This window comes from Dendropsophus ebraccatus, chromosome 11 (genome assembly GCF_027789765.1).
Source record: "Dendropsophus ebraccatus isolate aDenEbr1 chromosome 11, aDenEbr1.pat, whole genome shotgun sequence".
NCBI lineage: Eukaryota > Metazoa > Chordata > Amphibia > Anura > Hylidae > Dendropsophus > Dendropsophus ebraccatus.
The window spans coordinates 72088639-72160727 of record NC_091464.1 but is presented as its reverse complement, the minus strand read 5'-3'; the positions used below and the strand labels follow the sequence as shown (position 1 = coordinate 72160727).

Sequence of the window (72089 nt, the reverse complement as noted above, 5' to 3'; positions counted from 1 at the left end):
CTTGCTTACATAATCTATCTCAATCAATACATTCACAGCCGTGACCTAGAGGAAGCCTGCTGGCTGCACAATAGAAAATACCACAGATACATAGGATATGAAATTATATTTGTAAAATGTAATATAAGATTACAATGCAAAAAAAAAATGTAGACTTACAGTGTGAAAAATAATACTGTTATAGAATATGTATATAATTCTATAATGTGTACATTATAACATAACATTGCCATATATTGTACAAACAATAGCGCTGTCAATGGGAAAATAATACTGTAAAACATAAACGTAAATAATGACACAGGGTGTGCAAAATATTTCCATGTAGTGTGTAAATTAGAGTGTGAGAATAATATTTAGATTCAGTGTATAAGCAATACAACAATAGTGGGCAGATATAATTTTTAGTGGCAAATGGTAATGCTATAGAGTGTGATTTTTTTTATTTTTTTTATTATTATTATTTATTTATAAAACGCCATTGATTTCAGAGTGCTACACAAGTAATAGGGGATGACAAACAGCAATATTACAGGATTAAAAACACATTACATGATGTTAAATGGCAGACTGGTACATGCGGAAAGTGCCTGTGAGGGTTTACAATCTATAAGATAAGGGGAGGGAGGCAGAAGGTAAAGTGCAGCCAGTCACAGTGCAGTGCAAAGTTATTATAGGTTGTAGCCTAGTTTTTAGAAAGGGGTTTGTTTGTAGGACTTGATGGTGGATGGGAGCTGAATGTGTAGTGATCCTGCTTCTGGGGGGAGGATTGGGCAAAATCTTGAAGGTGTTTGTGGGAAGTACGAACAAGGGGGAGCATAAAAGAAGGTCATTGGAGGATCGAAGGGTTTCACAGACGTAACACCAAATATTTGTGCACCAAGTTTGTCATGTACGTGAAAAAGTAATAATAAACATGTCACAGAATCATGACTTAAAATATACCTTTTATTTCTATAATTAAAATTTCTATTCCAAATAACACACGAGGATATATCTAGGTCAAATTTCTTATCAACAATAAAGGATCTATCACCTATCGGTCAATGAGCCCTATGAATGAAAGTATAATATTTCGTCTCAACGCGTTTCACCCGGGCCATAAGCCGGGCTCCTCAGGAGACTCTCAATAATGGTATGATAGCCGGGTAGGATGACCCCAATATTCTCATTAGTCATATCACAAATAACCAAACATTAATGATACAAAAACAAGATACAACCAAAGAAAACTACAAAATGGAGGGATAGGGGTAGAGGATTATAGATACACATACCCCTCATGTGAGTCCCACTGCAGATGATCTTAATTTAATGAATGTCTTTATGTGGGTAGATGCATATATCCGCTACACCCCCGATATACACTTGGAGCATGAGGCAGACACCAGTCTTTCCATCCACATGTTATACCTGTTATATTGTCACACACTTAATAAATGCACTGAATGTAGTCATAGATGGTTTGTCCCCATCATATTATGTTATAAATATAAGATGACATTCTCAACAAAGACAACATATGATGTATAGGAACCATCCCAGGTGCAGCCGCACCATTCGGATAAACAGATTAGACATTCATAAAAGAAAAAAACGCAAAGTGGGTATAACATCCCAACAGGGATGACTCACGTCCCTCCTTCCTCCGTGTGCCAGTAATGATGATTCTGGTCAATACGGACATGTAGGGGCCGGGTTTATAAAGGAAAAAGAGGCGGGATCGGATAGTTCATATGTCCAACACCTGGGAATAGTTTACCTCTCAGAGAAGAGGTTCCGGGTATACCCACTACTACGTATCTTACCGTGGATATCGGTGATGGTGTATGGAACGCACTCAGCGTTCCACAGGACCGGATGTAGTAGGCGGTGCCAAAATTACTGATGGCTGAAACGCAAACTGCGCTCCACTCAACCACATTCACAGGAAGTGATGCAGATAACAACAAGTGGAGCGCATCTGCGCTCCATACATATGTGCCTCTCCGGTCATGACACCTCACTCATCATTCTCGTGGAACGCATGACACCTCCCACCAATCTGTCAGTGGAGCGCATAGTTCTATTCAATAGATACATAGTTCCAACCTACGGGAGTAGAGATATTAAGCATAGGGAAACCTGATTCACCCCTTCACAGGATATTCCCATGTTTATGTTAGGATCTAACTCACAAGTTCTTGTGGGAGTAGCTATGATGGGTGTTTATGAATTAGATATAACGAAGTAAAAAAAGAATAATTATAGATTATAGGAATTAATTGATATATATACACCAGGATACACAACTCCATCGGACAAGGGGTGTCAATCCAACCATAATAACCTGGGTGGGTGCGGGTTCAGTTGAAAATCCCTCCCTGCCTACCCCACATAATTTACCCTATCATAGCATACCCTATTACTTTACCCTAAGCCTATCTAACACGGAGCACTCGCCCTAGAAAGGGCGACCCCGTCCAGAACCTATCCCTAGTCTATCTATCCTATCCCTATATGTCTAGGGATGATATGTAGTTGGTATCCAAACCCGATTCCACCCACCCACAATCAAGTAGTCCAATGATAACAAAAATTAGAACAGAAAAACTATTTTAGTCTTACACGATGTCTATCGATATCCCCAACTCACTAGAGGGTCATATATACTTTCGGTTCACCAATTTCTTGGTTGGTAACCCTTCAGCTTCCCATATCCTTATAACAAAATCTGAGTACTAGAGGTAAGTATTAGCCCACCTTGACGGGTCTCTCCTTTTACTGGTATTCTAAATGAAACACGTATATGTAAGTCTATCATTGAGGCCATGCGGTTTTTGACTTTTGAGTCTGTAAATCCATTCAGACTCCTTACACAATATTTTCCTATCCCAGTCACCCTTTCTGACTGATGGTCTCACAGTATATCATACTGTGTATTAGTGGTGGCTGATGTAAAATGTTTGGTCGTATTCAAATGTTTACATGCCCTACATCTTCCACACTTAAAACAGCCGGGGATCTTCCTATCCAGTCATGTACCCTGCTGTTTTGGGCGATTATAATGACTGTGAACAAGTCGATCACCAATACTACGGCCACGTCTAAACGTGATACTCGGGTAATCATGAATCGCGTCGGCAATATCGGGGTCTGTTCTCAGAATTGGCCAGTATCTCTCCAAAATCTGTCTCATTTGTAATGTATTATTATCATATGTACCAATCAGTCTAATCAGTGATTCACTAGTATCCCTCATGTGTGGTGTCATTAAGTCACTTCTCCTCTGGTGTTTCGCATACTGATATGCTTGTCTGATGATGTTCCTGGGATACCCTCTGTCCTCAAATCTCCCCTGTAATAGCAAAGCCTGTGTGTCAAAATCTGATTCATCAGTACAATTTCTCCTCACCCGCATGAACTGGCCCTTAGGGTTCCCACGTTTCAGAGACAGTGGGTGATAGCTGCTCCAATGTAGTAAATTGTTTGTTGCTGTGGGTTTCCGGTATAGAGATGAGGCCAATCTGTGGCCATTCTTTGATAGTACAACATCAAGGAAACATATAGATTGCTCCGATATTTCACTTGTAAATGAGAGGCCTATGGGGTTCACATTGAGAAATTTCATAAATCTCATAAAGTCCTCTCTCGTACCTGTCCACAGCAACAACACGTCGTCTATATATCGTGTCCAGAATGGGATGAACTCCAACCACCAGTGATCACCTTCAGGGAACACAATGGTGTCCTCCCACCAGCCCAGGAGGAGATTGGCGTACGTGGGGGCACATGGGCTCCCCATTGCCGTCCCCCTGAGCTGGTGGTAGAACTTTCCATCATACAGGAAATAATTATGTGTAAGTACAAATGAGACAAGATCCAGAACAAACTGGTTATGTTTCCTGAACATTGAATCCCTCTTTCTCAGATAGTATTCGATTGCCTCAATGCCAGACACATGTGGGATCGAACTATACAAGGCTTCAACGTCTATACTTGCCAAGTACACATCAGGCTCTACATCCAGTGCGTCTATTTTGCGAAGCAGATCCATACTGTCCCTCGTATAAGATGGTAAATTTATCACATAATCTCTTAGTATTTTGTCGATGTATTGACTGACATTCTGGGTGACTGAATCGATACCTGAGACAATTGGTCTGCCCCGCAGTGGATGTAGGCCTTTATGTACCTTTGGCAAGGCAAGGCTTGTGGATGTTTGGGTAAGAAATAGAGATACTCGTTTTTGTCTATGATTCTATCTCGTAGGGCCCCATCCAGTATCACCTTCAGATCATCTAGATATAGATTGGTAGGGTCCCTTGTGATTGTGGCATAGCAATTCCTGTCATTCAGCATCAGAAGACACATATTGCGATATTTCACATGATCCATAATTACCAGGTTGCCACCCTTGTCTGAGGGTTTGATGACTATAGTGTCACCTTTTTCAAGGGACAGTAGAGCATTCATCTCCTCCTTGGTCATATTTGATGGCAGATGATGCTGAGTGTCCAATTTCTCTAGGTCATTTGTGACCAATTGGAGAAACATTTCAATTGGTCCTGGATCCTCAAGGGGTGGCAACCTGGTACTTTTAGGACGCAGCTCTGTGAAGGGGCCTTCCCCAGGCTCTCTTTGGCCCTCATCATAGAGATTTGCTAACATTTGAACATCTGCTAACTCACTCATGGATATATCTAGTTCAGCACAGGTACGTCGATTCACATGTTTATAAAATTTATGCCACCTAAGTTTACGAGTGAATAAATTTAAATCTTTCACCCACAAGAACGGGTTAAAACGTGTAGTTGGGACAAATGATAGACCTCTTCGAAGAACATGTTCCTCCAGAGGGGTCAGCCTTCTTTCAGTTAAATTAATAATCTGAAGTTGATTATCCTCTACCCGTCTGCTTCCGCCTTCGTACGGCGTGGTATCGGTGCATCCTTCCCTAAAAAAGGGACCTGTGTGACTTGTGTGTGATGTTCCACAGTTGGTTGTGAAGAGGAGGGTAAGGAAGACATAGATGTATATGTACGTGGGGGTATATTTGTTTTGTGGCCCCTTTGTGACCATTTCCCCCCCTCTTTCCCCTCTCCATGAGTTATATTGACGATAATTAGTTTCTGTGTCTGATTGATCAGTTTCCGATGCTGTTGCCTCAGACTCAGAATTTGGGGTAGTGTCTACTGTGGTGAAGTCGTAGGCCCGATGTTCCTTAAATTCCGTTAAATCACGGATATATTGAGAATGTTTCCTTTCTTTCAATTGGGCCTGAAACTTCTCCACTGAAATTTGTAGACTTGATTCCCTTCTATTAAAGTCTGGGTCAGAGTTATGTTTGAGGATTGCTTCTGTGGATTCCTTGAGTTTCTGTGCAGTATCCTCAAACCTAACTTTTTCTTCCTCTAGAAGCAAATTCATAAATCACAATGAGCTGTCTATGGATTCTTTTTCCCACTTTTGTAGTAATACTGGGGAACTAGATCTTTCAGCTGGCTTAATCTGTATTCTCAAGCCCTTGGGTACAATGCGATTTTTTGTATAAGCTTCCAAGGATTGTACTTCCCACCACAATTTGATCTTATTCCGATAATCAACATATAAAGATTTAAAAGCGGTTTTGAGGGAGATAGGTCTCACACTCGTCCCCCTCAGAGAAGGCCTCCTTCGCGTCTGATATCAGTACCTCAGTGTTAATCACTCCTGTCAGGAAGCTGGCCATGAGAACAAAAAGAAAAAATAGGGTTTCACAGACGTAACACCAAATATTTGTGCACCAAGTTTGTCATGTACGTGAAAAAGTAATAATAAACATGTCACAGAATCACGACTTAAAATATACCTTTTATTTCTATAATTAAAATTTCTATTCCAAATAACACACGAGGATATATCTAGGTCAAATTTCTTATCAACAATAAAGGATCTATCACCTATCGGTCAATGAGCCCTATGAATGAAAATATGATATTTCGTCTCAACGCGTTTCACCTGGGCCATAAGCCGGGCTCCTCAGGAGACTCTCAATAATGGTAGGATAGCCGATTGGAGGATCGAAGGTTGCGTGAGGGACAGTAGTGGGATATCAGGTCAGAGATGTACGGAGGGGACAGGTTATGGACGTCCTTTTACATCATGGTCAACTATTTAAAACAAAAGCTTGGGACAATAGGAGCTATTGAAGCGATGGGCAGAGGGGAGAGGGAAAGGTGGATTAGTCGGGCAGCAGCGTTAAGGATAGACTGGAGATACACTGTTAGATGGAATGCCGGAGAGGAGGGTGTTACAGTAGTCCAAGCTGGAGATTACGAGAGCATGTACCAGCAGTTTTGTGGAGTCAGGGATGAGAAAGGAGCGGATTCAGAAAATGTTTTTGAGGGGAAGGCGGCAGGAGGTGGTCAGAAATTTAATGTGTTGTTTAAAAGACAGGGCAGAGTCAAAGGTGACCCGAGGCAGCAGACTTGGGAAATGGGGGACAGAGTGCAGCTCTTGATAGTGATTGACAGATTAGACGGCGGGTTGGAGCAAGATGAGGGGAAAAAGATTATTAGATCTGTTTTGTCCATGTTGAATTTAGAAAGCGGGAGGTGAAGAAAGAAGATATAGCAGATAGACACTCTGGAATTCTGGATAACAGAGAGTTGACATCCAGACCGGAGAAGTAGATCTGAGTGTCATCGGCATAGAGGTGGTTCTTGAATTTGGATTTGTTTTTTTTGATGCGTCCCAGGCCAGAGGTATGGATGGAAAAGAGGCCCAAAAGGCTGACAAATTTCCACCTATTTCTCTCTTTCTTTTTTTTAAGTAGCTTGCATCAAAAATGATGTTAGAAAAACATAGATTTTATTAGTAGGTAAATTCTCTGGACTAATATGTAGAGATGAGCGAACCGGGTTCGGGTTCGAGTCGATCCGAACCCGAACGTTCGGTATTTGATTAGCTGGGGCTGCTGAACGTGGATAAAGCTCTAAGGTTGTCTGGAAAACATGGATACAGCCAATGACTATATCCATGATTTCCACAACATAGCCTTAGAGCTTTATCCAAGTTCAGCAGCCACCGCTAATCAAATGCCGAAAGTTCGGGTTCGGATCGACTCGAGCATGCTCCAGGTTCGCTCATCTCTACTAATATGTAAATTTTAACAACTTCATGCTCCCAGGCATAACTATAGGTCCATGTATGTTTGCAAACATGGATGAAACAGGCAAAGAAGTAGTGCCCGTGCCATCCGCAGTGGGTCCCATCTGTCAATCATAGTCAGACACTCAACATAACTGTCAGGACTGGAGCCGCACTTTTTTAGCAACAGTTAACCCTATAGATGTTCAGAATTGCCTGGATCCCAAAACTATTACTGCATAGAGTGAGGCAGGTCAGATTCGAAAAACAACTCAGTACTGAAACAACATTCAAAATAAAACAAAAACAAACTCCAGGCATAAAGCATTTGAAAAGGTGTTACCCAAACAGTGTACATGAATAGTAAATGCTGTTTACCTGCTTTGCGCCAAGAAATATAGAGTTAGCCATAGTAAATCCCCTCCCAGTACGTATCAGCCAATTGCACCAATTACAACAGACTAAACTATAATTTATAAAAATATGATATCTCCACCATCATTGCAAAGAATATTATAAATCATACTGTAAATATGCGTAAAAGTTATTATGGCTATGGCAGTAAAACCTATCACACTGCTTAAAACTCAGTATCGACATTTTACAATCTATACACTGTGTCTAAAACAGATTAAATGGTGGAAATAAATACAAGCTGTCATTGAAAAGAACCTAGAGCAAAACTGGAAAGGCTGATCAACACAGCCCGAGTGGCCTCTTCACCCCAGCTTTACGCTGCACACTGACCCAGGCTGACCCAATAAAAACAAATATAACTCTAAAAAGATAGTCAATAGCAAAGAATCACCTCAAACTTGTTTCTTGACTTTTATTGCTATTGTATGCAGTAGAAATTTACACAGTTTGGGTCAAGTATGAAGGTAAATTAAATCTCCTCTGAATACCTCTGGGATTCTACTCTTCTTCTTCTTCGGGTATTTCATACAACAGAAACAATACAATATCTCCAATTGAAAACGCATCTTATTTCTCTTCTTGTCAATTCATGGTGTAAATTAGACTTGTCTAAAATTTCTTTTTAATTTCATTTATTCCCAGACTACTTGTAGCCGGTGTCAACTTTTATTGAATAACCAATCAGTCATGATTTATTTATGAATTAGAGAAGAAAAGGAGGCCGATTCGTTTCCTAACCTCGGCTTGTAAGATAAATGCGCAGCTACAATTTATTTACCAGAATACACAGGGAAGGTTGCTATATTTTGAAAGAGTATAATAAAATTAAAACATAAAGACATATTTAAAAGGGAACTTCACCCAAAAATAATGTTGGCCATGTTTTCCAAGAAGTTAATCACAAAGATTCATCCCCCTGATGAAGCCACCAATGTATGGAGAAACCTGAAGTAATTGTTCACCCTGCATGCATCGAATATTACACCATATCCATTCAAATCAATGGGTTGTCTGTGTAATGCAGGACTGTCCTCCTGAATAAAATGTGCTCCTTATAATTGGCTGTTCTTTACTAAGATTTTCTGCTAAAAGGCATAGAGGAAGGATCCAGCATGGTGCAATATGATAGGGATGTCTACATTGGACAATACATTTTAGCTTTCCAGATAATAAATTGATTGCAGGATATTTCACTGCTAGAAGCTCCACAGATCCCCTGTAAATCTGTAGTCTGCTTGGAATCCTGGGAACAATTGTTCAACTTCCCTTCAGTGCCCCCCACAGGAGAAAAAATGCATTACACTTTGTTATTGGGCTAGTAGATTAAAGTCTTGATCAGAACCCTTCTTCTATTTTATATATATATATATATATATATATATATATATATATATATATATATTTAACAATTGTCTGCTATATGGTAACCCCTTGTTAAATACTTTATAATGAACTGTGAAGCTGACCCCACTGTTCTATTATAGCTGACCCCATCTCTATTATAGAGGAGTTCTATTGTCAGTGGACGCCTATTGATTTTAATGACGGCTAGCCTCCCATGTAATAAGCATTCTCAGTATGATTCTCTAGTGATAAGCGTTGATGACAGGATTTGTGTGTGGAGCCACAATGCTTCTGTAATGTCCTTGTTGTCAACACACATATCGGCCATGTACAAGGGGTGTCCATCCGCTAAAGGTTAATATCTTGTATCTTAAAGTCCAACAAGCCCATAAAAACTAATTTCCTTCCTTACCTTGACCTCTTTTTAGGCACCCTGCTAGTTCTAGTCATTTTAAAGTGGTTAGAATAAGGATTACCCTGGAATAAACTAAGCCCTATAAACATTGAATGCTATTGAATCAATAATACTAATTGTCCAAAGTGGCATGGGGCTGATCAATGGCGTACACATCCCCGAGCATTGATTGCAAGAAGTGTTCGCTTTCTTTTCTTCTGACAATAGCGGATTCACTTCTTACTGGTGGTAAAGTAAATCAATAAAAAAAAATTATTCATTTTACCATTATATTTTTATCCTCATTTCCATGCACTGAAGAGCAAGAGGATCTATAGCACCTGTTCTTCCTGATCCCAGGAGTTTATGCCTGAATCCTGCAATATAACACTTCTACACAATGCTGACAAATTATAGATATTCATTATACAAATAATAATTTCCCACACCACCAGGAGGCATTAAAATATCTCTAACATGGTCCCCCCCCCCCACCCCCACCCCCGGGAACTGGTGACCGTTCCTGTGAGTAGCTCATTGGTAAGTTTTGTCCTGAAAACTCCATTAAGGTATACAAATCTGTAAGCTGGTTCACCCTACTTCCCCTCTTAGGTCTGTTATTTATTACATCTCACTAGTTGGATAGTTTGGTGACTCCAATGTATTTTAGACGTGTACAAAAAATGTCCATTAAGGCAAAGCGAACTAAGAAATTTTAGGTAGTGTAAGCTCAACCAGGGGGTTAGTGAGTATAGTCCTTTGTACCATTTGTTGCTTTTTTTCTTAATAAGATAAATGCAGTTTTTTTTACCTTTCAAAGAGTTTCGGCAATACAGCAATTGTGGAGTATGTCATTGGGGTTCTCTGATATAAGTAGAATACCGAGACAGCCTGCTAGGACTGGAAAAGAAACACTATATACTATTGCAGAGTACAGCATCAGCTCTCCAGACAATCTTTGGGAGTAGCCAATCACCAAGGTTGCAAAGTGTTTGGAACAGAACCAGCAAAACAGGGAGAGCACACCATGAGCAGAGCAGGGAGAGCAACACAAGCAGAGCAGGGAGAGCGCAACATGAGCAGAGAAGGGAGAACACAACATGAGCAGAGCAGGGAGAACGCAACATGAGCAGAGCAGGGAGAGCACAACATGAGCAGAGCAGGGGGAGAGCAACACAACATGAGCTGAGAAGGGAGAACGCAACATGAGCAGAGCAGGGAGAGCACAACATTAGCAGAGCAGGGAGAACACAACATGAGCAGAGCAGGGAGAGCACAGCATGAGCAGAGCAGGGGGAGAGCACAACATGAGCAGAGCAGGGGGAGAGCAACACAACATGAGCTGAGAAGGGAGAACGCAACATGAGCAGAGCAGGGAGAACACAACATGAGCAGAGCAGGGAGAGCACAATATAAGAAGAGCAGGGAGAACACAACATTAGCAGAGCAGGGAGAACACAACATGAGCAGAGAAGGGAGAACACAACATGAGCAGAGCAGGGAGAGCACAACATAAGCAGAGCAGGGAGAGTGCAACATGAGCAGAGCAGGGAGAGCACAACATGAGCAGAGCAGGGAGAACACAACATTAGCAGAGCAGGGAGAACACAACATGAGCAGAGCAGGGAGAACACAACATGAGTAGAGCAGGGAGAACACAACATGAGCAGAGCAGGGAGAACACAACATGAGCTGAGAAGGGAGAACACAACATGAGCAGAGCAGGGAGAGTGCAACATGAGCAGAGCAGGGAGAACACAACATGAGCGTGCGCGGTCACCAGGTGCCTGGTGTGTTTTCCTGCGCTCCGGTAAGTTTGGGGGGGGGGGTGCGCAGTGGTGCAGTGTGCAGCGAGACGGGGGAACGGGGGGGGGGGAGATTGCGCAGTGGTGTGGTATGGAGTCGCCCGCGGGGTGGGGGGGTTGTTTGCAATGAATGCGCGGTGGGCTGGGGGCATCGGCAGCCTGGGTTTGCCTCAGGCGGCAGAAAGCCTGGAAACGGCCCTGAGAGCAGGGAGAGCACAACATAAGCAGAGCAGTGATAGCACAACATGACTAGAGCAGGGAGAGTGCAACATGAGTAGAGAAGGGAGAGTGCGACATAAGCAAAGCAGGGAGAGCGCAACATAAGCAGATCAGGGAGAGAGCAATATGAGCAGAGCAGGGATAGCACACCATGAGCAGAGCAGGAAGAGCACAACATAAGCACAGCAGGGAGAGCACACCATGAGCATAGCAGGAAGAGCACAACATAAGCAGAGCAGGGAGAGCACAACATGAACAGAGCAGGGAGAGCGCTACATAATCAGAGCAGGGAGAGCGCTACATAATCAGAGCAGGGAAAACGCAACATGAGCAGTGCAGGGAAAGCACAACATAATCAGAGCAGGGAGAGCACAACATAATCAGAGCAGGGAGAACGCAACATGAGCAGTACAGGGAGAGCGCAACATGAACAGGGCAGGGAGAGCGCGACATGAGCAGAGCAGGGAGAGTGCAACATGAGCAGAGCAGGGAGAGCGCGACATGAGCAAAGCAGGGAGAGCACAACATAAGCAGAGCAAGTAGAGTACAACATGAGCAGAGCAGGGAGAGTGCAACATGAACAGAGCAAGGAGAGCGCAACATGACCAGAGCAGGGAGAGCACAAAATGAGTAGAGCAGGGAGAGCCCAACATAAGCAGAGCAGGGAGAGCGTGACATGAGCAGAGAAGGGAGAGCGCAATATGAGCAGAGAAGGGAGAGCGCAACATGAGCAGAGCAGGGAGAGCGCAACATGAGCAGAGCAGGGAGAGTGCAACATGAGCAGAGCAGGGAGAGCGCAACATGAGCAGAGCAGGGAGAGTGCAACATGAGCAGAGCAGGGAGAGCGTGACATGAGCAGAGCAGGGATAGCACAACATCAGTAGCAAGAAGAGTGCATCATCAGGGGATGAAAACAGAGGGACCCAAGCTGACGAGAAAAGATCGGAGCACCATCACAGGACTTAGTAAGGTGAACATACAGCATTTTAATAGCCCATTTTTATTTACGTCTCTATTCTTTCAATTCTTGCTATCAAAGGTAAAATTAAGAATCCTATGTAAAGAGTTTCATGAAAATATGGGGATTTATATAAAGAATGATATCTGAAAAGCAAGTGATAAACTCGCCTGGTCAGGTCATTTGATAAAAGCCAGCCACATTTCAAGAATTAGAAAAAAAATGCATAAATATTCCCATCAGACAGAATTCAGAGATTGTGTTTGGTAATGAGATTCGCTCCGTGTTGCAGGAGGATGATATTATTACAATGACAGTGTGGTGTTCAGTGTTCTTGTGTAAGGCTACCTGCTATGGCCTAATGTGTAGCAAAGTGTATTAGACCATTTCATCATCATTTACTGGAGCCATTTTAATAAACAGAACCCTAAAAAGGTTAACCAGGATTAGAAGAACACATTGCTGTCTTCTTCCAGAAAAAGCGTCATTCTTTTCCTCAGATTGAGTGCGGTATCACAGCTCAGTTTTAATTAATTGGATAAAATGGGGTTGTAACACCATGCCCAACCTGAGGACAGCTGTGGTGCTGTTTTTGGAAAAGGTGGGCAGTTTTTTTTTTAATTTAAAGAGAATGTACCACTGTTTTTTTGTTTTTTTTTTACATTAGCAGTTCACTGCAGTCGTGTGGGGTCCCAGTGACGCTTTTCTTTTTTTTTTTTCTTTTTTTTAAACGCCGCCTAGTTTCCGGGCCTGGCCCTATTTTTTGGCTGTGCACCAGCCTGGCTCTATGCAGCCGTACTTAACACTGTGGTCTAATTGTGCGTTTACATAGAGCGATAATTTGCTCAATCGAATGATTAACAATTTCAACTGTAGGGACACAGTTTGACAGATTTGGCTGTTTAATGTTTAATGGTTACAAATTGGTCCCTTTAGGTGTGGAGATATGGTTATTCTAGTTCAGACTTTTTATGGTGCATGTATATCCATACAGGTAGTGACTACAGACTGGAGTCACTGATGGTAAATTCAGCCACTTGGACAGGATTTAGGAAGACAAAGCCCTGTTTATATAAGGTCTCACAACTGACATTGCACAAATCAATCCATGACGGGGAAATGACTGCCAGAAGAACACAGAGACAAGATTGTGTGAGGGCACAGGGCACAGGAGTACAAAAGAAAATTTTGTTGTCAGCACAGGAGGTGGAGTTCAGATAGAGAAGGGATGAGGAGGACACAGACAGTGAGTCCTGAACTCACCCCCACCAGCTGTCCCTGCCTACTTGACTCAGACAACCCTAGGTGGCTGCAAGCAACTGGGCGACAGCATGCAACTAAGGTGTAAAATATAAAAGGAAGACAAGACAAACAAGACAACACCAAAGTGGTAGTCATACAGACCAATAGAGAGGTCAGAGGTACAAAGTGATCAGAAAACCAGGTAAAGGGAAAAAGAGATTACAGAATGAAGGGTTCCCTTAACACGCTTATAGTACAGCTAATACCCAGCTCAGACTACAGGACAAACAAACACTTTATATGAGGTCAAGGACCCAGTCCAGCACGGGATTGGACCAGGTACACATAACACTGACTGACAAGGCAGAAGGTTAATCACCTAACAAAACAAAGGTTAACTGTTACCTGACCAGAGGGAACTGAGAAGGGAAGAGATGGGTGTGGTACAATATCAATTACTAAAGCAGAAGGAATTGATCTGTGTTCAGACAGTGTTTAGAGTGGTGGAAATGAAACATAGAATTCAAACACCAAATCGTTCAAATACAAAATCATGGCTAAGAGCGAAGGCTTGGCCATATACCACAAGCTGAGGTCCGAACATGCTGTAAGTTCCCTAGAGTACAGTGGTCTCCATTATTTTTAAGTGGAAGAAGTGTGGAACAATGGGGACCCCACCAAAAAAAATAATCAGGGGAGATGGACCTTGGCAACAGAGGTGACCAAGAACACAATGGATGAGCTCTAAAGATCATGTGTGCAGATGAAAGAAAACTCCAGAAGGTCAGCCAGCAATGCAACCTCCACCAATCTGGTCTTAATGGCAGAGTGCCCAAAAAGAAGGTTCTCCTTAGTAAAAGTCACATGAAAGCCTTCCTGTATTGTTTGCATTATATATGTATATTTACATAGTTACATAGTTAATACAGTTGAAAAAAGACACATGTCTATCAAGTTCAACCAAGGAGGGGATGGATACAGGGAAGGGGGAGGGGTGATAGGTTCTATACATATGCATTTATATTATTTTGCTCTAAGAACTTGTCTAGCCCTGTTTTAAAGCCCTCTACTGTTTTTGCTGTGACCAGATCCTGTGGTAGACTGTTCCACAGATTCACAGTTCTCATGGTAAAGAAGGCTTGTCGCCTCCGGAGGTTGAACTTTTTTTTCTCGAGGCGGAGGCAGTGCCCCCTTGTCCTTTGAGGGGGTTTTACCTGGAACATCTTTTCCCCATATTTCTTGTAGGGGCCATTTATATATTTATATCAATTAATCATATCTCCCCTTAAACGTCTCTTCTCCAGACTAAACAAATGTAATTCTTTTAATCTCTCCTCATAACTAAGATGCTCCATTCCCCTTATTAGTTTAGTTGCCCGTCTTTGTACCCTCTCCAGCTCTAGAACATCCTTTTTATGAATCGGGTTACAAAACTGGACGGCATACTCCAGATGAGGCCACACCAAAGCTTTATAAAGCGGTAATATTATATCCCTGTCCCGAGAATCCATGCCTGTTTAAATGCATGACAATATCCTGCTGGCCTTAGAAGCAGCTGACTGACATTGTGTACTGTTCTGTAGTCTATTATCTACAAGTACACCCAGATCCTTCTCCATCAGCAACTCTCCCAGAGTAACTCCCCCCAGGACATATGATGCATGTGGGTTATTAGTACCCTGGTGCATAACTTTACATTTATCCACATTGAACCTCATTTGCCAAGTGGACGCCCAAACACTCAGTGTGTCTAAGTCATCCTGTAACATCTGCACATCCTCCATAGACTGTACTGTACTACAAAGCTTGGTGTCATCTGCAAAGATAGAAACATTGCTGTTAATTTCATTCTTAATATCATTAATAAACAAGTTAAACAGAAGAGGGCCCAGTACTGACCCTTGGGGTACACCACTTATTACTGGGGACCATTCGGAGTAGGAATTATTGACCACCACTCTCTGGGTACGATTATTAAGCCAGTTTTCAATCCAGTTACACATTAAACTTTGCAAACCGATAGAATTTAACTTACCCATCAGACGTCCATGAGGAACTGTGTCAAACGCTTTAGCAAAATCCAGGTACACTATATCCACAGCCGCGCCGCCATCCAGGCTTCTACTTACCTCTTCATAGAAACATATTAGGTTGGTTTGACAGCTTCTGTCCTTAGTAAAACCATGCTGGTTATCACTTATAATACTATTAGCCACTACATATTCCTGGATGTAGTCCCTTATAAGCCCCTCAAATAGTTTCCCCACAATGGACGTTAAGCTTATTATTATTATTATTATTATTATTATTATTTATTTATAAAGCGCACTTAATTCCAGAGCGCTATACAGGCGACAAGGGTAACAAACAAAAACAATACAAGATCAAAACACATTACATGAAGGCAGATGGCAGACTGATACATGGGGAGAAGGACCCTGCCCGCGAGGGCTTACAATCTATAAGCTTACAGGTCTGTAGTTACCTGGGGAAGTTCTGGGGAGCCCTTTTTGAAAATCGGCATTACATTTGCCTTACGCCAGTCCCTCGGCACAATACCAGTAAGCAAAGAATCACTGAATATTTCATACAAGGGTAGAGAAATTACAGAACTGAGTTCCCTAAGAACTTATCTTGGACCATATCTATAGTAAACCAGTTCAGTACATTACATGTGTTAGCAGCACTGGCCCCACCCACCTCAGTACTGGCCCCACCCACCACAGCTCCATCCTCTTCTTTTGTATATACAGAACTGAAGAACCCATTAAGTAACTCAGCTTTCTCCTGATCCGCAGTTATTAACTCCCCGTCACCATTATTTAGGGGTCCTACATGCTGACCTTGGGTTTTTTGCATTAATATATTTGAAGAATTTTGGGGGGTTTCTTTTGCTATCTGTAGCTACCTGCCTTTCATTGTGAATTTTTGCTGCTTTTATTACATTTTTACAGGTTTTGTTGACTTTTTTGTAATGTTTAAAGGCTACAGCTGACCCCTCTGATTTGTATTTTTTGAATGCCCCTTTTTTCTCATTTATAGCCCTTCTAACCTCGGTTGTAAGCCATGTGGGATTGGATTTTAACCGTTTATATTTGTTACCCATAGGAATATATTTGGCAGTACAGTTATTTAATGTGGATTTGAAGATTTCCCATTTATTAGCTGTATCAGTATGTGACAGCAGCCGCTCCCAGTCTATGCCCTGAAGTTCTGCCCTGAACCCAGGGAAATTGCCCCTTTTAAACCCAGGAAAATTGGCCCTTAGTGTAGGGTTCATTCCGATATGGTAACCTTAACATGACCCACACAATTTGACTAAATGCAATTGATCATGTTACATACAGTGCAATGATGTAATCTTTCCTTGTTTTGGGCAAACACAGTGCCCAAAACATAGTATGTTGGGGGTAGTAGTTGTATGGCTGACACAGTATAGTATGTTGGGGGTATTTGTTGTATGGCTGACACACAGTATAGTATGTTGGGGGTATTTGTTGTATGGCTGACACATAGCACTAGTATAGTATGTTGGGGGTATTTGTTGTATGGCTGACACACAGTATAGTATGTTGGGGGTATTTGTTGTATGGCTGACACATAGCACTGGTATAGTATGTTGGGGGTATTTGTTGTATGGCTGACACATAGCACTAGTATAGTATATTGGGGATAGTAGTTGTATGGCTGACACATAGCACTAGTATAGTATATTGGGGATAGCAGTTGTATGGCTGACACACAGCTATACAACTACTATCCCCAACATACTATACTGTGTCAGCCATACAACTACTACCCCCAACATACTATACTAGTGTTATGTGTTAGCCATACAACTACTACCCCCAACATACTATACTAGTGCTGACCCATAGCACTAGTATAGTATGTTGGGGATAGTAATAGCTGTAGTGGAGCAGAACCTTCACATCCTGGCTCAGCCTCTTCTGCTCCATGCTGCCCGGTCCCGGCATCACTCCCCCTCCCTTCCCCTTCCGCTGTGACTCCCGGCCCCCGCACACAAGCCGCAGCCTCCTCACTACTTGCTTCTTGTCACTGTACATCGCCTGCTGTGTACGGAGCGGCTCCGATGCTGCTGACACTTTTGACAGCGCTATTTAACTGTGTAACTGTCAAGTGTCAGCAGCATCCGAGCCGCTCCGTACACAGCAGGCGATGTACAGTGACAAGAAGCAAGTAGTGAGGAGGCTGCGGCTTGTGTGCGGGGGTTCGGGAGTCACAGTGGAGCACACCCCAGTATGAATTCCGCCCCATGGTGACAGCGACATGCAGCCCTACCCGGGCGGACCCGGCAGGTTGCAAAGGAGAGGTCGGCCAGTGGGTAGTGAGTTAACCTCCGACCGTATCACATGGATTGTGGCATGCTGACCCACTCTGACCTACTTTGCAGCGCCCTGCTCCTGTTCACAGACCGGGCAGCAGAAGCTGGTGAGCCGGGGGGATGACGACACCGGGACCGGGCAGCACGGAGCAAGAGCTGGTGAGCAGGGCGGGCAGCACACAGAACATCTATGTCACCCTTGTCTTGCCACTTTGGTCCTGTCACCCTTGTCCCGTCACCCTTGTCTTGTCATGCACTATTTCCTCTATATTCGCCTGACTTACTGCCTCTTACATATGGGCCAGTTACCATTCTCTGTTCGTCCACCCTACATATATATACCCCTTTACAGCTATCCTGTAACTACTCTAGTCTATATACCTACTATTTAAGTGGATCATTTGCTTGGATGCTGATTAGCTACTATGTACCCCTTCCTCTGCATCCTATTGTATATAAGTGTATATATATATATGTTCTGTCGTCTTGTATTTATAACATATTTTCACATTTATCATGTTAGTTCATTAATAGGTATACTTTCGGTATCATGTATATCCTGTATTTATACAATGTTCATTCATTACAGAGATCCATTAGCCTGAAGAAGGTCCGGGAAGGGCCGAAAGCTTGCCTTACTATTATGATCTCTATTGCATAGTATCTCATATTGGTCGGAGTATACATCATTCTTTTCACTGTATAATAAACTTTTTCACTTCTGCATAACATTGAGTGCCGTGGACTTTACTACTTGTTGGATACATGGTTGAAGAACCACAACCCACTGAGCACCTACTAGCGAGAGGTGTGCAACACTGATTTGCTATACAGCACACAGAACATGGCCGGCACTCAGCTAGCCGACGGCCGTGTTCTCTGCACTATACTTTATGTTAAGCTGCGCTATCGCGCAGCTTAATATAAAGTATCGTTACCAGGAAATCCTGGTACCGAACCGTTTTTTTTGCCCCCGAATATCAATAGTAGTATCGATATTTTGGTGCATTGTGCATTACTAGTTCCCCTATAAGATGACTGACAAAGGAAAGAAACTTCTTTATATGTTATCTCTCCACCATACATTCCGTAAAATTAAATATCACTAGATTTAGTTTTTTTTTCCTGTCGGTCTTGGGAATCCATTGAAGCCATGGTGAATCCTCTCTTTATTGAATGTAATGAATTGCACTTCGACTGTAGATTTAACTGCCATTATTCTACATACATTTAATTGGTTGGCTCGTCTGCATAATTGCTCTATCTCTGGGGAACGCTGCGCCTGTTTTCCCACTTTGCAAGGATTTAGATAAAAAAGCTTTTCATTAGAGTTAAATATGGTTCTCTTTCCGCGTACCCACTGCAGGACCTATCCCCATGTTTGACCTTCTTCAAAGAAGTTAATTAATAGTCCACAAAACTCTTCTATAAACCTAATAAACCGGGAATGTGAAGCCGACTTCATTCAGAACTTCATTTTATGCTTTAATTTTTAGGGTAATGCATGCATTAATATGCGACTTTTTATCCTGAAATATATACAACCGGTAATAAAAGCCTCCTCCAATATTTATTCATCAATAATTACCATACCAAAGTCTACCTTAATTACAGTATGGAGAGAGTCTTAATATTCATAGAATCGTATATAATGGTCTATAGTGCGAGAAATCCAGAATAAAAATGGGTTCCGCTTATTACTATTGAGTCATTTATGTGACTATATGATGAGAATATAATAATGAACCTGTCAACAAAGGATGGACTGGGCACAATGACTAGAAATGGCTAGAAATAAAGTGGTAGTAAATGGGAAACTGGTTCATTATGAGGATACAGAGAATGTGCATCAACGTGAAGGGGATCTTTTAAGATTTAAAAGGTTATACCGTACCTATTTTGAGCAGGTTTGTGCTGAGGTGGCTGGGTAGATAAGGTGCAACAGTATGCTCAGGAGTGGCTAAATACACTATATACATGGAAAAAATGCATTGTACAACAGGCACCTAATGTGTATGAAACATTAAAGCCATTGATATGAAGCCATTGATATGTGATTGATGAAGGTTCAAATTCAGTAACCCCCGCCAATAAGGAGAAAGTCGTAACATCTATTCAAGTGCAGGTCAATTCAGTTGAAGTAACATCGGCTAAGCCATGGGTAAACTTCAATGCCAGGCACAACCACATGGACAAGAGTGGCAGCATGACAAATGTACCACGGTGTTCCAACCCCTTAATTCTGCTGATCAGCATGTAACAGTGGCATCTGTTGGCATGTGGGATGTTTTGGTACTCACTCATGGGCCATGATTGCTGCTTCGCATCCATATTGGCTGGCCCAGCCTTTCTCCTCTTCTCTCTCTCTCCAGTAAGGTAACACAGCCAGGCCACACGAGTTGGGGCGTTATACAGAGCTTAAATTACCCTAAAATAGAATGTTTTCACAATGCATGTTGTTATATTTGGCCTATTGCTCCTTAGTAGAGGTGAGCAAACTTGTTTGGCAACATTTGGCAACTGTTTGGCAACATTCTCCGTACCTGAACACTTGGGAGGACATTTATCAAGGGGTTCGCGCCTAATTTTTGTGAATAATTGCATTTTTCACCCATTTTGGTTTAAGTTCTATTTTTCTATATGTTCGCATAATTAGGATTTGCACCCAATTTATCATTTGCGACTTTTTAAAAAGTCGCATAAACAGGCGCAAGCTTACGTCTGGTCAGAACCAGGTGAATAAAACTGCGCATTTTTTTGCGCCTTTTTATTTAGATGCATTTACTATGGGAGTTCTACATTTTAATGAATCAGTCACAAGATATTAGAACAAAATACACACCAATCCCCATTAGAATAGTTGCACTAATTAGACTCCTTAGTAAATGTCCCTCTTGGTATTATACTCCCAGTGACTGGAGAGGTTGGATGGCACCATAGGGAGCCATAGGCATCCATGTTTTCTTAGCAGTTCTAAAGTGGCATCCAACTTCTGCAACATCTGGGAGTCAAATGCCAAATCCTGGGGTTTGGAGAACATTGCTTTACCTGAAAAGTTTGGCAAGTTCACTCAACACTACTAATTAGTCAAAAGAGTCATTTCAAAGGTGAAATATCTGAAGTGTCAGCTAATACAGCTAATAGTAGCCAATAGTCATGAATAAGGTTGAGAGAATCTAAAGTAAGATTCCCCACACCCAAATCTAATGAATCAGTTGTTGATTAATTTAGTCTTATAAGTCATTCCGCTTTCTAAGTGTCCTGATCCCCCTGGGAAGACTTAGATAAGATGGTTCATAGCGCACTGCAGACTTCATGGAACATTTGGAAAGTGCAACAACTTTTACTAGACTAAATAGATCAATGACCAATTCATTAGATTCTTACTGCAGATTCGCTTAGCTCCAGTCATGAACTGAAGAATCAATCTGGGCTATCCATTTTATATCAAATAACTGCAAATTATTGACTGAATGAAGTAATGATTTAACCCAATGTTTACCAAAAGGTTTGGAACCAGCCTGTTCTGCCCTAATTGTTATGGTGATACTGTAGCCAGTGGCGGATTAAATGTACCCTGGGCCCCGAGCTGTCCACCCAACCTGCCCCCCCCCCCCAGTCAATTTGCCCACATTATAATCTGCTACTGCCCACCCCACCTCCACTGCCCCCAATAAACATATTGTCACCTCACCTGGTCCCCTGTGTTGCCCCAAGGTCACAGCAGCACAGAGGATGTCAGGAGAGGAGGGTGCTGATCTTATAGGAGAGGTCACAGCAGCACAGAGGATGTCAGGAGAGGAGGGTGCTGATCTTATAGGAGAGGTCCGAGCAGCACAGAGGATCTCAGGAGAAGAGGGTGCTGATCTATAGGGGAGGTCACAGCAGCACAGAGGATGTCAGGAGAGGAGGGTGCTGATCTATAGGAGAGGTCCGAGCAGCACAGAGGATGTCAGGAGAGGAGGGTGCTGGTCTTATAGGGGAGGTTGCAGCGCCCAGCAGCACAGAGGATGTCAGGAGAGGAGGGTGCTGATCTATAGGGGAGGTCCCAGCAGCACAGAGGATGTCAGGAGAGGAGGGTGCTAATCCTATAGGAGATGGTCCCCCTTTATAGATGGTCTCTCTCTTTCCCCCCTTATAGATGGTCCCCCTCTTTCCCCCTTTATAGATGGTCCCCCTCTTTCCCCCTTTATAGATGGTCCCCCTCTTTCCCCCTCTATAGATGGTCCCCCTCTTTTCCCCTTTATAGATGGTCCCCCTCTTTCCCCCTCTATAGATGGTCCCCCTCTTTCCCCCTCTATAGATGTTCCCCCTCTTTCCCTCTTTCCCCCTTTTTTTAGATGGCCCCCCTCTTTCCCCCTTTTTTTAGATGGCCCCCCTCTTTCCCCCCTTATAGATGGTCCCCCTCTTTTCCCCTCTATAGATGGTCCCCCTCTTTCCCCCTTATAGATGGTCCCCGTTTCCCCCCTTATAGATGGTCTACCTCTTTCCCCCCTTATAGATGGTCCCCCTCTTTCCCCCTTTATAGATGGTCCCCCTCTTTCCCCCCTTATAGATGGTCCCCCTCTTTACCCCTCTATAGATGGTCCCCCTCTTTCCCCCTTATCCGGTACGTGCGCTCCCAGTACCGGAAGTCAGGGCCCCAGGTGGCACTAGGAGCTGTGTGATGCGCGCGCTGCCGGGGAGAGGACGGGACACCCCCGGCAGCCGCGCATCAGCCGGAGGCAGCCGGAGACTCTTGTGACCGCAAGCGAAACAATGCTTGAGGTCACAAGAGTGCATTATAATTTGGGCGGCGTGGCATGGGCCCCCCGGAGCCTCGGGCCCCGGGCGGCCGCCCAAACCGCCCACATTATAATCCGCCACTGACTGTAGCTGTCTAATGATGGTAATGATTTTTATTTCATTCTGAAACCTTTTCTCAATTCTGTACTCCCCCTGTGACCCTTTCTCCATTTTGTACTCCCCTGGGACCATTTCTCCATCCTATACTCCTCTGGATCCGTTCCTCCTTTCTATACTCCCCCTGGGAGCCTTCCTCCTTTATACTCCCTCTGGGAACCTTCTTCCTTTATTCTCCCCCTGGGACCCTTCCTTCATTCTGTACTCCCCGTGGGAACCTTTCTCTGTTCTGTACTCCCCCTGGGAACCTTTCTCTGTTCTGTACTCCCCCTGGGAACAATCCTCCGTTCTGTACTCCTCCTAGAAACCTTTCTCCGTTCTGTACTTCCCCTGGGAGCCTTCCTCTGTTCTGCACTCCTCCTAGAAACCTTCCTCCATTCTGTATTCCCCTGGGACCCTTCTTCTGTTCTGTATTCTCCATGAGACATCTCATACTTTATACTCCCCCCTGAGAACCTTCCTTCATCCTGTACTGCCCCTGGGATCATTTCTCTGTTCTGTATTGCCCCTGGGAACCTTCCTCCATTCTTTCCTCCCCCCTGGGAACCTTCCTCCATTCTTTCCTCCCCCTGGGAACCTTCCTCCATTCTGTACTGCCCCTGGGAACCTTCCTCCTTTCTGTCCTCCCCCTGGAAACTTCCTCCATTCTGTACTGCCCCTGGAAGCCTTCCTACATTCTGTACTGCCCCTGAGAACCTTCCTCCTTTCTGTCCTCCCCCTGGAAACTTCCTCCATTCTGTACTCCCCTTGGGAGCCTTCCTCCATTCTGTACCCCCCCTGGGAACCTTTCTCCATTCTGTATTCTCCCTAAGATTTCTCATACTTTATCCTCCCCTAGGAGCCTTCCTACATTCTGTACTGCCCCTGGAAGCCTTCCTACATTCTGTATTCCCCCCATGGAGCCTTCCTCTGCTTTGTACTCCCCCTGGGAACCTTCCTCCATTCTGTGCTCTCCCTGGAAACCTTCCTCCATTCTCTACTGCCCCTGGGAACCTTCCTCCATTCTGTACTGCCCCTGGGAACCTTCCTCCATTCTGTACTGCCCCTGGGAACCTTCCTTCATTCTGTATTGCCCCTGGGAACCTTCCTCCGTTTTGTCCTACCCCTGGGAACCTTCCTCCCTTCTGTACTCTCCCTGGGACCCTTCCTCCGTTCTGTATTCTTCCTTAGACTCCTCATACTTTATACTCTCCCCCTGAGACCCTTCCTCCGTTCTATACTCTCCCTGAGAATCCTCATTTTTTATACTCTCCCTCTGGGAGCCTTCCTCCATTCTGTATTCTTCCTTAGACTCCTCATACTTTATTCTCTCCCTCTGGGACCCTTCCTCCATTCTATATTCTCCCTGAGAATCCCCATACTTTATACTCTCCCTCTGGGAGCCTTCCTCCGCTCTGTACTCCCCCTGGGAATTTTCCTTCATTCTGTACTGCCCCTGGGACCCTTCCTCCTTTATACTACTTTATGGCTTCTGCCAATAATCTAATTATAAATCCACCCAGCTCTTCATGTCTGTATCATTTTATATACCGAATAGCACTTGAATAAACCAATGGTTTTGCAAAACTCCTAGTTTAAGTTGCATTTATTCACAGCGTCCTCTAGCCTTAGAAATATACTTCGAAGGGGCATGCAAATGTGGAGATACTGAGGCTTCTTCATTTAGTTAATTATTTCCCAGATGTCTGAGTCACTTTAGACATCGATGTCATGCTTCAGACATGAAACCTCATTTATACTTCCTAAAAAATGATTATTTTCAGCCAGGGGAATTGAGTTTTTTGTTTTTTTGTTTCCTCCAAACAAAGAACATGGAAAGCTTTTATAAATATACTGCAAATAAAGCTGATTGTGAGTTATAAGACAGCGTGGCCGTTCTAGGGTTTTCTTGCAATCAATGTTATTCCTGGCACCATCCAATATCTTGACATCCTTAGATTTGTGTTGGTCACTCAGGACCTCATGGGAACATATTCTGCTATACACAGCTCTCTAGAAATCGTTTATCATTTTCCTGCAATCTTTAAAGTAGATACAATGTACAGAAGAGGTGGATGTCAAATGATTCATAATGTATCTCATTAGATCTAAAGAGCGCCATTAAAGTGGAGGTATTTACATGTGTCAGCAGTATGCAAAGCATGCAGACAGGAGCGGAGTGAGGCCGATGACAGATTCCAAGACTTTCCAGTGCAGTCTGCTTTATGGATATTAATAGGCAGAAATTAAAACACAAATGGAGCAAACACACTGCTGCTGACTCTGGTTAGGCTCATGCAATGATAATTTATGGATATCAGATGGGTCTTATGGGGTTGGACTGAACAAGTCTAATCAGGGATTCAAGCCACAGTATGAAAAGCAGAAAGAATGTACTAAATATACCTGTACATGCTAATAAAGGTGTCATCGGCAATGGAGCACATCATGTAAGTAGACCTAAGAGTAAGGAAACAGGGACTTTGCCTTGTGAGTATAAAGTACCATGTCCTGCGTTAGTTCTCTTCCCCATATATGTCACATAGTGTGTAAATAACTATCCCAAACAATGCCTACCGTGTTTCCTTTAAAAATAAGACAGTGCCTCATATTATTTTTGGCTCCCAAAAAGGCACTATGTCTTATATAAGGGGATGTCTTATTCCCCCCCCCCCCACCAGCTCTCCCCCATCCCCCCGGCTCAGCCCACAAGGCTCTCCCCCAGCTCTCCCCTCTGGTTCACTCACCAACCTAAAGAAGGACCACGAGTGTTCGGTGGGCACGTACGGGGGAGCGTACTTCGGGGACATACGTCGGAGCATGGAGCGGGCCGTACGGCAGAGCGTGCAGCTGGGACATACGGCGGAGCGTGAGGTGGAACATATAGTGGAGCATGTACTGTAGCTGGACGCACGGCGGGTGACATGCCACAGGCCAGCGCCGGTGTTGATGGTCCATCAGTGGATTAGGTGAGTAGCGGGGGGCAGCGATGGCGGGCCACAGCCTTACTTTTGGGGGTGCCTTATTTTCGGTGGGGTCCCTATTTTTTGGGGGGAAGTCTTACTTAGCCTAGTTGGTAGGTTGGGGGTCTTAGTTTTGTAGCATGTCCTATTTTCGGGGATACATGGTAGGTGCACTAATACATGTACTGATGTAACCCAGCACAGATCCTGTAGATAGGCACTCATTTTCTTATCCTATATCAAGGCTAGACCAATGATGGACAATTCATACGGGCCCCAGTTTCTATTATTCATTGGCCCCGCGTCCCCTATTACACAGCTATATTTTCTGATCAGAGCGATGACGCCCACTATGATCAAAGACTTTTCACATGTCTGATGACTTAAAAAAGCAAAAAGCAATATCGGATGACATGTCAAAAAATATTTGTAGTGACAGAGCCCATTTAAGCTGTCCACACTTTGTACAGACCCATTGATTTCTAGGGGCAAGTCAATATCGCAAATATGGGCTATACAATGGTTTGTCAGTTTTGTTATAATCCGTGGCACAAATTATAGCCCAAGCATGACCAAGATCCAAAACAATTACGGATGTGTGCATGGGGCCATGGAAATCAATGGGTACAATTATGGCTCCATAATTAAGGACAGTCTCATAATGATGCATGAATAGGGCCTAAGAATGTTTTGTCCCCTTAGCTTCCTTTAACCGCTTCATGACCTATAACATACAGTACATTTAAGGCATGGATTGGGTGAGAGAGTATGATGCAGGATCCGGAGCCAGGTCTGCATCATACCCGGTGGGTTCTTGCTGCAGATGGCATCTGTCAGTAATGACAGACATCTGTTTAGATGTCAAGATCAATAGCAATTGCGGCATCTAAACAGTTTTGACAGCTGTAATTAGTAACACAGTGGTTCAGTAGGCACACTTATGGGTTCAATGGAGAGACTCCCCCATAACACCCATATACCATAACAAGACATATGGACAACCTGCACCGTCATATTGCAGCCAACCTAGTTCTACTTACCATCCACTAGGGAGAGCCACCGCCTTTTCTTGTGTGTATCAGCCATGGTCCCAGGTTTCAGAGACCATCATTCATACACTGATGGCCTGTCCTATAGATCAATCCTACAGGCAATCAATGCAATATCCCAGAAAACCCATTTAATGTGCTTATGCTATATAATGTGCACAATATATTAGAACGCTAGAAATTTGTTTTTAATCCCATTGAAACATTTAGATAAATTGCAGATTGCGACAAACATGTTAAACAAACTCATTACCCAGTAAATGCCGTTCTCTGTGACTGCTGGATATCATAAAGCATCATCGGATTATTATCTGTCCGATGGATTAATGATGAGTTGCCTTTACTGGTTGTGCCGCTGGTATAAATCACCCCGAACATAAGGAATTCATTTACAAATATCGATTCTGCCGTAGTTTTAAGGACAATGTATATAAATCTTTTCTAAGTACCACATTTAGCTTCTATGGGATGATCAACTAGGAAGACTCCAGTTATTAGCTTAGGGTTCATTATATCACTATATGTTTAACTGCAGGCAAAATCGGAGGATTCAGCTCGTGTTTGGCCCCGTGTAACCCCCCTCTCCCAAACCCTTAGAAGATCTATGATCTTCAATTCTCCATGTTTGTAAGACAGCCAGAAGTCCTAAGAAATACTCTGTCAACTTGATGCAAGATGTGCAGAATTTCCTAAGCAGAACCCTGACAGCCCATGTATTACAGGGGATGGAGCACGGTACCTTTGGTTAGTAATTTCTCCATATATTGTGCTGCCATACAGTGCATAAGCACCTCTGCCATTGAATTCCTTATTTGAGGAGGTCACAACCTTTGTTTCGGGCCCTGTTGAGCAAGAGCAGTGGCTGCACAGGTTGCCGACCCCTAAATAGAGATGAGGGATTGAAATTTTTTTAGGACTATGTCACGCTGTCTAGAGGTATCCAGTGATGCTCTATGCATTGATGCTTACTCATGCCCAATAAATGGTATATCTTGCTGATCAGTACAGGAGCAGGAACATCTTAGAATGCTACAGAAATTAAGGAAACTACATACAGGAGCAGGGACTCCAGACAAAGACAGACGTACCTGCTCCTGTACACTAATGGTATGTTCACACTATACTGTAGGTAAGGAATTGAAGAGAAAAGTTTTCTTATTGAAAGTTCCTCTTCTTCAGCTCTGGTGGAATAGGCGTGGAATTTGAGTAGAATGCGAGTGGAAAGCTGAAATTCAAAGCCCCAATGACTTCTATAGGATTTCTCTAGCAGAATGCGCCCAAAGAAAATTTAGCCAGTAAAGTCCGCTGTGTGAACGACAAAGCGGAAATCCCATTGAACGCTATAGGACATTGCTCTGTAGACAGTTTATGGGAGGAATTTTAAGCAGAATATGCATTAAATTAAGTGTGGATTCCGATTGAAATTCCTTGCTTATGTCTCAGTGTGAACATACCCTTAGGATGTATTCCTCCGCTTTCCCAATGTCCCAGAGCCACCCAAGATTTTAAGGGCAAGTCCCTTTATCAGGGGTGTAGCTAAAGGCTGAACTACAGCTCCCATCATGAGCTGCCAGTAGGACATGATGGAGGTTGTAGTTCTAGGGATAACCTGTCCATGTTCCTGCTCTTCTCTGGGGCTCAAATCTACACATATACTGTACATACATACACCATATACACATATAGGCTGGGTTCACACTACGTATATTTCAGTCAGTATTGTGGTCCTCATATTGCAACCAAAACCAGGAGTGGATTAAAAACACAGAAAGGCTTTGTTCACACAATGTTGAAATTGAGTGGATGGCCGCAATTTAATGGCAAATATTTTAAAACAACGGCTGTTATATTGAAATAATGGCCGTTATTTACTGTTATATGGCGGCCATCCACTCAATTTCAACATTGTGTGAACAGATCCTTTCTGTGTTTTTAATCCACTCCTGGTTTTGGTTGCAATATGAGGACAACAATACTGACTGAAATATACGTAGTGTGAACCCAGCCATACTGTGCATGCATACATACACCATATACATACACCATATACATACTGTGCATGCATACACATACATCATATACACACATACTGTACATGCATACACATATACAAATCACCTACACACTGTACATACATACACCATTCATAATATATACATAAGAAACATACAATACTTCTTTTGAAATGTTCAAATCTTTATTATTAGTAAATTCCAGCAGCACATACAGATGTACATTAGTAATAACATCCATGTATATCACCCAGTGCATATGCCGCGGCTTCAGAGAACATTTATTCCTTCAAGACACACACACAGATACACACACACACACACACACACACACACACACAAACTTACCTATTATGAAGAAACTCCTAGTTGTCAGCAGCCCCTTGCCTCCCTCCTCCATCTTCCTCCTGGTCCCGGCACCAGGTTCTTCCACCCCTCCCCCTCCTCCCATACACCGACAGCAGAGGAGAGCAGGAAGGGGAGGAAACAGGACCCCAGCAGGACCCCAGACAGTCTCACTGCAGTCCTGCTTGCATCTTCCTCCAGGTCCTGGCACCGGGTTCTTCCTCCTCTGCACCAACAGCAGAGGAGAGCACATAGGGGAGGAAACAGGACCCCAGACTGCTGGCTTAGTGTAGTTCTCCTGAATCGGCTATCAAAGCTGATCTGGGAGAACTGCAGAGGAGCAGGAAGTGGCGAGGGAGCCTGGTCACCATGGCGACCGGTGCGACCCCTATAGCTACGCCACTGCCCATTATTACAGACTTTGAGGAGACCTGGAGGATTCGCAGAGTGGCTGTAGCACCCTCTGGTCGTCCTGTAGATGAGCATGCAGCACATCAGTCATCAGTACCTCTGCTTTTACTTTAAATTTCATGTGGGTGCTTATGCATCTTTTTGTCCTCAGATCCCTATACATTGTGGTATACACATAGTCACTCAGTTTGTGGCTTTAGTTAAGAAGTTTAAAAAATCCAGCAAATATATAGTTAATGCTTACATTATTTATCATGTCCATTTTTTTTTATTTTAATGGAATCCTGATGGGAGCGTATACACATAGAATACACTCCGGCCAGGATTCAATCTGGCCTCGCAAAAACAACTAGTGGTCGAATCTATAGCATTGTATTTCATATAAAAAAATAGAAAAAAATAAATAAATGAAGTAAATTGTATAGATGTAGTATATCACCTCCCCTGCTGTGACGTCCTACGTCCCCACTTACAATACTTACCTTTACTAGATGGTCTCTCTGCACCCAGGCCAGCAAATGCTCATTGAGCAACAAAGTATACGTTACATGCCTCGCTGCTTAGTACATTCAGGAGCAGGAACACCTATCTTTTCACAGGAGTCCCTGCTCCAGTATGAATCTAAATTAGCCATCTAATCGGAATCAAATCAATAGCTGATTCACAGCCAATCCTCCCAAAATTAATCATCTATACTCCTAAGGACAACTTGTCTTTTATTCTTTTATGACAGGTAGACTAGCAATTTTCGTGTTGTGCTATCATGATGCTTCAGCATAGCATCACATGGGCATCTAAAGCCAGAGAAAACTATTCATGCTGAGAGGATGGTTTAAGTATCCTCACTTTTAAAATGTTCTGTTCATAAAAAGGAGACCATAACTATACAATCAGGGAGACCAGCATCATGTTGTATATTTTCATGACCGTTCTTGTAGAGTAGACACATTACAGGAACCAGAAAGAGGCAGTGACCAACAGAGGATGTGAAGTATGGGTGTGGCCACTGTGGAGGCATCAGGAGAGGTGAGTATAGCTTATTTCTTATTTTTACACCACCCCCAGTCATGCAAAAAAAAAATATCTTTTAAACCCCTTTAAGAGAAGAAAAAAATGTTGGGCTTTATTGAATGAAAAATATTACTTCTAAGTGGCCTTGCAGTGAAAAGAAGTATTTCAGAAGTGGCGGAAGCAAAGAGAAGGTGATAATAAGGTGAAATAGAGAAATTTTTATATGACATGACTGATGCCAATCCGGATACTCACACTTGTCTGTGTTTTGCGTCTGGGAGGTTATTTTTCCCACGTCTGCTATGGATCTCCATAAAACACACAACACTTTAGGAAAATGAAAAGGCAAATGAAATGTTTATTCCATAACTGTGTGTAACACTCCCGCTGCTTGTGACAAACTCTTCGCTAGAAACTTCAGCGGAAAAAAATAACTTTCATGTTTATTGAAGGGAAACTGAGGAAACATTTTTCAGTCACTCGGGAGATTGTATTTAATATGGCAGAGCCGAGTCAGGAGCTAAATGAAACAATTAATTGATTCCGCCTAATGAGAAATGGAATGTATGAAGAAAAAAAAATTGATTTCCTAGGCTTATCATGACATGATGGGAACGGTTGTGATATAAAACCGCGGCATGAAACGCATTATCTAAAAAGAATAATTAGCTGCACTTTAATAAGTAAAATTACAATTATTAATTTCATATGTAGGATGATAGTAGTGTTATTATGTATTAGTAGTAAGCAGTAGAAATTGCTTCGATTAAAAGGGTTTTATGGAGAAAAAAAATCTGCCCACATTAATAAAAGAACTGAAACTTAAAGGGAACCAGTCAATTCCAAACTACCACTCAGATACTGTAGTTCAGCTCCTTCTGAAGTAAATGGGAGCTGAGCTGCAGTAACCAATCTTGGCCACTAAACAGTAGATGGAGCTGTCTGCTCATTGCTCTGTTTTAGGGTATGTGCACACTACGGAAAAGAGGCAGAAACTTCAGGAGGATTCCGCTGCACGCCCCCACTTGAAGGTTCGCTCTTCCCATAGGCTCCATTATATTTGCAGGTAGATTCTGTCGTCCGTCCAAAGAATTGACATGTCAATTCTTTGGATGGATAGTGGAATCTGCCTGAGTATAGAATAGAGTCTATGGGATGGGTGGAACTTCAAGCGGGGGCGTGCAGCGGAATCCTTTTGAAGTTCTCTGCTGATTTTCGGTAGTGTACACATATCTGTGTATAGCTCTGACAAACAGCTGATCACTGGAGGTGCTGGGTGTCAGACCCGCACCAATCTGATGTTGATTACCTTTCTTGAGGATAGGCCAACATTTTTAATCAGTCAGGGTCTGAGTGTTTGGTTGGCTAAGCACTTCTCTCTCTACTCTCTGTGCTCACGACCAATCACACTCAAAATTATTTATATTGGGAGTCCATCTTGGTCATGTAGCACGGCGCTACTGATGCTGGCTCCGGTGAACAGCTAAGAATACCCACCATTGTCTTCTCCAGGTCATAAGTCAACGCAGGCAAAGGCAATATGAGAAATGGCAACTTCAAAGCCTCACCGTGCTTGCCTCCCTGGAGGACACCATTTTGCATGACTAAGATTTCTTCAAGCCTCAGTTGACATCACTGGGCCCAGTTTCATCTGGGAAGGAGGAGGGGGGGAGGCTTCAATTTGTAGGAATGAGATGAGATGGAGAACACAAAGGCTGATTTGTCCCGCCTTCATGACACTATCCAGCGATGATAGTATCATTCCAGAAGACCTTCTTAAAATTCTTCATCATTCTACGTTCTTGCTTGCATCTGTTCATGATAACGTAGGGCAATGCATTAGGTAGGGCCCAGCAAGTTACAGACCACTGAAGCCTTATCACTAAAGCAGACATTATTGGTAGGCCCGATCATGTGACGTCTTCATGCACCAATCACTAGGGGAAGCTGCATATGGCTGTCCATTTCTAATGCAGGGAGATGTGGCATGACATGGAGCCCATCACAATGAATTACTATCCATACGGGAAATGAATCACTGATCTCAGGGAGACCAGCCAAAAAAGACACTGTCGGCTCCTGGTTAAATCGCTCAATATAGTGAAATCCTAGGTGCATTGCCCCCTGGGAAACATCAACATGCAAAAAGTCTACGGGGCTTCAGTTACGAGTTTCAAAACACAGATAGCCAGATATCCCTCCAGGCAAGGGCCTAGAGAAGGTATGGCTCCTGTTAGAAACCACCAAAACCATCATATTAAGGGGCCCCTTTAGTCAATATCCAACTTAATTACGAGGATTTTTTTTGCATATTGACTTACTATCCATGTAATCTATGGCGGGTTGGGTTCAGTGACTTGATTTAAACCAAAGAATAGAGGTTTGTTCACCTCAAAGATTTACAAGATTCCAGTAAAGCAGGGACGGTGAACCTTCACCTCTCCAGCTGTTGCAAAACTAGTATAATTCCCATCATGCCTGCACTGCCAAAGCTAAAGCATGATGGTAATTGTAGTTCTTCAACAACTGGAGCGCTGAAGGGTCCCCCATTCCTGCAGTAAAGCGCATGAAACAAAGGTTTTGCATAAGACAACACCTTTAAAATTGGAGAATCCATTTTCCATTATTAGGAGCTTTGTTATCTGGTCAGTCACCGAAGAAGCATCTTATGAATTTTACATTACACAAAGGAGGGCACGATAAGAGAAAACAGGAAATCACACATATGGACATTGTATATTTTCACCCCTGAACGGTTCCTGAACAAACGCAATACTAAACAAATGGAGCTCAAGTAACTGCATTATACAGTATCCACATTATCATGGCATTTATTTAGGTGACCCATCGTGCATATCGGCCATGTGCAAGATGAAATGACAATGTAAACGACGGTAGACACGACGTAACAAGGCAATGTCCTTTACTAGTTCCTATCTGCATCCAGACGCGGAGAATAAGCTGCACCGCAGCATGTACCATTAAACACACCGCGAGCCAGCTGAGAGCTGGAGAAAATTGTATAGTAATGGAAAGTGAAATTGTTCACACCACTGAACATGAAGACAGGAGAACCAGAATGGTCAACAATAAAACACCGGGGATGTAGCTTTCTATAATACACACGGCTGCCCACAGGGAGGCCCACACTTTATCTGAAAGCCAGCACACTGGAAGATGACATGATTACCCGTGTAGGACGGAAAGAAGAGGAAAAACATAGGCCGTTCTGCTGAAAATGGGACATAATGGAGAGCTGCACATGTCTGTCTATGTAAATGAGGGCCCGAATCTATCATTCTAGTGTAAAATCATAATAATATTGTGTATTGTGCATGCTACGGCTATAATTTTCTCACCTTGGTATCTAGCATCACGTGTGAGTGTAATCAACAGACACGTCATGCAATAAAACCTGAGTGGCGCATTCATTTTTATATTTATAACATTATTTTTATATTTTTTATTTATATTATTTTTATATTTAGTACTTGGTATACCACACAGATTTTTTTTTATCATTTTAAGTGGTCTGATCATATGGTTATAGTCTGGAGAATTAGTGTAAGGGTATAAACCCACACACCGTATATGCAGCGTATTTACTGCTGCGATACGCAGCAAACTCGCAGCAAACTCGCAGCAGATTAGATCTAAATAACTGAACACAGCATCAAATCTGTACCAACAAATCTGCTGCGTATTTGTTGCGTATCTGCTGCATATACGGCGTGTGGGTTTATACCCTTAAAGTGAATCTGTCATTGAAAAAAAAAAATTCTAAAATAATTTGACATGTACCTGCTAAGACACCCACAAGTGGGGAGAAGCATGAGGTAGGATGCTTCCCTTCCCCAGTAAAGGGAAACCAATCAGCACGATTGTGCCTATATGGTTCCCAGCACACAGTATAGATATGCTGTGCAGCTCGTAGAGCATGCAGCAGCTGATAAGTACTGGAGCACTTGTGATTTTTTTTTTTTTTAATGGAAGTAATTTACAAATATGTACAACTTTCTGAAACCAGTTAATTAAAATAAAATTGTTCTCTGGATACCTCTTTAATACACTACATCCTACAACTTATATAAAACAATTAAGTTATGTTTGGTATCAATCATTTATTCTTCAGGTCAGTATAATAGATATTTCAAACCTCTTATAGAGGCACCATCCCCGGTCCTCTCAGCTTCAGATAACGTTGCAAAATGTTCTGTATAACCTCAATAGCTTGTACAGAGAAAATGCTGTGTAAGTCCAGTAGTAGGTGGTCAGGGTATAGTGTATGGTAAAGTCGCATAAAAAAGTAGATGAGGATACAGAAGACACCAACACTAAACAAACACCACAGGAACTGTAGCACTATGTTATGCAGCAACCTGGAAAAGACTGGGTGTTAGACCTTGTTCACACTTGCATTTTTATATTAAAATGTAAAATGTTCTAGACTTGGTTCTAGACTGGCCACTGGGGAGAACCAAAAACACATTGATAAAGTTTGGGCTATCGTTCTCCTAAGTTCAGTAAATAAGGCCACCCTTACCTGAGCATGAAATATCCTCTTTTACTCTTGCTCTGCTTCTCCATGTGTTCCTTTTCAAGCTGCTTCTCCTGGGAAACATAAGTTATAAACTGTTAATCAATCTCCGTTCTTGAGATGCAACATGCAATAAACATACCCAAAATATCAAAGATTTACTAATACTAGGGAGGTCTCGTAAAGACATTAGTGGCTAATGGTTGGGTATGCCAATTATGTCAGCTCAACAGGAGTCTGACATGGGTGACCCCGTACTCTGGTAGAACACAGTGGCAAAATATCTCCTGGTCTGGTATTGTCTCTGCTTGGTTGATTTAGGGCAGCTGTGTGGACAGCTATTAGCTTCACTGGTACAATTGTTACCGGTTTCACTTAAGCCACTTAAAGGCCATGTTCCCACTACGTAAGTTCCGTAGTAATCATGGCCGTTGTAACAACGTCCGTGATTCCTACGAAACTTACGTAGTGCTGCCTTCTAAGGAATCCCGATACACATGGTATGCACTCCGGCCGGGATCCTTAGTGGCGCTGCAAGAAACTGTTATGTCAGTTTTTTTGCGTCTGCTATTAAATGAATAGCGGTCGCAGAAAACCCTGTCAGTTCAGCCGATGGAGCATGCGGCTCCATTGTGAGCAGCTGGAAATTCGGATGTGGGCGCGCACGGATGCGTCCGCATCTGAATTCAGCGGCAGTAAAGAGCATCCGGCCTGGATTATCTTTTCTGACACTGGCTGTTCCATGACTCGGCCGGGTCACAGAAGGGCCGGTGTCATACAAAGTGTGAACAAAGCCTTAAAATGTACCAACACATGTCAGAAGTTGTGATTGGTGGGCATTTGGCATTTTAAAGAGACCTCAAGGATCACAACAATGAAGAGACAAAAACACCTTTGTCCCTTTTTTTTTCTCAAATGGTCAGTGCATAGAGTATGAACACTATGGGAGAGATTATCAAACATGGAGTAAAGTGAAACTGGCTCAGTTGCCCCTAGCAACCAATCAGATTCCACCTTTCATTCCTAACAGACTCTTTGGAAAATGAAACGTGGAATCTGATTGGTTGCTAGGGGCAACTGAGCCAGTTTCACTTTACACCATGTTTAATAAATCAAGTGGCCCTATGAGAGTATCATGGAGGTGCTTAGAGAATTTCATAGTGTCTGTAGCTTTTAAGGAAAACCACGTAGAAATGAAGGCACACAGCCCTAAGCTGAGACCCTTCATTTCAACACCCTTTGGAGATCCTAACAGCCACCATTCCACCAATCACAGTCTTTGGTAAGTTAGAGGTTTAGTTAGAGGGGTTATCCAGCACTACAAAAAAGATGGCCACTTTCCTCCAGAGACAGCACGTCTCTTGTCTCCAGTTTGGGTGCAGGTTCTGCAACTCAGTCCCATTGAAGTGAATGGAGCTTAATTGCAAACCGCACCTGAACTGGACACAAGAGTGGCGCTGTCTCTGGAAGAAAATGGCCGTGTTTTTGGATAAGCCCTTTAAAGTGTAAGGAGGATGTCAGCTTAGATACCTGTTAGAATGGTTCTTTGACAGCAAGCAGATCAGAAAATATCTGGCAGCTGAAACCTCCAGCAAGCAGCCATAATCTCTGGAGAAACCTGGCAGAAAGTGTTTACTTTCTCTGCAGCGCCACCCCAGGTTAAATCAAACATTACACAATGTCCTCTAAAAGAAAGGAACTGTCTATGTAATGCAGAATAGGACAAGTCCTCCAGAAAGCGAGACACTCTTTAAGTTCTCCTCTCTCCATTCATCAATAAATGAGGATCCTCAGCATGGGGTCCTTCTCAGGATTCATCATGGGGTCCTTCTCAGAATTCCTTAAAGGGGTAATCCAGAGCTACAAAAACATGGCCACTTTCTTCCAGAGACCCACTCTTGTCTCCAACTTGGGCAGGGTTTTGCTGCTCAGTTCCATTGAAGTGAATGGAGCTTAATTGCAAACCGCACCTGAACTGGAGACAAGAGTCGTGTTGTCTCTGAAAGAAAGTGGCCGTGTTTTTGTAGCACTGGATAACTCTTTCAACTCTTTCAGGTGACTTACTTGATGGTTATAATGACATCCCAGTTTTGTTCATGCTGCTGAATCATAAAATAGTTACCAATATGGCTCAATCCTATCAAAACTACCAGGATTCCCACTAACCAGCTTGTTCTGTATTATCTCGTACATTATTGTACCACTGGCTTCTGCCGTGTTTAAAAGATCATTCTCCAGGGACGCCTTCCTCCTGAAAAAAAGAGCCCTCTGTTATACAACCCACGTGGTTTCTCCGCAATAATCACTATTAATAGCACACCATCTATAAAGAACATTCTATATCTCCCATCCCTTATTGTTTGTCTGGAGCCTAAGAATGCCTTCCCACCATTTATAGATGATCTGCATTTCTTAAAGGGGTTGTCCAGCGAAAATCTTTTTCTTTCAAATCAACTATTGTCAAAAAAGTAATATAGATTTATAATTTACTACTATTACAAAAATCTCAGATCTTCCCATACTTATCAGCTGCTGTATGTCCTGCAGGAATTGTTGTTTTATTTCCAGTCTGCTCTGCTGACATCTCTAGCCGATTTTCGCTGGACAACGCCTTTAAATAAATCTGGTGTAGGGGATCTTTTCCTTACAGCCGACAAATGAATTATAAGAATGTTTGACAAATTAAAAAATGAGAAGAGTAACTGTCCCCAATTTCCGGAGTCTTTATCAAGCATTAGTATAAGAACTGATAGATTAGTTACTGACATTGCAATTTCCTGTTGAGATTCTTCAAGCTGGGATGTTAATTCTTTAATTTTGTTGTTTAGAACCTGAAAAAAAATTATATAGTTACATAAGAAATTAAAAGAAATTATATAAAAAGTGATATGAGGACCTGGGTTGTGGCATTTTATATGCTGTAGGTGGGGGCTACACCTTACCTCTTTAATGGATAAGTACTGGTTGATTGTCACAGTCATCTCTTCTATGACCGACTCTGTCTAGAATAGATCATGATAAATATATTAGATTGCTCCTACCAACCTGATGCGATGACTATGGGTACTATTACATGGAACAATTATTGCTCCGTGTAATAAAGACAACGATCAGCCGATGATGGTTGTAATTGGCTGATCGTTGATATAGGTTAAAACCTATAATTGTCGGGCGCCGACCGTGCTCCGCTATGTGTAATGGCGGTGCGCGGCCGGCGACTGACGATCTACATTACCTCTCCCTGGGTCCCGCGCGCTCTAGCTTCAGAGTGGCCTGTCAGCGTGGATAGGTAAAGTATATAGTCAGTTGCCGGCCGTGCACCGCTATCACACGTAGCAGTGCGCGGTGGGCGCACGACAAATATAGGTTCTAACCTATATCAACGAAACCTTGTTTCTGTGCCCAAATTTCAACTTTGCACACACAAAAATTATGTTTTTTTGGGAAAAAAAAAACAAACCAGTATGTGGCCATACTGTGAAGGCCAAAAGACACAACACCCTGCTGCTCACCCACCTCTTCAAATTGTTTGTCCTTTTCCCTCAGCTCCAGACTCTTTGCATCCAGATTTCTCTGTGGAACAGAGAGAGAATATATGTATAGCTGATAAATGTGTGAAATTATATATAGCAACATACAATTACCTCAATCTACAGACAGAAAGGGGACTTTTTATGGTGCAAATACAATCCACCAGACATTTTTTATTTTGATCCATTATACGGATCACTATCATCAGTAGTGTATGTATTATACAGAGTTTTCACACTGAAAAAACAGTCCAGAAGACAAACACTGCCTCAGTGTCAAACAGTGTGTCTATGGTCAGGATCGCCAGGGTCAGTTTTCTGCGGCCACTATTCATTGAATAGTGGCCGCAGAGAACCTGTCAGTTCGGGCCTGCATCCAAATTCATTAGTAGTGAAGATCATCCGGACGTACTGCAGTACCGACCAGGATGATCATCAGTAACACCGGCCGTTCTGTGATCCGGCTGGGTCACAGAACAGCCGGTGTTTTTGTACATGTGAACAGGGCCTTATAGAGTAAGACCAAGATATTACATGTAAAATCTCTTAAGTTCTGACAAGCTCTTCCTCCACAGTCCGCACCTCTAGTTCCATGATATGGTCGTTCAGTCTGGTGACATCATCACGTAATAAACGGTTCTCCTCTTCAGACATACTGATCTAGAATTATATACAGACGCAGGCATGATTAGAACAGTTTCTTGGAGCTCTTTTATGCAATCTTACTTTTAATAAATTTAAAGTGCATCCTTTATACCATTATATCATTTTTAGGTTTCTTAAAGGATTGCTGTTATGTGTGATAACTTTTGACACTTCATGAGACATGCCAAAACCTAATCATCGTAGTAGGTTTCAGTAGCATGTGTCTCTCCCAAATCTGACTCTTTCACTTTATCATAGCCTATGAAGTGAAAGGGTCGGATACTTGTCTGGCCAAGGAGTGGAGTGCTCTGTAGCTCAGATCCACTGAAGTGAATGTAGCTTAATTGTAATACCACACACAACCTGAGGACAGGGATGGAGCTGTTTTTGCAGGAAAGTAGCTTTTTTCTTATCCTGCATAACCCCTTTAAGGAATGTATCTGTGCAAAAGTTTGTATATTTTTAGATAAAGTAAAAGCACATGGACATTCTCTATACGGGAGGAATCTTTTAAACAAACAAAAGAAGGAATAAAAAGAGTATACAGTAATACATAAGCAAAAGGCTTCACCTAGCAAAAGCGGAAGAATGATGGAGTATTCTTACCTGGTATAGGAGCTCATCTTCTTTCTGTTCCATCTGAAGACATCTTTTCTCCGGGCCGGAGATATTGCAGTAAGTATGAGACTGTCATATACAATTATAACATAGACAAATATAAGAAATACACTAAACATGACATTACCATAATAGAAACTTCATGTGTCTCTTAGATAGTCTCCACGGTCTAAACCTCCTGACTATCTCCTAGTGCAAGTTGTCAAGGGACAGAAGGATCGGGCATGTTGGGTTTCATTATGTCCCATCCTATTGTTCTCTTCTGTCAGTAGCCTATCTCCCCTATCTACATTTAGAAAACATGCAGAGAAATATGAATGAGTGTAATAGGAGAAATCTGAAGAGTGTTTCACTAATAGCTTCCTATGTACAGTATATGGCCATGGTATGCCTCTCCCCAAACTGGCCATTTTAGGCATCCAAAAACAAAGAAACCTCATACAACGTAATTATTTTCATGATCGCGCCTGAAAAGGCATCTTAGTTCTCCCTGCACTTTCCTTGTTGTGGTCTTTTCACTAATTGTGTCTGCTGTGTTGTGATTGACAATTCCCTATTTGTTCCCCAATCATTCAGTGTATTTCCACATCATTCCTTCTTTTCCTGAGGTCAGATGGAGTAAACGATCGCTGTAATGATAGTAACCAACGACTATAGTTCTGTGTAATATGCTTCGTCTAATAGGACCCTTACTTTTGTTTCCATCAGAAAATATTAGATGGAAATATTAAAGAAGTTGTACAGGATTTTATGAAATTTATAGGAGCATCCCAGCAGGGCCGGATTAAGGTTGGTGGAGGCCCTGGGCAACAATTTTGTTGCCCCCCCCCTACTTTCTTCCCCCACAAATAAACCATACAGCAATCTATATAGGTGGCTGATTACTGTAGGGGATTTAGCACATACCCCTCCTCACTCCTGGCTGTATGGCTCAGCATTCTCCTCTGTTCTGCATATAATGGTCCCTAGAGGCTGCAGTCCAGAGGAAGATGCCAGGCCCTAGAAACAGGATGGGGAAGGGGTGAGCATTGCGGTGGGTTCCCACTTAATTAAGAACACAGCACTTAAGTACTTTCTGTGCTCTCTTGCCCACTGTGTTAGCCACCACAGCAGCATATGCAGTTGTGAATCGCAGGCAGAACCTGGACTTGCAAGTCTAGGTCCCATCTTCAGTTCCCAACCATATAAACTACCTGAAGCAGTAAAGAGCACCCAGAAAGTACTTAAAGGTTGTGTAGAATCTATAGCACACAGGCTATATATATTATACACTGCACACAGGCTATATACCATACACTGCACACAGGCTGTATATCATACACTGCACACAGGCTACATATCATACACTGCACACAGGCTATATACCATACACTGCACACAGGCTGTATATTATACACTGCACACAGGCTATATATAATAGGCTGCACATAGGCTATATACCATCAGTGGCGGTCCTTTGCACCAAGCACCCCAAGCGATCGCTTGGGGCCCCCACGCCCCGCTTTTGTGCTCAAGACCGCTGGACAGTGCCCCACTCGCTGCTGCCATCTGAACTGTAACTATGAGCACTCATAATGAGCGCTCATAGTTACATGCAGCAGCACTGACAGGGCGGGAGACATTGGCTCCCTTCATGTCAGTCACTCTTGTGGCCGCAGGAAGGGTGTTCCCTGCGGTCACAAGTGGCAGCTTTGTCCTTGTGGTGTCGGCGCTCCAGTGACATCACTGGAGCATCAGCGCCAGGACAAGTGGAGTGCGGCCTTTTGTGATCGCAGGGAAAACCCTTCCTGCAGCCATAAGAGTGAAGAGAAGAGGAGACACCCGGACCCAGGTGAGTATAAGTGTTTGTTTAATTGTGTTATATACTATATGGGAGGGGGAGCACACAGGGGTCTGTTTAACTGGGGGAGCGCACAGGGGGGCTTTATAACAGGGGGAGCACACAGGGGGGCTATAGACTACTGGGGCTTCACAGAGGGGTCTTTATACTACTGGGGGCAGCACACAGGGGGTCTATATACTACTTGGGGCAGCAGAATTGGGTCTATATACAACTTGGAGAGCACACAGGAGGTCTATATCCAAGTGGGGGAGCACACAGGGGGGCTATATACTACAGGGGGAGCACGCAGGGGTCTATATACTACTGGTGGGGCACACAGGGGGTCTATATACTACTGGGGGAACATACAGGGGGTCTATATACTACTTGTGAGGCACACAAGTGGTCTATATATAACTGGGGGAGCACACAGGGGTCTGTATACTACTGGGGCAGCACACAAGGGGTCTATATAATACTGATGGGGCACACAGGGGGTCTATATACTACTGGGGGAACCACACAGGGGGTTTTTATACTACTGGAGGAGCACACAGGGGTCTATATCCAAGTGGAGGAGCACACAGGAGGTCTATATCCAAGTGGGGAACACACAAGAGGGATAAATACCCCTGAGGGAGCACACAGGGGGCCTATATACTAGTGGGGGAGCACACAGGGGGTATATACAATTGGGGCAGCACACAGGAGGTCTATATACTTCTGAGGGAGCACACGGGGGGGCTATGTATAACTGGGGGAACACACAGGGGTCTATATGCTACTGGGGGAAGCAAACAAGGGGTATATACTACTGGGGGCAGGACACAAGGGGTATATACTATTGGGGGCAGCACACAAGGAGTATATATTACTGGCGGTAGCGCACAAGGGGTATATACTACTGGGGGCAACACACAGCAGTCTATTGTTTTGGAACGCGTGTCGAGGGGGGGGGGCCCAGACATAACTTCGCTTGGGGCCCCAGAAATGCCAAGACCGCCCCTGTATACCATACACTGCACACAGGCTATATATCATACACTGCACACAGGCTAAATACCATACACTGCTTACAGGCTTAAAGGGGTAGTCCACCCAAAAAATTTTTCTTTCAAATCAACTGGTGCCATAAAGTGCCAGAGATTTGTAATTCACTTCTATTAAAAAATCTTAAGTCTTCCAGTACTTATTAGCTGCTGTATGTCCAGCAGGAAGTAGTGTTTTCTTTCCTGTCTGACCCAGTGCTCTCTGTTGCCTCCTCTGTCCATGTCAGGAACTGTCCAAAGCAGGAGCAAATCCCCATAGAAAACCCCTCCTGCTCTCCAGACTGGAAATAATACAACTTCCTGTTGGGCATACAGCAGCTGATAAGTACTGGAAGGCTTGAGATTTTTTAATAGAAGTAAATTACAAATCTCTGTCACTTCATGGCAGCAGTTGATTTGAAAGAAAAAATTTTTGGGTGGACTACCCCTTTAATACCATACACTGCACACAGGCTATATATCATACTCTTCACAGAGGCTATATATCATACACTGCACACAGGCTACATGTGATATGCTGCACACAAGCCCTATACATGCCCCTATAGTATATATCCCTGCTCTGATGTGCCAATACAAAACAAAGCCTCATACTCACCTGATCTGGGCAGATGACAGGTCTTCTCTCCTCTGGCTCTTCTCTTTTTCTTCAGCCTGAAAGCCACTGTGACAGATCCTCCAGCATGCTTCAAGATGTCGCATCCCTGGTGGAGAGATCAGGTTTCCTTGCTGAGGTCCCACGCTGTCCTCTCCTCAGTGAGGGGGAGGGGCGAGGGGGGAGTGAGGACCTCGGCAGGAGACATCTACCCGGAAGCTTGACAGGAAGAATCCATTCAAAGACCCACCAGGGGGAGTCTGAGCCTGTCAGGAGGGAGATTCTTACACAGGATTAACCCTACACCTACCTCCCTTCCTGGACAGCATGCAATGTGGCCAGTGCTGTGTCCAGGTAGGGTTTCACATGCTTTTTGCGCATGGGACTGGCTCCCAGACACCACTTCCAGGTTTGGGCTGGTGGAGGCCCCCTAGTGGTGGAGGCCCCTGGGCACATGCCCCTGGTGCCCTCCCTTTAATCCGGCCCTGCATCCCAGTATCACAAAAGTCTCATCACTTCTACTGCAACTTCTATGGTTGAGATCGGTGGAGACCTCGATGTTTCGATCTCCATCGATCAGATTGTTGGAGTAGGAGATGACTTCTATAGTGGAAACATATATAGTGGTGTGGTCTGCTTATCTCTATATACTTATACTAGTAGCTGTTAATCATACCCATTCCTTCTTCCCTTGCTGTGTCATATGCTTAGCATTCTGGCAGTGCTCCAGGCTCAGTTTCAGCTTGTCTGCCTCTTCCATTAGGTCCAGGAACTTGGTTTTCTGTTCTTGCAGGCTACACAGAGACATGCTAGATCAGAATACTTGTACCTTCCATATATCCCTGGATGAGGTGGCACCATAAGGGGTTCTAGGCTTCAGTTTACAGCTACCGTACAATAAGGATATGATAGGCATCAGTTTTTAATGGCAGATTATACTGAAATGAATGGAAGGTTCCTGGAGACCCTGCAAAGTCTAAGTGAAGGTTCCCCTGTTATGGAGCACTGCCTTAGAGGTCTCACAACTTTCTTACCCCTTCTTCTCTATATTCAGTGATGCCAATTCCTGGGTTAGTTCTTGCACTTCTATGTCTGATTTCTCCAGGGCCTCTTGCAGATCACTGTTCAATGACTTTAGCATCTTCCACTTTTCCTCCATTTCCTGGACTTTTCTATTTGGTATTTCCCTGTGTCAGTGTGGGAATGAATGTGTAAAGCAAAAAGGTGACTGTTTTTTCCCCCTTAGTATGGTTTGGGCATGACACTGGCTGGCACTACTTATGGGCTCACTTTTAATTGTGCATCCTGGTAATTTGATTGTGGCACCCTTATTCTGTTATGAGGGACATAACAATAGATGTAGTAGACATGGTTTATCCTATGGGGCTGGGGGTCCCATATACCTGTAATGGTAGGGACATCATTTTTTTCTTACAGTGGAAATCCAGTTAAAGGTTTTAAACTATCTAACTCATATACAGTACATGGGTTTTCCTATATCAGATTTATGATTTTCCATATATGACTATAGGTAGGGGCCACTGTTGAGTTTTCTTCTATTCTGTAAGTAAGACAACCATTTTTATTTATTTTTTATACATTTGCCATCTAAGCTACAGTGTACATGTGAAGGAAGACTTACACGGCTGTACCACTTGAATTTACATCTCGACAGGGGTCGGCTGAAGTCATGTTGTCCATCTGAGATGGCAGAAAATTGTGATTTTATAGGTTATCAAAATATAAAACTCTGATTGAGCCTTACTGATAAAGGGAGCAATAAGAAGGAAAGTAGTGAGGGTTTATTCTGCCTTCTGGTGTTTTTGGGTAAATTCACATGGGCGGATCCGCCAGGAGTCTCACGCACGAAATCCGCAGCTAATCCGCAATACACGTATTAATAATAATAGGAATAATACGTGTATTGCGGATTAGCTGTGGATTTCTTGCGTGAGACTCCCGGTGGATCTGCCCGTGTGAATTTACCCTAAGGCTGGGTTCATACTACGTATATTTCAGTCAGTATTGTGGTCCTCATATTGCTACCAAAACCAGGAGTGGATTAAAAACACAGAAAGGCTCTGTTCACACAATGTTGAAATTGAGTGAATGGCCGCCATTTAATGGCAAATATTTGCTGTTATTTTAAAACAATGGCTGTTATATTGAAATAATGGCCGTTATTTACTGTTATATGGCGGCCATCCACTCAATTTCAACATTGTGTGAACAGATCCTTTCTGTGTTTTTAATCCACTCCTGGTTTTGGTTGCAATATGAGGACCACAATACTGACTGAAATATACGTAGTGTGAACCCAGCCCAACCTTCCTCCATCCTTGTTATGGTGATTGATCAAAAGCCACAGGGAATGTATCATGAGAAAACAATTTTAGTTTTTATGTGTTATGTTACTAATGTTTTTCCATAGTACTATGGGGGAGATTTACTAAATATGGTGTAAAGTGAAACTGGCTCAGTTGCCCCTAGCAACCAATCAGATTCCACCTTTCATTCCTCACAGACTTTTTGGAAAATGAAAGGTGGAATCTGATTGGTTGCTAGGGGCAACTGGGCCAGTTTCACTTTACACCATGTTTGATAAATCTCCCCCTATGTGTATTAAAAAGTAATCATGAAATTATTGTTTTTTGTAACTGCCCATACATTTACCCACAGTAGTTTATACGCTCCTATCCTATCACGGATGTCTTCCCAACTACTTCTTCCATTATGCTCAAATAAGCAATTTAAAGGATTTGTCCCAAGATTAAAGTGATCATCTATCCATAGAAAAAAGTAGCTGAAGGCTGAGGATCCAGCTGCCAGGACTCCATTGATTAGCAGCATCCCTAATGAAGCTTATTAGTGATGAGCGAATACTGTTCGATCGAATAGATATTCGATCATATAGTAAGATATTCGATCTATCGAATATTATCGAATAGTTCGCCCAATATTCGATAAATATTCAATAAGCTTTCAAATCCCGCAGCCTCTGGTTTTTACCTCCAAGTGGTCGAATAGATATTTTTCAATAATCGAATACTTGTTCCCATAGACTATAATAGGATTGAATATTCGATCGAATATTCGGGAGATATTCGTACGAATATCGAATATTCGAATATTTCACTATTTGCTCATCACTAAAGCTTATACTTTGCTTCTGTTTCATTCACTCTCTATGGGACTTCCAACTATAACCCAGTGCATACTCCATTTATTTAGGGGGCAAGAGACCTATGTTCTAGAGCAGTGCTTCTCAGTTCCAGTCCTTAGGCCTCACCAACAGGTCGCGTTTGGAGGATTTCCTTAGTATGTCACAGGTGATATAATTATACTCAGTTTATCAGGTATTATCACAGTTGTTTTCTGTATGAGATATCCTCATAACACAACCTGTTGGTGAGGCCTAAGGACTGGAGTTAAGAAGCGTTGTTCTAGCGGTTAGAATCTACCAATCACCTAGTTCTCCCTAATCCAATAATTCTGAATTCCTTTAGCCTCTTGGAGAACTCCTTGTTGATTTTGTTCTTATATCAATATATTGATATATTGGAAAAATGTAAGCTCTCTTTGGTCTCTAACATTCATATGTTTTCAAAAGCTATATAGTAAATTGATAAACTTATTAGCTGTTAATAGCCTTTTAGCGTTAACCGTTTATAGCCTGGTCCCCCTACACTGATATAGTGAGTCACTGCCATCTAGTGTTAAGGGGAAGTATTTATTTTTAGGGGGCGGACTTTGGAGTGTTACCCATGTCATTTAGCCACCACGCTATAATTTATAATTATACCACTAGAGTATCTACATATTCACTATCTGGATGTCACATACAGTATGGAATTATCTGTTATCTTAGAATCTTATAGCCATATTCTATATGCATGAAGCTGATATAGCCGTTTGTAATCTTTAGCAATGAAAACGTACCAGATTTCTGTATATATATATATATATATATATATATATATATTTATATATATAAAACATATGGGGGATGTTTCCGCTGCAAACTAGAGGAAATTATGCAGCAAAATGCTTATATATAACGATCCATAGTGAATATTTGCAGAATTGTCAAACTGCAGGTGTATACATGTGCACCATACAGTAGGTCAGTTTATATGTAAGAAATCTCTGCCTTAATACATATGATTTGTTAAAGAATCTCTACCATAAGCATCTTAAGCTTCCCCAAGAATAATGTCTACTCCTACACTAACATACATTAGAACAGGCATCAGGACGGGCTCAGTATCACTAATGCTGCATGCAGGTATAGAATTGTGCCAGGGCTTGTGCAGTCCTGCAGTACCCTAAACAACCAGTGATGGCAGCAGAGGGTCCACATCATCTGCTACAGATACCACTCAAGGGGAAGATTTATCAAACATGGTGTAAAGTGTAACTGGCTCAGTTGCCCCTAGCAACCAATCAGACTCCACCTTTCATTCCTCACAGACTCTTTGGAAAATTAAAGGTGGAATCTGATTGGTTGCTAGGGGCAACTGAGCCAGTTTCATTTACAGCATGTTTGATAAATCTTCCCCTAAGGCCCCGTTCCCACTGAGCAAAGGTAGCGGAATTCCGCGACAGAATTGTCCGCCGCGGAATGCCGTTAGCCTCCCGCTCATAATGGGAGTCTATGGGAGGCGCGCGCTCCTGCCCTGTCCGCGCTGAAGAATGAACATGTTCCGTCGTGGATTTCCGTCGTGGAATTCCGCTACCTTTGCTCAGTGGGAACGGGGCCTAAGGGTACAAACACACATGACAGACCCCTGCCCTGTAATGTCTATGTCTATGGGCAGACATACTCACATCAGGATTGACATCCTGCTGCAAGTATGTCGGATACTGCCCTGTTAACCAGCAGTGGATTATAATAGGGGCGTTTCGGGCGGCAGCCCGGGGCCCTGAGCTCCTGGGGGGCCCATGAACACCCAAAAAGACTTATACTTTCAGTGGTGTACTGTCTTCTGGCTACACTTCTGCCATGATTTGCAAAAAATCACAGTTTTTTTATGGCAATTTTGCACAAATCAGGACATCATGACATTATCTGTCCTGTACTATGAACGCCAGGCTAGTGTTGCCATAGTTACAGTGGGGTGGGGGGGCCTAGGCTTGGTGAACAGCCCGGGGCCTGTGGTAAAGTTAATCCGCCCCTGCTGTTAACCCCCCCCCCCCCCCCAGCCGGAGCATATACATTACCTGCTCCGCGATCCAGCTTGCTTCGGGGATTCCCAGCTAGATGTCCCGCACACAGGGCAGGGATCCGCAGCGGATCTCGCTGTGAAATCGCAGTGAGAAATCCGCTGCAGATCCATCATGTGTGTTTGTACCCTAAGGCTGGGTTCACACTGTGTTTTTCCAATTTGTTTAACATATACGTTTTATGGAAAAACTGATGCAATTGTGTGCCATCTGTTTGGATCCCTTTTTTCATTGACTTCCATTATAAAAAAAAAAAAGATTGAAACATACACAAAAATAGTGTTGACAATTAAAAACATACGTTGAACAGATAGGAAAAACGCAGTGTGAACCCAGCCTTACACTTTCTTTAATGAAGTTATGTGACTTCATAAAAAAAAAAATAATAATCACTTTCATTTATTAGACTGAACACATTCAAGCCAAATCCTCAGTATATATATATATATATATATATATATAAAATCTCCTTGCAATGCAAACCACAGGACAGTACTAGATTCATTGAAATGGGAACCAGCAGTGCTGACAGACCCCCATGGCTTATAATGGGTTCCTTCAGGTTCAATGTTGGAACTATTATTTTAAACCCTTCTCATCAAATATATATCTAAGCTATACATTTTCTAGAAACAATTTTATACGTGCCCACCACTAGACAGACCATCTCACCTCATCCAGTGTCCTGCTGCCTGCAATGTCCAGTGGTGACAGTTGGGAGTGGCACCCGACCACTATCCATACAATACTAAAGGGCAACTCCACCTATACTGCACAATACAAAGGTAAATGGTATTTATATTCAATCCATCACGTCTTCCTTCTAAGCATATATTAACCAACATCATGGGCACACAACATCTCTCTCTGCTTTTGGACCACAGTTTCCACCTCCTGTATAAATGGATTAAAACAGCACGCATCTTATCAGACACACAGCCACTTTATAATCCTAAATGCCATTATTCTGAAAGGGGATTAGAAAAAGCACAGCCACATTATTGCAAAAACAGCGCCACCCCTGTCTTCAGGTTGTGTGCGGTATTGCAGTTTATTTCTATTTACTTCAATGGAACGGAGCTGAAAACCTACACCAAAACTGGAGACACAGTTTCTTTAAGAAAGAAGCCCTGTTTTTCTTAAAGGGGTAGTCTGGCGAAAATCTTTTTTATTCAAATCAACTGGTTTCAGAAAGTTTTATAGATTTGTAGTTTACTTCTGTTTAAAATTATAAAGCCTCCCAGTACTTTTCAGCTGCTGTATGGCCTGCAGGGAGTGGTGTATTCTTTCCAGTCTGACACAGTGTTCTCTGCTGCCACCTCTGTCCGTGTCAGGAACTGTCCAGGGCAGTAGCAAATCCCCCATAGAAAAACCTCTCCTGCTCTGGACAGTTCTTGACATGAACAGAGGTGGCAGCAGAGAGCACTGTGTCAGACTGGAAAAAATACACCACCTCCTGCAGGACTTACAGCAGCTGATAAGTATGGGAAGACTTGAGATTTTTAAATAGAAGTAAATTACAGATCTATATAACTATCTAAAACCAGTTTATTTGAAAGAAAAAGATTTCACAGATTTCAAAAGATTTTACAGCTTGCAGCTTGGCTCAATGCAAGTGAATTGGGTTGAGCTGCCGGATCAAGCCTATAGACAAAAAATGGCGCTGTTACAGGTAAAGAAAGCAAATGCTTTTTATTTTTTTTATTCCTAGAAAAAAATCATATAGCACAACCTGGTGACCTGTTACGTGAACATCCTCTATCACTCAGATATTCCCTTCCCGGGAGATGGTGTCAATCATATCCAGCTATAAATATATAATAGCGTCATATAGGCACGGGTTCACACTGCTGCCAGTCTCCATTCCTTTGGGTTTTAATTGCTTTAGGTGGTTATAGTGTATTCTGCAGGACTTTTCATGACATCAAAAGGGACCTTATCCTGAGGTTTTCCTTATCCCGGTCTTACTGGATATCATGTCAGCAGCTCCAGAATACTAACTGAGCGCTCTGCGCCTTTAAACCCTCAGAGAAGACTATCAATAACTATACGGTCACCGGACTGTCACAATGATTTCTGGTTAAACTTGATGAGCAATGGTTTCTGCGGCAGTAATTCCTCTCTGTGTTTTCACTGAGCAGAATAGATTGAGCTCTCCTTTACATTGGATTTTTATACAAGCCGAGACCCACGACTGCATCCTGGGAATGAATATATATATATACTGAGAATAGTGGCGAAGGACACTATCAACACTCTATAAGCGTGTAAAGGTCAGAGACATGTTCATTACTCGAGTTTATCCAGTATTCCCAGAGATAAGGATGACACAGCTATGTATGTAAGCATGGAAGCACATTGCTGCCTCCCACCCCAGTGCATAGAATATGTCATACATTGCTGATAGACATGGGATGCACACCGATCTCTAGAACAGGGGCCCCGCTGGACTTTATGGCCTGGTTGTCGAGAACACAGGTGGATAGGATCACAAGAAATCATGTCTGGTTGTTTTCTATAATTCTCATCGCAGTAGAGATGAGCGAGTACTAAAATGCTCGGGTGCTCCATAATCGAGATGAATATTTCCCGATACTCAGGTGCTCGTTTCGAGTAACAATCCCCATTGAAGTCAATGGGAAACTTCAGCATTTTTGCAGGGGACCAAAGCTCTGCACAGAGAAGGTTGCCTGAAAACTAGAAAATGCCAGAAAATGATGGAAAAAATACGGAAATGAAACAGTGAGGATAGGTAGAGCTGAACTACAGATCCCAGCCAGCCAAGAGAATGCCAGCCACAGGAAAAATTGACTACTGACAGCAGTTTTGGGGCTAGACGTATAGAATATATGTGTAACTGGTGCTGTTTTTTTTTTTTGTTTGTTTGTTTTTTAAGGTCCCCGTTGTACAGGACACTGCACAGTGAGGATAGGTATAGCTGAACTACAGATCCCAGTCAGCCAAGAGAATGTCAGCAACAGGACAAATTGACTACTGACAGCTACACAACAGGTCCAAGCCAGCAGCCAAGAGTAGCAAAAAAAATTGTTTTAAAAATTTTGAGCCCTTAGAAGGACTGTTGGGTTCTTAGTGTTGGATTCCTGCCTAACCGCACGCTAATTCCCTGCCTAACACTCCCCCTGACAGACAGCAGCTCTCTCCCTATGCTTATCCAGCCTGCGTCTGAGGCGAGCATCGTGGGACCTGATTCTTATATGCCCAGGTCATCTGATCTGACCAGCCAATCGCTGCTATCGACATGTAGGTTTCCTACCTAATGCTACGAGCTCCCAAAGACTCCTGCATGATGATTGGCTGAAAAAAATCTGCCAAACATGCAGGAAGAGAAAGATGCCACTGTATCGAGTATCGCGAGATTCTCGTCTGAGTAACAAGCACCATTGAGTACCCTAATACGAGTACCAAGCTCGGACGAGCATGCTCACTCATCTTTACATAGCAGTAAATAGGACTTGCAGAACAGTATAGCACTTTTAGTCTTTATAAAGATTCCTAAAAAATGGTGTCATGCTGCATTATATTTGACTGGCCACAGTAGTACAAACAGTGGTGTATCTACTGCCATAGCAGCCATAGCGACTACTATGGGGTTTGCCATATCAGGGGGCCCAGAGGCTCACCCCTGCAATACACTGGGTGCCCTGGACCTTCAGGATGCTGCTAATGTCCCTTTAACTGCAAGCACTCCTGAGGAGCACTTGCAGTTAAATGTTAAAGGTTATGACTACAATTGATGGGTTTGTGGTCAGTCAGGAGGGGCCCGATCAAAAGTTTGCTATGGGGCCAAGCCATTTCATAGGACTTGCAGAACAATGTAGCACTTCTTTGGATTAAGTTGTTTCCGTACCACAAGGGAAGTAACCGGACTGTTACTTATTTGCAGCTACCTTGAAAATACCCTGTACTCTGCAAATGCAATATCCATCCCATAAAAAAAAAAGCTTCACACACACCGTATCGCACCAGATTTTCTGCTGCGCATCCGCAGCAGATCCACAGCAGGTTTGATCTAAGTAACTTAACTCAGCATCAAATCTGCACCATGAAATCTGCTGCAGATCTGCTGCGGATCCTGTACATGTGAAAGCACCCCAAGGGTGACAGCCAAACTCGCAGCGGGAGTATGTCTGCAGCCCGCCGCATTAACACACACACACCCCGCCGCAGGAGAGTACACATCACTGGGTCCCCGCTCCGGCTTGCTTTGGGACTCCTGGCACATCACGCTCTGCCAATCAGTGTGCTGCCCCGCAGCAGCGCACTGATTGGCTAAGTGGGATGTGAAGACTTCTGGAGCCCCGAAGCAAGCCGGAGCGGGGACCAGGTGATGTATACTCTCCCGCGGCCAGGGGGTTAACGGGACGGGCTGCGCACATACTCACAGGGGAATGTGCATCCAGCTGCGAGTTTGTCTGCCGTTGAATTTACAGGGCAGGGATCTGCAGCGAGAAATCTGCTGCGGATCCGTTACGTGTGAACGTGTGGTGTAATCCTGAGTAAACTGAGTAACTGAGGTGTAATTCTCAGTAAAAAATAAATAAATTTTGTCAGAAGTTTATACAGATTTGTAAATTAGTTCCAGTCTTCCAGTACTTATTAGCTGATGCATGTCTTGCAGGAAGTGGTGTATTCTTTCCAGTCTGACACAGTGCTCTCTGCTCTTTGTCTATGTCAGGAACTGTCCAGAGCAGGAGAGGTTTTCTATGAGGTTTTGCTACTACTCTGGACAGTTCCTTACACGGACAGAGGTGGCAGCAGAGAGCACTGTGTCAGACTGCAAAGAATACACCACTTCCTGCAGGACATACAGCAGCTGATAAGTACTAGAAGTAATTTACTAACTTTCTGACACCAGTTGATATAGAAAGTTTAAACATGACTAGATCTGTAGAAATCTGTTGCAAGGTTCTTGCCTCTCATTAGGGTTTGCTGCAGCACATGGGGATCTTGGTTCTCACTTCCTTTTAGTTTCTCTGATAATTCCTAATCATGTTTATGGTTTGGACATTGACTTTGAATTGTCTAGTGGCAATAGCTAATTTGCATAATATTACCCAGGAAGCATCAATGGAAGATCTCAATGCACCAGCTGAGTCTCTTCAATGGCAACCGATATTCCCCCTAAAGACATAACATGAGATAACCTCTCATAGAGCATGCTTATAATCCATGTTTTATAATGAATAATCCGCACACCGATTTCTGCATTAAAAACCATGCATTGTCACCTTAAAAACTCTGTTCTCATTGACTTTAATAGAGGATGAGGAACCACATAGAGAAGTGACTCAAGTGAATGCAACTTCTTTCTGCATGGTTACACTCTGAAGCTCCCATATAAATTAATGGGTACTTGTCATGGCGCGGTATGGGTTTGGTCATGTCCAACTAGAAGAAATTCACTAAAATGAGAAAACCACTCTTTAGCCTTGATACAGGTTCTTAAAAATGGTTACATGCTGCATTATATGGGACTGGCTGAGGAGCACTTGCAGTTAAATGTTAAAGACTATGGAGGAGATTTATCAAACATGGTGTAAAGTGAAACTGGCTCAGTTTCCCCTAGCAACCAATCAGATTTCACCTTTCATTTTCCAAAGAGTCTGTGAGAAATGAAAAGTGGAATCTGATTGGTTGCTAAGGGCAACTGAGCCAGTTTCACTGTACACCATGTTTAATAAATCTCCCGCTATGACTACACTTGACAGGTTTGTGGTCAGTCGGGAGGGGCCCAATGAAAAGTTTGCTATGGGGTGCAGCCATTTCTAGTTACACCCCTGCAGGACTTTCCTATGTGAGCAATGGCTCAGATTCGATGGTGTTATACAGTTCTTGACTAATACATATAGGTTTTTGGATACTCACATGTAAGTACCATAAATTAACTCTTTCTGTGCCATACAGTACAAAATATTCCATCTAAAAAAAGAAAATAATACTAATAGTAGTTGCTAATGCACTAGTTGTAATAGTTACAATCTAATCCACAATTACAGGGTTAATGTAACTTGCGGCTTTGTTGAGAGATTTGTGGGGCTGGAAGTGATGAGGCAGCAATTTTCTTTATAGATCTTTTCATTTTGCTGACTCGGAAAAATGGAATAATTATTTGCACTGATAGCAGGAATCATTGTTTTATTACTTCTGTTCTGACTGCTGATTCTATGGATCTTAGCTCAATATTTGCATTACTTTTAGCTGCGATTATTCTAGCACAGGTTTATCGCACTAGTCTATGACCTGTGGATTTGCTGCTCATCTTATCTGTTGGACGTGAAAGACATCATTACTAAGCAAACAAAAAAATCTGCAGAATACATTTAGAATCCATGTCACATAATATAATTTATCTGTAAAAATAAATCATCCATACTAAGAAGAGAACTATGCCATATTGGACAGCTATTCCTCATTCTATGGAAGGAATGAACCAGAGCTGGGCTGTCTGCCAGTAGTACATGTACATGGACTTTCTTTCCCTTACTTATCTGGCCAATCAAAGCTTCTCCTATGCCATGGCATAATGCTAAAGAAAGTGCACTAGACTGAAGAGGCTGGCACTGTGCTAGGCTTCTGGCTTACACATGACAGTACTAAAAGACATGTGGAGGGAGAAGGGGTTACTAGTGCACTGTGTTTGCAAAGTGCTGTGTGAGCTGAAAGGTAAGGAAAAACAGCAGCAGGATCTCAGCAAAGAAAGGGTTACATTAAGTATCTATCTGCCATTGTTGCTGCTGAGAAGCTTAAGCAAGAGAGGCACAACAGGCTTGAACAGGCTGGCAGTGGGTGAGTATGGATAATGAGAGATAAGAGGGGAAGCTATCATTTACCTTTTAGGAACAGTGTGGCTCATCTTTATCAGGAAAGCTGCCTCAGCTAGCAGGTACACAGTCAAGACTCTCTCAAGACACTCTCCGGCTCTCTCCCTCAATCTCACACAAAACATGCAAACCCTGCACACACTTCCTGTAATTTGTCCTGCTCTGTCTGTTATTAGAGACAAATTTTCCCTGACAACAGGCAGTGCACAGCAGATTTCAGAGAAGTGAGACACCTAGTGGCAAAAACTTTAAAGAATTTATTTTTGGTAAATAACGTGATATACAAATATGTTAAGAACCTATCAAATAGAGGTAAGCTATTTGATTTGACAGTAACCATTTAAGGGAGTTGATTAAATGGGGACCCATTGGTGATCCATCAGCTAAAACCCCCAATCATCTGTTGTTATTATCAGTGGGAGCTGTGACCTGTCTGTTTCAGTAAATATTTGTGTTCCCCATAAAAAAAAATTCTGGATCATCTTTTCTTATAGTTCTGTTATGTGCCGTTTCTCTTTTATTTTTAATTAAAATGTTGGACCTAATAAGCAAGTGGGTGTTACCAATTGGGGGCGTGTTCCTACAATGTCAGTTCTTATTGGATAGTGTCAGAGGGTCTAGGAACACGCCCCCAATTGGTAACACCCAATTGGTTATTTCATGGGCATTACATGTGTTTACTAAACCAGACAGGTCAGGAGTGGTAACAGGTCCTATTTAAAGTAAATTAATAGTTATGCACCAAATTTATTAAACAGCTGGAGCCACTGGCACCTTTTCAGACTGCCTGGTCTACGTTTACATCCAAAACCATATCATCATAGTCTCACCAAACTATTCACCAATACCTTTGAACTTGATTATTTTTTAGGCTGCTAATGTGTGACAGTAAACTTTTTTTTTTCTTTTGGCTTTGCTCAGGGATAACTATTACCAAGTAGAGATCTAGATGGTATATGGAGGCTTATTTTCAGGCAATGCTCCAGGGGGTGACAGGTAACTTACAATCTTGGACGAGAAGAATCAAGACTTGGATGAGAAGCTGCTTGACACATGTCCTCATTTTTGATCTGCTGGGCTCAGGTTGTTTAGACCCCAACCAATCTCTAGAATGAGCAGGGAGAAGCATTAGGTTTCTTTCTCTGCTCTCTGTGCCTCTGACACAAGATAGCCTGTAGGCTTATAGTAGAAGGCCATTTTGGTCACATGTATAGAAATTGATATGAAACGTGTTCAGACCCTGAGCAGGGAGAAGTATGTTCTCTCACTAGTCTCTGTGCATATGACACAAGACAAGCTGATGAAGGCTTTCTAGCCGAAACGCGTCCTCCTGTTGATTTTGCACCAATAAAGTAAGCAATATTCTATTTTGGTGTGTGCTGGGATCTATTTCACTACAAGACAGTCCCATAGACTTTACATTAGGACACACTTTGCACATACTTCTCCTGACTCGTTTTAGCAAGCGACCCTGACCGATCCAAACTTTTGACATATATCTATGGCATATAAAAAGTGGCAGTGCCCATTTAGGTTTTTCCGAGCACTCACTCACCCCATTACCACCACACCCTTGGATAATAACACTGCCAGGCAGCTATGGGCAGTTTTAGAAGAGTAACTAAGGATTCTTAATGCATAGTCCTTGATCCCTTCTGGAGATAAAACGCCATAAAGCCTGACACTGCCATGACTCTACTCTATAAATGTCTGTGTTGTGACCATTCTGTCCACCTTCAGATTTATACTAATATCTCCGTCCCTCTGCACCATGACCTCTGTTAGCTTCTATTAGAATAATCACCCATGGATAGTCCAGGAACGAGGATGCAGCCGGTGGAGATGGATGAGACCATTGTGTATCCAATGAAGTATGTTACAACTGTCAGGCAGATGGCACGCATAATGTCATTTCCAAGACTTTAAAAAGGTTTCCAGCTGAAGGCTCTAAGGAAAAGCCATGCAAATCACTGCCATGAAAAATGAAGGTCAGCATTTCTAAGTAAGAAAAAGGCTTAACGTCTCTTTCTGTAGTCCATTTCAGTGAGAGTACAGTGACAAATACACCGGCACAGGTTTGTTTCCATCCCATGGGCTTCAATACTTCCTTTATTAACTCTTTCATGTTTACGCCTGTAACAAACCCAATAACCAAGAGAATTTCTTCTGCCTTAGACGTGCTGACACGTGCGTCATTCATCTTTTTGTTATTCTGTGCATGGTTTGTGCTTTGTGTTTTCATTGTCAATTTCCTTAAAGGGGTAAATACATCTTGGCAACCACTTTCCATATATATAACTATAGAAGACAATATGCACATGAAATAGTAAATTTCCAAACTGAGTAAACTTTCTGTAAAGAGGGGAGTGAAGATCTAACAAGCTCAAAAATGGACCCTCTGTAAATGAAGGGACCACTGAGCTGTCCACAGCTACAAAATGTTGTGCCCTTTAAAGTAAATGTGTGGTATAGATATTTCTGTACTGATTTTTATTGTAATTGTTTTATTTTTATGTTTTTAATAATTATTAAGGGGGCAGCCATCTTGCCTGAGATGTTTTTAAAAGCATTTAGTGACATGCTGTACAGCAATCCCTATGGACATAGACAAAATGAACATCTCCAGGTCCTATTCTTAGTATTGGACACATTTGTAAGAATGCTCTGTCACCTGGGCAAAGGTCTTTCTACAGAGGAAGGGAGGATAATCTTTTTTAAACTTTTCTTTTACTGTATAGATCATTTTACAGCATCCTCCTCCTCATCACAAACAAAACCCATAACCCCACAAGCAGGGCCCATGAAAGTAAAAAGAGGCAGGGGGTTACAGGAATTAAAGGGGTTGTCCAGCGCTACAAAAACATGGCCACTTTTCCCCCTCTCTTGTCTCCAGTTCAATTGTGGTTTGCAATTAAGCTCCATTTACTTCAATGGAACTGAGTTCCAAACCCCACCCAATCTAGAGACAAGAGAGGGGAAAAGTGGCCTTGTTTTTTGGCGCTGGATAACCCCTTTATTAAACAATGTAAACTTACCAGCGTAGCACCACTCCCCGGTCTCGCTGACGGCCAACGGCAGTCCTTTTCGTCCGGGTTCCGTGTACATTATGTACCTGGTAAATGTATTTTTCTAGGTTGTTTATTCTTTTTTCTATTTTTAATTTACATTCCAAGTCCCATGAAATAAATAAAAAAAAACATCAGTAAGACAGTAAGAGCTGCAGCTCCTCCAGCTACTCAACGTACCTGTATGATCAATTGCCTGCTCAGCCAATCAGTGACTGGAGCGGTGTCCAGCCCCTGTTACTAATTGGCTGAGCGAGTAATCAATAATCTAGGCAAGTGGAGGAGCTGCAGGAAGCCGGCGGTTGTCAACGGGACCCGGGAGCGGCGGAAATCGAATGTTGTTAAAGGTTCTGCAAACCCAAACTTAATGTAAACTCGCTCATCTCTACTTAAAGCAATTGTCCCACTAAAAACAATATCTACAGAAGAGATAATAAATGTATGATCCCTGGAGGTTTGACCTCTGGGACCAAGTCTCCTGGCTAAATGGAGCAGTGGTCATGGATGTGTACTGGTACTCCATTCGGTGTCTCAGTGTCTGGGGATGGCCGAGTACAGCTCTCACATAACTTTTATTGATGGTCTCAATCATATAACCAGCACCACAGACCCTATAATGATTGGTGGCAGTCAGACCTTCACCAATTAGATTGGATCCTAAGAAGATACCATCAATAAGAGAATCCCTTTAAATGGCAATATATTACCTAGATTTTTTTTATACTGGTTAGATACTGAAACTTGCACATTATTATGGGGCAGACATCTTGCCTTAGCTCTTTTTACCAGTATTTAGTGATATTCCTTACAACATAGACCATAGGACACAATAGACAGGACCTGTCCCATTGACATGAAGGGAAAACATTTTTGGTCAGACCTTTGAAGGTGTCATCGACAGTGTAATCAATCATTTTTTCCATACCCAATGACATGTCCAAAGTTATTTTTAGATGAGAGGTACTCTTTAAATAATAGGTCATTTTCTGATGACACTTTCCCATTAGGAACATCAATGGAAGATTCAATTTCAGTTTTGGATGCTACCACTGAACAGTGGGAATAGTTTATCTGTTAAAAGGGTACTGTGATAATTGTTTTCAAATCAACTGGTGTCTGGTGTCAGAAATCCCCCTCTAACCCCTTGTAACTTTAAATGCTGCTTTTAATCCAAGATCTGTCCTGGCAGGCAGGTGATGCATTTATTGTCCTAAAAAAACAACTTTTAAACTTGCAGCCCTGTGTCAAATTGGTGTGGCGTACTCATGCCTTAGGAATGTACCACCTGTCCGTCCCTCCTACCCACCCGCTTCTTCATTAGGAACGCCCCTTGAACAATTTCTCCTATTCATCACCTACAGTATTCATGTTAGAACACTGCACATGTGTTGGATCGTTAAGGCACCTGTGCAGTGTTCAGACATGATGAATAGGAAAAATCCTGCCCCGTTCATAATGGCGAGGAGGGCGGGGAGGAGGGACGGAGAGGCATGGATACTGGGGCATGGGTACTCTAGGCTACGCCAATTCAACACGGGACTGCAAGTTTAAAGGTAGTTATTTAGGACAATACCTGCCAAACGGACCGCAGAATAGATCTTGGATTAAAAGCAGCTATCCGAAGGTACAAGCGGTTTGAGGGGGGGGGGGTCTCATTGTGGGTTAAGAGTTGCTTTAAAAAACTCAAGTCTTCCAGTACTTATCGGCTGCTGTATGTTCTGCAGGAAGTGGTGTATTCTTTCCAGTCTGACACTGCTCTCTGCTGCCATCTCTGTCCATAACAGGAACTGTCTAGAGCAGTAGCAAATCCCCATAGAAAATCCTCTCCCTCCCTGAACAATTCCTGACATGGACAGAGGTGTCAGCAGAGAGCACTGTGTGAGAGTGGAAAGAATACACCACTTCCTACAGGACATACAGCAGATAATAGGTACTGGAAAATGAAATTTTTAAACAACTAATTTACCAATCTGTGTAACTTTCCAGTTGATTTGAATTTTTTTTTAACAGGAGTACACCCTTAAATAACATAATCTTTTAGAAGAGTAAGATAAGAGAACATGTATAGCAAAAATAAACATTCTCAACTTTTTTTTTTTTTTGCTTTCTTGCTTTATGGCAAGCTACCACTGACTTTGTCCTTAAAGGGGTTATCCAGCGCTACAAAAACATGGCCACTTTTCCCCCTACTGTTGTCTCCAGTTCAGGTGCAGTTTGCAATTAAGCTCCATTTACTTCAATGAAACTGAGTTTCAAAACTACACCCAAACTGGAGACAACAGTAGGGGGAAGGTGGCCATGTTTTTGTAGCGTTGGATAACCCCTTTAAAGAAATGTTCATGCGTTTTGCACTTTTTAGGCAAAACTGATCCATTATAACATGAGGTGCAGTGCACACACTGTAACAGGGTCATATGCAGATCTAAAATGTTCATCACTGCTGTCACCTATGCTTTAAATGCAAATCTATGACAGCACATCCCAATCTACATATCATTGTAATTAAATGTTAATGATCTGCATTTCCAGGCATATAATACCGATAAGGCTTTTACTGGCAGAAGCCCTATCGTACGTCTCAGGCATCAAAGCAAGACAAATATATTTTTACCCGCAGATGTCTGATTAGGAAGATATTTATCTTCTTAGATTAGAATAAATTGCCTGCAGCCCTGTCTTGGTTTCCTGGTTGTGTAAGGTGACAATAGCAGTTTCTGAAGGTTGCAAATGTGATTGATGTAACATTGTGAATTCAGGATATAGCAACATGGCTAATGCATGGTGCGCAGAACACCCAGGATTTAGTAATGACATGCAGCGTAGATTGCTCCAACAAAGTGAGATAGATGTGTCTGTATCTGTTGTCATGAGAATCAATAGGAAGAGTGTCAGATGAAGGGGAAGACGTTACCTGGAAATAACAGGTTTCATTGCTTTCTGATATTACCGGATGTATCTTGTGACAGGTAGGAATTGCTTATGGTGGCAGCCAGTACTGCAATAAAATATACACAGGGAAACAAATCATGTAGGTCAGGGAACTGGAACCTGTGTCCCTCCAACTGGTGCAAAACTACAATTCCTATCATGCCTAGACAGCTTAAGCCAAGCTTCGACTGTCCAGGCATAATGGGAAGTTCAGTTTTGCAACAACTGGAGGGGACGAAGGTTTCCCAACACTGATGTAGAGAAACTGGTCAAATTGAAGATCTCCATTGTATCAAACATCATGAGTCACATGTAAACACATTGGTTCACCCGTAAAATATCCATTAAAAAAAAAAGTTGGATAGCTGCTTTTAATCTTAGATCTGTCCTGGGGTCCGTTCGGCAGGTGATGCAGTTATTGTCCTAAAAAAACAACATTTAGGGTACAAACCCACTTGCCGGATCTGCAGCGAGTCTCCATGCTGCGTTTTTGCAGCGAGACTCGCTGCAGATCCCGGCCCTATACTTTCATTAGCAGAGAAACTCGCAGCAGGGATGTACATCCCTGCTGCGATTTTGTCTGCAGCCCTCCCCATTAACCCCCTAGCCGCCGGACATTATACATTACCGGGTCCCCGTTCCTGCTTGCTTCGGGGCTCCCGGTGTCTTCACGGCCTGCCTGGCCAATCAGTGCGCTGCGGCAGGGCAGCGCACTGATTGGCCGGGCAGAACGTGTCGGGAGCCGCCAAAGCAAGCAGGAGCGGGGACCTGGTAATGTATATCCTGCCCGCCCCCCTGCAGCCCCGATCGCCCCCGGCCGCATGATCGCCCCCCGCACCCCCCGGCCGCACGATCGCCCCCCCGCAGCCCCGATCGCCCCCGGCCGCATGATCACCGCATGATCCTGCGGCCGGGGGGTGCGGGGGCCGATCATGTCGCCGGGGGCTGGGGGCGATAGGGGCAGCAGGGGGGACGGGCAGGATATACATTACCACCTCTGTCTAATGAAAGTATAGGGCTGGGATCTGCAGCGAGTCTCGCTGCAAAAACGCAGCAAGGAGACTCGCTGCAGATCCGGCAAGTGGGTTTGTACCCTTAGGGTGCCGCTGTGAGTATATGTGAGGATTTCCCATACTAAGAACACCTGTGCTAATACCTGATGAACTGAGTATAATTATATCACCTGTGAAATACTAAGGAAATCCTCAAAACACGACCTGCTGGTGAGGCCTGAGGACTGGAACTGAGAAGCACTGGCCTAGAGTACCAATGCCCTTGGCTTGCACTGCCTCTCCGTCCCTCCTCCTCGTCCTCTTCACCATTACGAATGCCCCTACCAGGTACAGAGCTGCAGACAGGTGTGGCACTTCAAATTCAAAGCAAAATGACACAAGCAGATAGCTGCAGCACTACAGCTTCTGAGGAAAAACACAACTTTATAACTCTGCAAATGCCAATCAGCAAAGACAAAAGCATTGCTTGTTTTATCTCCTTACCACCTATCTGCCTGTGTCTACAGCTCTGTACCTGTAATGGACCTGACAGATTCCCTTTAATGTATGCCATAAAGACCACTTGCTATTACATTCAGCAAAGGTCCAATTTTTTTCCATGAAAGCAAACTAAGCATTATACAGTAATATAAGAGTAGGCTACAGTCAAGATTTTAACAATTCATGGGTAAATTTGCAGCATCCCTTTGTGAGTCCTCTATTCTGCGTAATGGTTGCCTGGTATGGTTTTCACATATTTTGCATTTTTGTGTTATGTATTTTATTGTGTTTGCACCTTATACAATGTATCTGTCATCTGCATTGAGGTTAAAGGGGTACTCCAGCAAAAAAGAAAAAAACCTTCAAATGAACTGGTGTCAGAAAGATCCACAGAGTTGTAATTTACTGCTATTAAAAAATCTCAAGTCTTCCAGTACTTATCAGCTGCTGTATGTCCTACAGGAAGTAGTGTATACTTTTCAAGTCTGACACAGTGCGCTCTGCTGCCACCTCTGTCCATGACAGGAACTATGAAAAAAGTAGTAACAAATCCCCATAGAAAACCTCTCCTGCACTTCCTGCAGGACATATAGCAGCTAATAAGTACTGGAAGACATTAATTCTTGCATAGAGAATAAAATGCATGGCGTACTATACACCTGCAAGTTGAATGCATAGGTCAGAATAGCAATGATGGAATATGGGAGCTTGTAACGTAAAGATGGATTTTACATCATGGTAGATTATTGTTAGATTTCTGCAGCTGACAAATAGAAGGATTCAGAAAAAAAAACATTATAATAGGGAATTGCTATTCATGCATTAGTCACTATTAGAATTTTGAAGGCTGCCCCTTAGCTTTACATCACACAAAGTTATGTATATGGCGCTAATACTTCTAAATGCTCAATGATAAATATAATAATATGATACATATGTAATAGTATCCAGTCATATGCATGGCATCCATTGTCCATGGTTACATGATAAATTATCCATGGATACTTGGATTCTGATCCTGTTCTTTGTATTTGCTGCCTGGATTCATTCCCTTGTATACTGAGCATATGGTACATACAGATATAATATAATATAACAACACAAGAAACAGCATGAAAAACTGGACGGCCTCATGGTGGTTACCTGGACATGGTCTACCTATATTTTCTATGACAGTATGGTTTCAACACTGTAGTAACTAATATGTCACAGACAGATACTGGTCCCAATGCATTGTTATTATTGGGTATTACACTGGGTTTGGGGTGTTTTTTTTACAATAGTTTTCAGGCAGAATGAATACATTTTGAATTGTTAGGCACTTTATGATATATGTGCCAGTATCCCTGGCAGGCAGAGAAAGGGTTACTTATATATACGGCACATTTATTATGGACAGACATTGAAGGATAGCACAGTGCCATTTGCTGACACCATATATCTTTGTTAATATTACATATTGTATAGAACAGGGGCGTCAGACTCACACCCCTCTAGCTGTTCCAAAATTATAATTACCATCATGCCTGGCCAGCTAAGGCTAGGTTCACACTGCGTTTTCAGCATCCGTTTAACGGATCCGTTTTTTGCAAAAAAACGGTTTGCAAAAAACGGATGCATTTGTGTGCATCCGTTTTTGATCCGTTTTTCCAATGACTTCCATTATAAAAAAAAAAAACGGATCAAAACGGATGCGTTTTTTTTGACGCACAATAAAGTACTGACTACTTTTTTGACCGCTAAAAAAAACGGATCCGTTAAACGGATGCTAAAAACGCAGTGTGAACCTAGCCTAAGTAGTAAGGCACCTAGCCAAGCTGAACATACAAATGTACAGGGGGGGGGGGGGAATACTATGAGCCAAACCAGCAATGAGCCAACAGACAATGAGGGTAACTTCACACGTACCGGATCTGCAGCGGATTTCACGCTGCGATTTGCAGCGAAATCCGCTGCGGATCCTGGTATATTGAAGTTCTATGGGGTCACATACCTGCAGAGGAGTTTTCATTCCGCTGCGGATATGTGACCTGGCCCCTTTAACCCCCGCCCACCCCAGCCTGGAGCATACATTACCTGCTTGGCGCCGCCGCTGCAGTGAGTCTGCCGGGTCCCCTCGCTCCCCAACAGCCAATCAGTGCACGGCAGCACTGATTGGCTGATGGGGAGCCAGGGGAGCTGGGAGCCTCACACAGCCACCGCACCAAGCAGGTAATGTATGCTTCGGGCCACGGCTGCGGGTGGCGGGGGGTATGTGACCCCATAGAACTTTAATATACCAGGATCCTCAGCGGATTTTGCTGCAAATCGCAGCGTGAAATCCGCTGCAGATCTGGTACGTGTGAAGTTACCCTTAAAGTGTTTGGCCATCTTAAAGGGATACTCTGCTGGTTAAAAAAGTTTCTTTCAAATTAACTGTTGTCAGAAGGTTATATAATTTACTTCTATTAAAAAATCATTCATCTCTGACCCAGTGTTTTTGGCCAGCATGGAAGTGAAACCACAGCAAAGAGAAGCATGGCAGGAGGTGGGCAGCGTGAGTGTGAGCGAGGTGCCATCCATACTGGGAAGCTGTATTGGGCACAGATGCTCAAGTAAGTGGCTGGATTCTGGAAGTCCCATAGAGGCCGTCAAGCTATAATAAGTGTGCACCTATCCCAGAGATTCCATCAATTGTGCACTGCAACTCATTCCCTGGCTGCAAGGAGTTATGGATATGCCCTTGTACCCGCTCTTTTACTGAAATGTTATGTACTATGTGCAGCCACCATTTTGGATCAACTTCAGGACAACCTTTTAAAATCTTGTTTTGTTTCCAAATGAAAAAAGATCAAGTTTTCTAGTACTTATCAGCTGCTGTATGTCATGCAGGAAGTGGTATATATCCAGTCTGGAAAGCAGGAGAGGTTTTCTTTGGGGACTTGCTACTACTCTGGACAGTTCCTGACGTGGACAGAGGTGGCAGCAGAGAGCGATGTGTCAGACTGAAAATACACCACTTCCTGCAGGACATACAGCAGCAGATAAGTACTGGAAGACTTGAGATTTTTTTTTTATAGAAGTAAATTACAAATCTCTGGCACTTTCTGGTACCAGATGATTTGAAAGAATTTTTTTTTCTGAACTACCCCTTTAAATCGTTGTCCTCCATCCTACCAGCATGCCAGTATTCTTTACAGGTTAGAGATCATTGTAAAGTAAACTATACCCTCTGTGTATTATTACTGCCGCCTTTCTCTATCAGGTATTTAGGATATCACTATATTAATTAATTTTCTTTACATACAAAACCTTATATCAGGGTCCAGCAAGACTCAGCTTTTATATTTTGCAGCAGATCGAGCGCGGCCAAATCCAGAAATGAGTTACACAGACTGCGTCCATCTGAGGAAATGTTTTATTAGAGGAATTGTAATTCACTGCCAACTAAATCTGCTTGATAAATCACCTGGTTCATTTGCCAACTTTATTCAGAAAATATGTAACTGGCAGAAAGAGGTTGATGGACCCAAAGAAATTACATTATTGTGCTGACTCACACCAATGTGCGAGCATTTATTAAAAATGTGAGGGCAGCCATTACTGTAAGCCGTCACAGCACTGCGGAGAGTGCGAGGATTAGAGAAGGAGAATTAGGCCGCTTAATACCCACTGATTTCCTAGGGGATCTTCACTGCAATTTTACTATTAAAGTAAAAAAATATATAATTACCCAAATGTTATCTGCATTGTCCAATAAAATGTAAAGTCTGAGCTTGATGGGGAGCGTGTCTTATTAATTTTTTTTTGCCAAAGATGCGCTTCTTTCCATGAAGAAGAACTGTCATGTCAAATGCACAGCAGGGACAGAGCATATGGTATGGGGGCTTCCGGCCACCAGGGGGAGCTCACCATAGCAAACTCATACAGCACAGCAGGGACAGAGCATACGGTATGGAGGCAGGCGACGGAATAACGGCAGACTGTATACAGCTCTACATCTGGTGGTAGGGAACCATGGGGATGGCGGCAGGCCTATTGATGCCTTACTTGCACATTTACAAGTGATAGCTGTGGTAATGGAATTTTGGGGTTGGAAGCAGGTGATGGTCTTCATGTCCTGCCATGGACCGTGAAGGTAACAGCGGCGGTCTAAAAAGAATTACAGCTGCATGCCCTGGTGTTCTGTTCGGATTTCAAACAAATACTTTGCTAGGTTTTACTTTTGGGGGAGGCCTTATATTTAGCAATTAAGCAGAAATTTTTTTTAAGGGATGTCTTCTTTTCGGGGAAACAGGGTAGTAATCAGTCAACAATGATGACACTCAGTACTGGGATTCTTTTTCCATATATACACAAGTATCGGGACACTTCCACAATACACCTATAGGAGCCATTGCATTTTAAATCTATAGGCCCCAATATATAGTTGCCCCCTCCTCCATGCAGGTATAACAGCTTTTATGAAAATTTTCTACAGGATTTTGTCGGTGTCTAAGGGAATTTTTTTCCCATTCATCCCGGAGAGTATCCGTGAGGTCAGACACTGCGGAGATGTCGGGTTTACAATCTCTGTCCCAATTCATTCTTAAGGTGTTAGATGGGGTTGTGGTCAGGGATCTGTGCGACCAGATGAGGTCTTTCGCTTTAATTTCACCCAATGCTTGGCATTGTGTGCTTGGTAATATGAGGCTTGCATACAGATGCTCAGTCACCATGCGATGAAGCTTTTGTTGAGGTTTTTGTCCTACTCTAATGCCACATGAAGTTTGAATCGGCAAATTTTCAGCACTATGTACCCCAGCACTTTGTGGCTTTACCTCTTCATGCTCCATAGTTGCCAACATTTGAATTTTTTTTCCAGGGACACTTTAGCGTCAAAAAGGGGTGTGGCTTATTGAGGGTGTGGTCTCTGTGGGGTGTGCCGTTATCATGGGTGTGGGTTCAAAATTTTCCAGTTACAATTTACAGTCAGAACAACACAGAAGGAGCATTACTCACCTCAGTATTAGGTCCCCAGTATATTACACACCCCAGTATTAGGTCCCCAGTATATAACACACCCCAGTTTCAGGTCCCCAGTATATTACACACCCCAGTATTAGGTCCCCAGTATATTAAACACCCCAGTTTCAGGTCCCCAGTATATTACACACCCCAGTATTACGTCTCCAGTATATTACACACCCCACTCAGAGCAGGCTGAGACTTAGAGATAAGTAAACTCCTACAAAACAACCCTAGCCCGCCTCAGGCCAAACATAATACTTCCTACCAAAAAGAGGCAAAAATTCTTAGTATCACAAATCAAAATAACTTTAATAGCAACCAAAAAATACAATCAATAAAATATATTAAAATTGATCACAAGGTGGGGAAGTATGCACATAGAGGTACAGTCATTAATCTGTAAACATGATACACTCAAACACATATAATTTAAGTATGTAAAGTATAAAGTGCAAGTAGTCTATGGAGGGACTACACCTCGCAGCATAACCAATTTGTCTCACTGCAATCGGGCTCCACTATTCAATTACTATAGTAGACCAAATAACTATTGCACCACCCCTAGTAAGGTATAACATAAAGTGCTAAGTGTGCTCAAGAGCCGTTCCAAACAATAAGGAATGTATCCCCCCAAGTCCCACTGACTGTACCTGATGTAATGCGCGTGCTGTACCGCCTCCCTGTACATACTGGTAGTTTGTGTCTATATGATGCAGCTGCACTCCATATCATCATACTACTACTCCCTTAATCCCTACTGCTCCTCCATCATCATACTGCTACCCCCTTCATCCTCCTGCCCCTCCATCATCATATTACTACCCCTTTCATCCTTCTCCCCTCCATCATCATACTACTACCCCCTTCATACCCCTGCCCCACCATCATCATATTATTACCCCTTCATCATCCTCCTGCCCCTCCATCATCATACTATAACCCTCTTGATCCTTCTTCCCCTCCATCATCATAGCACTACCCCTCTAATCCTCCTTTCCCCTCCATCATCATAGTACTACCCCTCTCATCCTCCTGCCCCTCCATCATCATACTACTTCCCCCTTCATCCTCCTCCTGTCCCTTCATCATCATACCAGTACCCCCTTCAGCAAACTCTTGTCCCTTCATCTGTATTTAAAACAACAAAAAGGCTATACTTATCTCACCAGTATGGCAAAACTGGGACTGTTGGCAACTATGCATGCTCTGAGGGGGAGATTTATCAAACCTTGTGGAAATGAACAGTAGCTCACTTGCCGTCAGCAACCAATCAGATTACAGCTTTTATTTTTTCTAGGTCTATTTGAAAATGAAAGAAGCAATCTGATTGGTTGCTATCGACAACTGCTCCACTGTTTCCACAAAGTTTGATGGCAATCTAGCTCAGGACCCTCACAGATGCCGTCTTCTAACATGGGTCTATGTCACGCCAGACAATGCGTTATAATAGATATTCCCTTATTCATAATAAAACAATAGTTTATTAGCATCAGTAATGCTGCGTTTACACTAAGCGATAATTTGCCCAATTGATCATTTAACAATTTTGAAGCAACTATTTTGTTTTTATAACTTCAGCGTTTAGACGAATAAATCATTAGAAAAATCTTTAGAAAATTTGTAAGAAAAATCGTTATTGCGATCGTTTTTAAGATTGCTTAAGCCCATCTTTCACATAGGGTGAATCTGTGAAAGACTGTTTACACAAAGCGATCTGCAAATTTTTAGCGAACGATGATTTGAGAACATGTTGAAAGGTCAAAATGAACGATTTCTCGCTCGTCGCTTGATCGTTTTCGCTCAAATGCGATCGTTATTGCGAAAATTTGAAAGATAATCGTTCCGTGTAAACGCAGCGCTATAGTAGTCAATATATGAAAGTGCTCACAACTCTGAAAGAGGTTGGCCAAGTTTACAAAAATATGGTGGCTTTCTTCCAGGAATTGTGCCTCACCTCTCTGCAGGTGGTGTCTGACATTGGAGTGAACAAGGTACAGCTGCAATACCACACTCTACCAGAGATTGAGTGTGGGACTGTCTTCCACATTTTTCTAATCCTGGAGAACCCCTTTAAGGATTTGCCAATCTGATAATAAGTGAAGCTGCCCAATGTCAGGATCTGGTGGCGTTGTGAAAGGTTTATTAATGTGTGACATTACTTTACAGAGTTGCCTGCTGTTATATAGTCACCCATGGTCCACTCAGCATGGCGAGGCTTTCATTGTCTTGCCTAATGTGATTTATTATAATAACACAACCGAAAACACAATAGAGTTCCGGTAACTCTGGTCGTTCTTGCCAGATATTCTGTTCATTTAGATCTTGACAAAACCAAGATTCATGATTTCTAAAATGTCCTGACATCATCTGTTCCTTCCCCACTGGGAGATCCTGTGTTTGGAGTGCAGATTACTATACCGAAACTATTGTGCAAATGTAAATGCAACATTATGTCATCATGTCCTTACATTAGGTTACGGTGGGTAAAGCACAAAGCACTATAGACTTAAATTAATCCTAGTTACACAGTATAACCTCTGCAAATAAAAAATCCCTTTAAAGGGGTACTCCGGAGGGGGGATTCAAATTGATTGGTGTCAGCAAGTTAAACAGATCCAGAGCAGGAGAGGTTTTCTAGGGGATTTTAACTGCTCTGAACAGTTCCTGACATGGACAGAGGTGGCAGCAGAGAGCGCTGTGTCAGACTGGAAATAATACACCACTTCCTGCAGGACATACAGCAGCTGATAAGTACTGAAAGACTTGATATTTTTAAATAGAAGCCTGTTGCACATCGATATAACCTTCTGACACCAGTTGACCAGTTGTGCCCCCCATTTAAATAGAGTGGTGGACGAGTATATGCAGTAGAAAAAGCATAAGGGGTTTTGATTCGAAGAACACTACACAGAGAAGTGTATGCAACAGTGCAATGTCCTACTAAAGGGGTCCTGGTATCTAGGAGCTGTGGTTGTAGGATATCTTTATTGTGTTGCTTATATTGCATTGCTTTGTGCTGTTTGTGTGTAATAACACTGTGTTATATGGTGTTATACAGCCATCTACTTTTAAACTTTTGTTTAGCTGAAACATTAGTACATAGACATTGCACACAGAACATCTAGGGGGAGATTTATCAAACATGGTGTAAAGTGAAACTGGCTCTGTTGCCCCTAGCAACCAATCAGATTCCACGTTTCATTCCTCACAGATTCTCTGGAAAATGAAAGGTGAAATCTGATTGGTTGCTAGGGGCAACTGAGCCAGTTTCATTTTACACCAGTTTGATGAATCTCCCCCCTAGTGTGTGGAAGTAGCCTACCTAGCCTCTACACATCCTGCTTGAGACTACGTAAGCTACGCCTAACCTCCCAGGACTACTTTAGGTAACATCTCTACCAGTGGCATAGCTACCATAGAGGCTGCATAGGCAGTTGCTATGGGGCCCGTGCAGGAGGGGGGCCCAGGGATGCACAGGGAAGATAAGAGAGTCACCTGTGTCCTTCTGCTCCAGTGTTCACTTAAATGCTGCAAAATAAAAAAGGGTTAATAAGGAGATCTTTGCTTCAGTCCTCTGAGTCAGGAGTTATCAGTGCATGAGCAGTGAAGCAGAGATCTCTTTGTCTTCCCTTTTAACTCTTTTTTTTGTGTTGTAAGGTCACTTACACACTGCAGTACATAAGGAGTTAAGCAGAAGGTAGTCTGCTCCTGTATTTAAGCATAAGGGCTCCTAATGGGCCTTTATAGTTAAATACAGTGGACTGACAGAGCAAGCTCTCTGCTCTGCCTGTCACTGTTGTAGCTGCTTCTGCCTCTGGTCACAAGAGATTTTAGGTTTTGGCCACATCACAGAGTGTGTGTGTGTGTGTGTGTGTGTGTGTGTGTATATATATATATATATATATATATATATATATTATATATGCGCAGTACTTTGTGTTGTGTGTAGAGGAGTTTTTGTTATGGGGTCCCATGAATCCTAGCTAAGCCCCTGATCTCTACTCTTGTGAGGATAAGCCTACACACCCCAAAACCTCACCTTGTGTTATTTGAGGAATTAAAGAAATTACACAGGATTTTAGGAAACTTTCTTCAAGCACCCCACAGCACTTCTGGGACCTATAAGGGCTTTGGTCTAGGCCTAGAGATATTGTAGCAATCACAGCACATATTACTTTAAGAACTGCACCCCTCAGAAGGAATTGCAGCCACTGAGCCACTGAATGGTTAAGTAGGCATTTCCTTGT

General features: G+C 42.8%; 1 protein-coding gene across 1 annotated transcript; it reads right to left on the bottom strand.

Annotated features, from left to right (window-relative positions):
* Positions 1-34607: 34607 nt before the first annotated feature.
* Positions 34608-49240, bottom strand: LOC138767767 (uncharacterized). The gene is made up of 11 exons (XM_069945530.1): positions 49198-49240; positions 44945-45003; positions 44337-44489; positions 43979-44096; positions 39825-39905; positions 39156-39233; positions 38560-38616; positions 37986-38045; positions 37810-37874; positions 37210-37294; positions 34608-35117 (listed from the first exon to the last, which is right to left on the bottom strand). Exons 2-11 carry the CDS (start codon positions 45001-45003, stop codon positions 35046-35048), a joined length of 828 nt encoding a protein of 275 aa, XP_069801631.1. The 5' UTR covers positions 49198-49240; the 3' UTR covers positions 34608-35045.
* Between the last annotated feature and the right edge of the window lie 22849 nt (positions 49241-72089).

Bases quoted from the DNA above. Each gene is read 5' to 3' on its own strand.
- LOC138767767 (XM_069945530.1), bottom strand. From the start codon at position 45,003: ATGGACAACATGACTTCAGCCGACCCCTGTCGAGATGTAAATTCAAGT. The intron at 39,234-39,824 runs GTAAGAATACTC...ATATAATTCTAG, and splicing joins AAGATGAGCTCCTATACCAG to ATCAGTATGTCTGAAGAGGA. The intron at 37,295-37,809 runs GTCAGTAACTAA...TCTTTTTTTCAG, and splicing joins TCTCAACAGGAAATTGCAAT to GAGGAAGGCGTCCCTGGAGA.